We start from the raw sequence: 72,089 nt of genomic DNA on the forward strand, positions 1-72,089 counted from the left end.
ATTGCTATTGTGGTGGTGATGGTGTGCCATCCTGTTAAACTGACCCATAGCTGATCCTCCAGCAGGTTTTGAGAGGCATCAAACTGCATGAGAGGAGGCTGCCTGTCCTTCTCTGTGGAGCAGCTGGTGGATTTGAACTGCATGTTTTTGAGACTGCAGCGCAGCACAGCACAGCTTCTTATCACTTTATCTTTTATTCTTCCCCCCCCCTTATTTTTTTTAATAGACTTCTTTAAAGCAAGTAATTTTTTTCTCTGTTTTGTCAAGCCATTTCATATAGAAAGAGGGTACGAAAGCCCTTCCTCTTCAGATCATGGCAATGTTAATCTATCCCACAAGAATAAACATAAAACAAGTAAATTTAAATCCATTTGGCTTTTTCCTCTGGAATCAGAATGGTTTTCCTCTATGTATAGAGAGTAATTACTTAGAATAAACCTTTGTCTCAGGGCAATAAAACAGCCCAAATTAGAACATATTTGATAGACAGTCTTTCATTAGATATAAACAAGACAAAGATAGAGAAACAATTTTAGAAATGAAATGGGGGAAATCCATCAGCAATGACTTCTGTGGTATTCCCATGGCTAGTACTTTTTGTTTATCAGATTTTGGCCACTGTCATTGAGGGCAGTGCACGTTGGTAGGCTAAAGACTATGAGGGTATAAATTCTCAGTTTCAGATGAAAAGTTTATACAGTTATGAACTGGGTTTCCACTGCCTGTCTATTTGGTGGACAGAGCCCTAACTCCTTGAGGACATGTCCAGGCAAGTTAAGAGCTCGAGTGGCACAGTGCATTATGTGTTTACTCTGCAAGCTGAAAGGTCAGTGGTTTGGATCCCCCTGTGGCTCCTTAAAAGAACGCTGGGAAGTCTCCTCCCATAAATATTTAAAGCCCTAAAAACCCAATGGTTTGGGGTTTTAAGATACATTTCATGCTTAGAAATTCAAATGGCCCCTGAGCCTATGCCAAGAAAGGGAATGGAGGGCTCTGCTACAAACCTCAGCCAAGTGCCTCTGATTTTAAACTCTGATATATGTTTAAATTTCTTTGGGTTTTGAAACTAAGTTTCTCCTTGGAAGCTAGGAATTTTGAAGCTCTGTCTCACATACTTTTGGGCACATGGCTATGAAGAACCGATCCTGGGAGAAGGACATCATGCTTGGATGGGTAGAGGGACAGCGCAGGAGAGGAAGACCCCAGATGAGATGGATTGATGGAGTAATAGGGGGTGGGTGTGTTGAAGTCAGTGAGACTGTCTCAGGACAGGGCAGGTTTCAGAGCAGTTTTACATAGGGTTGCTATGAGTCCCAGTGTGACTCATATGACTCAACAGCACATAACAACAACAACAACTACATAAGGGTTTACTGAATGAACAGATACTGTCATGTTCAGCACTACTTGGTTCATGTCCTAAGCTTCAAAAACTAAGAAAACATTTTTTTTTTAAAATTTATTTTATTTTATTATTTTTGTGTGCGTGTACCGTCAAATCAGATCTGACTGGTACAGGAGGAGATTGCCCCTCCTTCCCCGGCAGAGCATCTGGTGAATTCAAACCGTGCACCTCTGGGATTGTAGTTTAAGCTTCTTGCCACTAGGCCACCAGAGCTCCCCCAAGAAAACATTTCTTATTTCACCTTTCTGATCCTACCAACTGTTTAACATTTTATTTATCATTTGACTTTTAAGATTGGACTGAAAAAATAAAGAGCCTAGGGAGAATGTTGTATATAGACATGGGTGTGGTTTAGGAAATATACTGTTAAAGTGTGGGGTTTGAGTTTTGAAAGTAATACACTGGAAGATAAGGCACCTTTATATCATGAATAGAAGGGCTGTCCTTATATTCTTACTCTTTAAAGCTGTCTTCACAAGGTAAAGCTTTCCCTGAACCCAGAACACTTATAAGCAACAAACGGTCAAGCTAAGGATAAATTCAACCCTGTTTCATGGTCCAGAGAGTTGCTCTATAATGAACAGAACCCTGTAGCATTGTCATTATAGTAGTGTTGTGAGTTGTATGCAGAATGCCATACTTTTATAAAGGCCACACAACTATGGAAGTGTCTTTAGTTCCAAGTCTCTTGCAGTACAGTATGTCTCAGTATTCAAAGAGACATGTCTACACGCAAGGGAATACAGTGGCCAGACGGAATTAAAGAATGCAATGGGTGAAAGCGGTCACCTTGTGGCAAGTTTGCATGAGCGTGCATTCATACACGCACACAGGCCCTTCCCTTCTGAAGCTGTCCATGCCTGATGCCCTGCATTCCTGGTTTGCTCAGCCCCACCCCTTAAAGGTATTTCCAGAATTTAGGTTACTACCCTAGGCAGCTTTGCCTCATATATAAATGAGGTTAAAGTTTGAAGCAAAACCTGTTTATCAATGAGTAAATTCCATTAACCTCAGCTTCCAAGTGCGAATATTTACCATGTCCAGGGGGGAATCCCAGCTACTGCCTTTACAGCTGACAGGGGCCGGATGAGGATAGGCACCCTGTGCCTAGGATGAGCTAGCTCACTGGTTTCTCTCCTTCCTCCTGAGGCTCCAAGTTTGAAGCTCTGGCATCCAGAAAACAGACCTAATTATAGTGGCTTTTACCTTTGAAATGCTGCTTTAATATCAGAAGCAATGGTTTCCTGGAGGGGAGGAGAGCTGACTTTAAGAATTTTAAAGAATATTGTGGGATCAGAAAACTCTACATTAAATTCAACCAGTGAGGCAGAGGAAGATTCCTCCCAGCTTCGGTTTGTGTTATAGTCTAGTATTTCCTTAAAGCAGAGGACATATGTGGAGAACCTCTAGCAAATAGATCTAGGGCCCTGGGAAGGAATTCCAGAGACAAATGAGCAATTATGGAGAGGGTGTCCCATGTTTAAACAAATTCTCTCTGGAGGCAGGGGCACTGCTCCCATTTCCTGCTGTTTGGAATAATCTCAGTCACCCCTCTCCTCCATTCCTCTAGGTTAAGAACACGGCTTGGCTACCACCCATCTGTCAGTAGAGGCTTGTGTCTTGTCATGATTCTGAAAAAGGCCCTTAATTCCAGTCTAGAATAGATCAGGCAGCACTTAATTCCAGGCAGCAGACTAGATGGCAGTTAACAACAGGTTAGAGAACAACAGCTTGCCAGTTAGGCTTCTCAGGCTATTATTACTTGTCAAAGAGAAAGTTCATACCATTTTGAAGATAACCAGCTAGAGAAAGCCAGGCTGTCAGGAATAGAGTTTGAATCATGACCAGAGCAATCCTGGACGGGGACTACATGCAAGTTCTACCTGGCTTCAGCTGGCCCATGAAGATAGCTTTTGGCTGAAGTGATCAGAATTTCTTAAATCCTGTAGATTTAGAACATGTCAAGTTTAACCTGGTTTTGTTTTGTTTTGTTTGTTTGTTTAAAACCCCTCAACCCTATTAAGATCAAGTCAATTCCAACTAATAAGAGATCCTACAGAGAGCTTCATAGGGTTTTTAAAGATGTAAATATTTTACATTAAGTGAACTGTCACATCTTTCTCCCTTCGAGCAGCTAATGGGTTTGAACCACCAAGCTTTCAGTTAATAGATGAGTGATTAACTACTGCAACACCATTGCTCCTTTTTTTTTTTTAAAAAAGAGAAGGATTTCACACACAAAGGCTCTTTTTATGCTAACACTAAAGTGGAGTGGGAAGTGCCCTGTGTCCCCATTCTGCTGCACAGACCTTTCTCATTCAGAGAAGTGGTTCCCCCGCCCCTCCCACCTGCTTCACAAATAGTGGAGAAAGCCGGTGATTCTGGTGGTGGGTAAGAAAAAGACAAGGGCTAGGAAAAAACGTGTTGTGAAGGGGAAGGCATGCAGATTGAATGGGATTCCTGGCAATGTCACGTGAAGGCGTTCCTTTATTTCACCAACAGTGACAAAGAGTTCTGATTTTCCCAGGACATGGTAGCTCGCAGCTCTGTCTTCTCTTTTCTCAGATACTTAAAAGCAGGGCTTGTCCGACTAGTAGATTAGAAAAGGATATGGGAACTTGTTCTCCATACTTTAAAGCAGGGGGGTGGTGGTGGAAAGCCTTGTTGTGTAGAGAAGACACAAAACCTGTTTGGTAACTTGTCATTTCAATGAAAACATGAACCTCTCACAGGTTCCCCTGAACACTCCTCCCCTTCCTCCTCCCATCTCTGCCCTGGGCTTCACAAGCAGAGGACAAGAAGGAAAACAGGACAAGAAGACTGCTGCTCATTCAGAGAACACAATTATTTGATGACAAAAGAGTAAGAACCCCAGGGAGCAGTTTAAGGGAAAAACATTTATTAAACTTGTCATGTCACAGTGATAAAATACACTCAGATGAAACACCTTCATTATGTATCTCTGCATGAAAAAAAATCACCGGTTACAAGTTTTTTTAAGAGCAAATAATTTTATTTCTTTTCCTTAATAAATTGTGTTAAAAAAAATTCTCTCTGAAAGGCCAGAACCTTCACAGCTGGAGCTGTGGGAATTTAAGAGAAGACATTTATGATTTATTTTCTAAGTAAAAAATTCAATGCTAACGGTTTCCATAAGACCTCATTTATCAACTCCACTGAGTTATTCATGAAACTAGTTTCCAATGGGCATCTGACACTGAGGTGGGTGATATTTGAAAATATCAGTTGGTGCAATCCAAGGAAGGAAACAGAGACAGACTCGGGTCCTGAGCCCTCTGCTCTGTGCACCATGTGAACACCAAGTGAACATGCATGGGGCCGCTTCTCCCCAACATACCTCAGAGCAGAATGTGAAGTGGGGGGAGGTGGAAAAGGTCAAAATTCTACCCATTTTATCAGGATAAATTTGCACACTGGGAACAAACAATCATCAAAAAGATAAGAAAGAAAAGAGAACTGGAACAAAGACTGTTACCTGGTAGCTGCAAAGTATACTGTTTACAGACGAGAGACTCATTTGGTACATACTGTCCTTAAAGGAGAATGTTTCCCCCTTCTGATTCTCAATACTAAAAGAGATTCTCAAAAAAAGGGATACTGATTTTATAACCACTTTGAAAGGGAAAACAAACACCTGGGCACTTAAAATTTATCTGTCTTATCATAATCATATTAATTTTAAAGACCATAATTCAAAGCAAAATGTCATCTCACTTTATGGCAAGAAAACTGCAGTCCCTTAGCAAGCTGATTTTGTTAGCACAAAACATATACACAGACATACAGGCTAGTCCAATACTTTATACAGTACAGATGACTTCAACTACTCGAGTTTTATGCACACAAAGTGGCCAGAGTAACAGTCAGTATAACTATGAATAAATAGAAGAAATTATAAATAAGAGATATGACCATTTAAAAGAAAGTAATTGAGAATATAATAAGTAATACAAAACAAAACTGCTTATACTTAAGGTAAAACTCTTAAATATATCTTCCAAGAGATACTATTATGAAAACAAATATACTAATATTTCACATTTCCCCTGCTCTCAAGGGAAAATAGAATAAAAGAAATAATCTTTTTATGTAATCATATGTAAAAGGTATTTAAAATATTGGCCATAGCAAGACCCTCTATTATTAAACACTGTGTGTTGCATTTCACTTTATAAACAGGAAATACAGCCCTCATAAACCCTCTAAAGAAATCCAACATAAACAGGAGAAGTAATTACCTTTAAAAGTTGTAAAATTAAAGCACTTATTTCAATTAAGAATCTGTAAGATAATTTCATGAAAAGAGCTGGATGGGGCACTAAATACTGTTGTTTTAAGGGGAAAATTACAATAATTTTATGTAATATATGAGACAAGCTGAATACTATGAAAAATGCCCACCATGGCCATAGAAAAGTTTGAATTTAAGTCATATTCAAAAGGAAAGAAACCGATTTCGTTACAGTAATGTGGAACACATTATAATAACAACAAAAGGGCGTGACTTCTAAGTGGAGCCCTTCCCAAGCTATTTTTAGAGGTTTAAAACTACAGCCCTAAATAGTTTTGATAATGCTTGTGGTTACAACTCAGCATGTGAGACATAGTTCGGGAGAAAACCAGTTCTTTTTATACTGAGTAACCTAGTTCCATGTAGTAGATTTTGCTCCCCTCTTACCCCCCTCCAGTCCTCTCCTTCTGTTTCTTAAATTAATCCCAAGATTTTATTCAGGGAACATGATCAGTTAGGGAGAAGAGCTTTTGTTTCTTCCTGATAAGTAGCTGCCCTTGAACATGCAAAACTAAAATCAGGTGGTAAATCATAAGAAATGAACCTTTAAAAACATTCTTCATTAAAAAAAAAAAAAAGAATAAATTCCACATCTCACTCCATACACAAAAACCAACTCAAAATGGATCATGGACCTAGGACTAAAACCAAGGACTATAAACTTCATTCAATAAAAGCTTAGAAGAACTCTAGAGGTCCTAATCCATAACATAAACAGCCTTCCAAGCAAGCATCCTGAAAAATCTACAACCAGGAGAGGATAAAATAGATGAATGGGACCTTTTAAGAATCAAATCTCTATGGACATCCAGAAACTTCTCCAACAAGGTAAAAAGAGAAGCCACAGATTGGAAAAAATAATGACATGTCAGATAAGGGACTTATATCTAGAATTTATAAAATACTTGAGTACCACAACAAGATAAAGGTAAATAACCCAATTGAAAAATGGGCACAGGATATGAACACCTCACCAAAGAAGACATTCAGATGGCAAACAAGCACATGAAGAAATGTTCAAAATCCCTAGCTCTAAGAGAAATACAAATCAAAACAATTATGAGATATCATCAACTCACCCCAGTAAGAACAGCAAAATTTAACAAAGCAGCAAACATCAAATGCTGGCGAGGTTGTGGGGAAACTGGAACCCTTATTCACTGTTGGTGGGAGTGTAAAATGGTGCAACCACTACAGAAGGCTATATGACGCTTTCTCAAAAAGTTGCAAATAGATATATCATCTGACCCAGCAATTCCACTACTGGGAATATACCCCAAAGAGACCATAACTGACATCCAAGCAGATATATGTACACCCATGTTCATTGTGACTTTGTTCATACTAGCAAAGAGTTGGAAACAACCTAAGTGCCCATCAACAAATGAATGGATAGAGAAGCTCTGGCATATTCACACAAAGGAATACTATGCTGCAGTGAAAACCAAAGAACTTATGAAATATAATTCAAAATGGATGACCCTGGAGGACATAATGCTGAGTGAAATATCTGTCACAAGAGGACAAATACTGCATAGTGCCAATGTTGTAAAATGGGACTAACATCAGGGTTGAGGGGAGACTGAAAAAGAGGGGACAAATAATGTATACTGCATTGAAACAGATGAGGGAGAGAACTGTTTAAAAGTGATATATGATTAGGTAATATTATCATGACAGGAGTCCAGAATGAAGGCTGCATAGTGGAGGAGTGAACTTACGGGGAGGGATTGTATAACAATGAAGGAATTTTTCTTTTAATTTTCAAAGAGAAGAATGAATGGGGGGAGGGGTAGGCAGGGAGAAAAATGCTATAATCAATGAGTGGAAACCCAAAGTCTCTGTAAATGTTCATTAAAATTAATTTTTAAAAAATCCCAAAGCCAACCCCCCTCCCCCCCAAAAAGGAATAATTGTGCTTACTTGGAAGAAGAATACATTGTGGAGGGAGAACTACTTTTGTTCCACTTGAAATAGTACAGAGATGTGTTCTTACAACAGTTTCTCATCCATTACAATGCTTAGGTTGGCTGTGATGTACTCAAGAGAACTGAATATATTTCTATTCTGTAGGACTTTGAATGTGTTCACACTCATACCAGTACATTCATAAAAACAATACCTATACGTTCACACGTTAACAAACACATATTTAAAACATGTAACATGTATAAATGTATACACATAAGTATATATGTATCTCTCTAGGTACACACACATATAACACATTCATACACATATCTTCTAGCACACAGACCATATAATCGAAGAATCATGCCTGCTTAAAATTACCATCTTTTCCAAAACCAACCTTTCTATTTCACTCAAAATTATAGTATGTTAAAGGTTTCATTTCAATTGAAAAACAAACTGAGCTAAAACCAAAAGATATAGCTGGGCTCAAGTACCATCCTCCATCCTTCAAAAACAAACAAAAACTTAATTTAAGACACTATAAAAATTTAACAAGCATTTCTTTTATTTTCTTAGAAAAGTGGGGGGAAATATTTCTTAGAGAACTACACATCAGAAATCTAAATGGGCTTTCATGTCATGTACTTGGAATAAGAGGCTGGATTCAAGAATCTCTCAACTGCTGTCCTTCCAAATCCAAAAACCACATGGCATTCTTTTACGGATCCTGAATACCTAGAGGTTTTAAAGGTTATTCTCTCTGAGTTCTTGGAACAAGGCAGACTACAAGATACAGGGCTCCCTGCCTGGAATGAGGGATGGGTGGGCAGCAGAACTGACTAGTCTTTATTCACTTAGCCCAGACCACTGAGTTCTGGCACCTCTCATCTCTAATCCTGAACATGGCACAGTAGTTGGGAAGGCTGTTACTGATCTTTAACCATGTAAGTCCACTTTATGCCAAACAGCTCCTGGATTCACTGGATGAGACAATTCCTGTATTTATGCTATGATTTCATTTCACCTCTCTTTTTAAAGTGAGAGGGTAAAGAAGGGAAAGTTCGATTTTAGCTGTTTGGACTGACTCGGGCAGCAATCTTGCCTCCCGTAGCCTCCCGCATACGTTCTCCATCATAAGTTCTCCTTCAGGAGGCCGAGCTTCCTTAGCGCCTCTCGGCGAGCTTCTTCTGTGGAGCCTCGGCCGGAGAACTGCACAGTGATGCCCTGGGGTCTGAAGCCCACCACTCTGGGGAGAGAACCTGACCGCTTCTTAACCTCCTGGCTACAGCCTGGTGGCCGGTGCTCGTAATAGCTCTTGACGGCATTCTGGCGGGCAAGTTTATTACTCAGAGCAGGGTCTGGGCGGATGGTGATAGTCTTTCCAGTAGAGACAAAGGGGCTGGGCTCACTCTTTAGGACATCATGGATGCTCTGGAAGCCATTGGCCAAGGCTGGGGACGGTTCTGTCTGCACGGCTTTGGATCTCTGGCTACTGGGCTGCCCTCCTGTCCCCGGGCAGACAGCTTCCTTGGCAGGACTTGGCTTACTGTGGTCATGGGCCACCCGCTCCGGAGAGAAGCTCCTCCTCTGCTCAGTGAGGTCGCTCTTTGGTGATCTATCTTCCATTTCACCCATAGTGAGAAAAGAGACACCATTAATGTTGGCTAAGACCTGGGCTTTCCGCTCTTGTACGTTGACAGCTGCTTTGGAGATGGTCTTATTGAATTCCTTTCCCGAACTGTTGGTCACACTGATGTTGCTGGGGAAGCGGTGGATCTTGGGTGCTGGCTGTATCACATGTCTGTACCACAGGAAGTGATCTCTGTTTCGAGGGGACAAAGAAGATGGTGTTCTCCATTCTCCAGGCCTGCCGTCCTTCGAGGGGGACGTGGGAGAAAGTGCCTCATTTCCTGCCAACTTCTCAGAAATTTTCTGAGCAATAACAAGTGGAGTGGGGACCGAGCGGGGTAGTTTTGGGTGCTCTGCTGGAGGAGAGGGGGACAGCAGCTCTTTCCTGGGGTGGGCTGGACTTGAGTTGACAGAAGAGGAAGGTGACAGAGGAAGGGTCTCTGGAATTGTGGAGCCTGGTGGTGAAGTCTCAGCATTTTGCTTCCTGCATTCCAAGACAGGAATGTCTTCCTTTTTGACAGGTTCGGCCTCTGAAGGATGAGAAAGAATTATTAAGATACCAGCCAAAGTAAAAGGCATCAGGTATCTTTACCATTAAAGTGAAACAGGTCTCAAAAAGGGACTTACTATCAATTTCAACAGCTCCTCCTATAATCAAAACTATGTCTCTATCCTTGTTCCCTGGAAAAGTCACAGAGAATGGAGTGCATTACCTGAATAATTTGGTGAGGGAGAAGAAATAAGGGATATTTTGTGAAAGACTTGGAAAGTCAGAAATTGTCAGCACTTATACATATTGTGCAAACAGGCTTCCAAGGATCCATCATGCTGAGATAAACAGAATCTTACCTCATCAGGAAATTTTACAAAGGGGGAAACAGAGGCTGGGAAGTTAGGTGGCACATTCCAACAACTCCATCATGGAGGATCTAGATGAGTCACCTTTCTCTGTGAAACAGAACTATTTCCCAACTGCCTCGGTTGAATTTAATATGCCTGCCATGGAGCCTTTACAAAGTGTTCTCGCTCTCTCATTGCCATCATATGGGTTCCAACACATAGATGATCCTCCAGTAGCTGAGGCTGTAAATCAGACAGGAAGAGACTCATCCATCTTTGTCCTCATGAATGGCTGATGGATCCAAAGAGGGTGGCTAGAGAGGTGTGGCCCTTGGGTTAGCAGTGCGACTTCCCATAGACCATGCCACCAGAGCCTTCTTAGTGTAGCTTTACCAGGTATCTCTCAAAGATCACCTAACACTCTCCTGTGCTTATATTTATACACCATTGTCCCACTACAAAACCGTACACTATGTCTGTCTGTCTTTCTCTCCCTCTCTCCTTCCCTCTCTCTCTCTCCAGAATCTCACACAATGCCTACCATGAAGTAGGTACTTAAAAACCTGTTATGAAAGTATCAGGCCATGTGGGAGTGGCTTGTTTTCAAAAAAGTGTTTACACTTACATGATTGTGATCTGACATTTTAAAAGGATACTTTGGTTCAAATGAATATTAGGAACTATTTACTTCAAAGCAGAAAAATGAAAACAGAAATTCACATTAGGGCTCTTCTTTGAAGAGTTGGCTGAAAAGAAAGCCCCATTTTGGGGTACATACAACATGTAACAGTCTGAGTAACATATAAAACATATCTTAACAAGCATATACATGCATTTTTCTAGAGGCTTATTATAAATAGCAATATTTTGTAGTTACTAAAGCAATTGCATTTTCCCCTTTCATTTTTATTTCATACTTTCCAATTCTCATTCTCTTGTCCACATTTATTTTCAGCCATCCTTTTTCAATCATGACAAAACTCAGAAGAAACTTTTCTCTTTGTCTATCTCTTTCTGGGTCTCCACAGAAACCTCTCTCTCTTTTCATTCATTGCTATTAAACAGGATGCAGCTCATAACTGACTCTCTAATGGGAAAGGAAGTACATTTCTCCTCTGAGGGAGCTTGGTGGCCTAGGCATAAGGAATTGCACTGCAAACCCAAAGGTAGGTAGCTTGAATCCACTAGCTACTCTGCAAGAGAAAGGAGGGCTCCTGTGTGATTTACTACATGTAAAAACCTGCTAGAGAGTCAGCTATGAGTCAGTTCTGACTTGATGGCACCCAACGAGTGCAGCAAAACATAAAAAAGCAGATGCTGAACAAATTTTTGTAACCTTCCAGTCATAAATGAGTTTTCAGTTCATTTATTTCCACTTTAGAAAAGCATGCTACAGAAATGGGCTCTAGTCTTACACAAGAATTTAGGTTAAAGCTTACAGGCTAAACTGTGAGTATCTCTGATTTTCTTTGTAAGACAGAATGGTTACCTGGACATTTTCCCCCCTTCTTTTTAAAATATACACTGTATTTGTATCCCCTACTCGCCTCATTTTTAAACCTAGTTCTTTTGAAAATTCCCTTTATGACTTTTCTTCCTAGGGAACTATTTAAGAATCTCTTTGGCTAGACAATCAAACTTCCAAAAGATTACTTCTACCTACATAAATCAGATAAGCCTCAACAGCTTCTATAAAGGCAAATATAACCCATCCATTCACAGACCTGTGCACTTCGCTCCTTCCTGGTCTACCATCTGAGTCGCATCTGGAGGGCACTCAGGTTCCCCAGCTGCAGGTTCTGGATGCACTAAATCAATGACATCTTCTGGCTCAGAATGACTGGACGTGCTTTCTTCCAGAGATTTTGGAGAGTGGCAGTGTATACCACTATCACACAGCCCTTGTTCCTCAAAGTCCTCTTCAAACAGGGAATCAATAGTTTCTTCAAAAAATAGGATGACATCTTTTTCCTCATGTGTGAGGTGCTTCAGGCTCTCATCATCCTGTAAGACAGGTTTGAGGATTGAGAATGGAAGAAACGGTGGTTTTCACTGTGACTGAAATCATATAGACCCATCAAGGATGGATTAACACAAGACCCAGTGTAAAATTTAGAGCACTCTAAAATGTCCCTCTCAGTGATAGCCTGCCATTCAAGTTGCCCCTCTGGCAAACTGGTATGGAACTCACCATTTCACCTGCACAAAAAAACCAAAACCAAAAGCAAAACAACAAAGCAAAAAAAATCACCCCCCCCCAAACCCAACTGTATAAAAAATTGTAGCAAATCTTAGAATCTCATAACTGCAGTAGCCTTGGGGTTCCTAATGAGTCACTAACAGAAAAGGAATTCCTTGGAGATGGTGTTTTCAACTTGTGGATAAAAGAACTAGCAGATGCCCTGTGTTCCCTATCATCACAACGGAGAAAACTTTTGGTTAAAGATGATGGGTCAACTCACATTTTTATCTCTGATTCCAATAAGGAACCCTGTTGTTGTTGTTGTTATGTGCCGTCGAGTCACTCATAGTGACCCTATGTACAACAGCCCTAAACCCTGCTCTGTCCTGTACCAATCGCACTGACTCTGACACACCCATCCCGATTACCCCAGTCACTGAATCTCTACCCTCTCAAGCATGACTTCCCTCTCCAAGGACCTGTTCTCCTTGCAACGTGCCCAAAGTATGTCAGACGAAGCCCCAGAATCCTTGCTTCCAAGGAGTAGCCTGGTTTAATCCTCTCCAGGATGAATCTGTTTGTTCTCTTGGTAGTCCATGGTACATTCAATACTCTTCTCCAGCACCATAGCTCAAAGGCATCAATTCTCCTTCTGTCCTCCCTAGTCATTGTCCAACTCTCTGATGCATAACAAGTTATTGCAAAGACCATGGCCTGTATCAGGCACACCTTAGTTTCCAGAGAGACACCGTTGCTCTTCTCTTGAGTACTTTAGAGAGGTCCCTAATATCAGACTTTCCCATCGCAATAAGTTTTTTGATTTCCTGGCTGCTGGTGCCAAGAGTGTTGACTGTGGAGCTGAGCAAACTGAAGCTGTGAACAATCTCAGTCTCTTCGCCATCCATCCTGATGTTACCGATTGGTCCAATGGTGAGAATCTTTGTCTTCTTGACACTGAGCCTCAGTCCGTACTGAAGGCTGCAGTCCTTGACCCTCTGTAGCAAGTGCATGAGGTCCTCCTCAGTTTCAGCAAGCAGGGTTGTGTCATCTGCGTAACGCAGATTGTTAATAGATCTTCCACCAATCCTGATGCCACACTTCTCCTCATAGAGCCTAGCCTCCCAGATAATCTGCTCTGCATACAGGTTGAAAAGGTATGGAGATAGGACACATTCCTGGCATACACCCTTCCCAATTTTGAACCATGCAGTGTTACCCTGCTCTGTTCTGACTACTGCCTCTTGGTCCAAGTATAGGTTTTGCATTAGCACGATTAAATGTTCTGGGATTCCCATTCTTCTCAGAGTCAGCCACAGTTTGTTATGATCCACACAGGCAAACGTCTTTGCATAATCAAGGAAACACAGATAAACATTCTTCTGGTATTTCATGCTTTCAGCTAAGATCCATCTAACATCAGCTACAATATCCCTAGTACCACGACCCCTTCTAAACCCAGCCTGGACTTCTGACAATTCTCTGCTGATGTACTGTTCCAGTCATTTTTGGATAATCTTCAGTAGAATCTTGCTTGCATGTGAAATCAATGATATTGTTCTGTAGTTTCCATACTCAGTTGGGTCACCCTTCTTTGGAATGGGAACAAATATAGAACCCTATTAAAACAATAAAAAAATTCATCCTCCCTCTCAAATAAAAGCATAGATTAAAAAGACCAGTGAAAAAGGAAATGTAATGACAGAAACAAAATTTGGAAGTGAGAGGTTGGGCAGATGGTTACTGACTTAGAAGGCCCAAGAAAGTTGAATTCTAAATGAGCAGTTTGGTAAAGTCAAGTATCAAGCTATGGACTCTAAACCCCCTCCCACTGAGTCAATTTTGATTGACAGCAGTCATGTAGTACTTGCCCCTATGTAGGGTTTCCAAGGCTGTAAATCTTTACAGAAGCTGACTGAGTCATCTTTCTCCTGTGGAGATGCCAGTAGATTCAAACCACTCACCTTTGGGTTAGCAGCCTATTTCTTTATGCCACTAGGACTCTACTATGGACTGCAGAACTTGCCAACATTCAGAAATCTGTGCTACTCACACAATACCTCGGGAAGTATGAGGAAAGTGACACTGAAAACAGTAGGAATGACTGAAAGCTTATCAGAAGCAATTAGACACCTAGCATAGAAAGTAGATAATTATTCCTAACGAAGGTAAAAAGAAACTGAATGAGACTGGGATAGCAAGCAGAGTTGAAAACAGGAGTAAATAAAGCCAGTTAATGATCTGAGACAGAACATAGAGTAAGAGTCTTCTCTGGGTGGTTGGAATGGGTCAAGGAGTCAAAATGAGTGACATCCAGTGTTCTCCAATGTAACAACAGCTCAGCAAGATTATAAGTGAAAACAACAGTCAACAAATCACAGCATAAAATTTTACTCAGTTTCTCAATGCATATCTCTTAAATGTGTGCAGACAGTGGATGATCACAATGTATCTCATGAGAACCTCACTGATGTTGAGTTGGAACTGACTCATAGCTGATCCTTCAGTGGATTTTCAGAAGTTGTAAACTGCACAGGAGGAGAGTATCTGTTGAGTCACCTGTGACTCATAGTGATCCTATGTACAGCAGCTCTGAAGCCTGCCCTGTCCTGAGCCAGTCTCACTGACTCCTACCCCTATTGTAACCCCAGTCTAGTCTAGGAGGGCCAATATTTGAATAATGAGAATTCCAGGAAGGGAAACCAATAAAAATAGAGGATAATCAGTAATCAAAATATGCAAACAATATTATAAAAAAGAAGATACTCCACTAAAAGGGCAGGAGTTTCCAGATTGAAAGGGTGCAATTCTGTACAACATAATGAACAAAAATAAAGTAGACATGTATCAAAGCACATGGTGAAATTTTATTACACTCAGGAACAGAAAAAGTCCTGAATGCTTCGCAGAGTGAAAAGACAGGTTACATACAAAAGATCAGGAATCAGAACAGCCAACAATTTTCAACAGAAACACTGGAAACCAGACGACAATAGAGTAATGCCTTCAAAAGTGTGAATGAACTATGAATTAGAGTTCTAAACACAAAGTATTCGTTAAGAATAAAAACTCACTGTAATTTAACCGACTGATTCCCAGCAGCCCTGCAGAACTGAGCAGACATTCTCTATAGGGTTTCCAGCTGTCAATCTTTACTGACACAAACTGCCTTTTTTTTTCTGTGGAGCCATTTTTTTCTGTGGAGCCATTGATAGATTTGAGCTGCTGATGTTTTGGTTAACAGCCAGACATCTCAGGCACTATGCACCACCAAAGTTCCTTCCATATTAACTAGAATTCAGTTGTTGTTAGGTGTCGTTGAGTCATAGAGGACTCATAGTGACCCTATGAACAAAAGACCTGAACACTTGTATAAATTTCTTTGTTTCTCCCAGTTCATAGGGTTTCCGGAGGCAAGTTATTTTGGAAGTGGATGCCACTCCTGCTTCCAAGCTTGTTTTAACTGGGGATCTCCACCAAACACTGTCCACCATGGATAACCATTATCACATTTGACACATCAGTGTCACAGTGTTTAGCATCACAGCAAGCAAGAGTTACCCAAAAGCCTTTTTAATTAAGTAGGAGGCTGAACCGGAAAACAAACCTCTGTAGAATCCAGCTGCTCCAGATGACTTCCCAACCTGGATCCCCAGAACTCTGTAATTGTATCAATTTACTCTTCTAGCAGTTGTATTATCCAGAGAATTGAATTTCAATGTTTCCTTTAATAAGAGGGCATGAGGGGACATTTGAAATTAGAAGATAGGACAAGGCAAAACAGATGAAAAGAACAAAAACAAAACCTTAAAAGCACTGTCATCAATTGATTCTGACTCAGTGAACTTACAGGACAAAGCAGAACTGCTCCACAAAAATTTTAAGTCTGAGTAGCACATCTTTACTGAAGCAGACTTTTACAACTTTTTCTTGCAGAAAAGCTGGTGGGTTTAACTTTAACTCCAGCAACAGTAAGGCTCCTAAACAGAGGCAAGTATTTAATACTTCTTTTATTTGGCACTGGACTAATTTAAGGGGGAGGGGACCAATATTGTAATTGTTGTTACAATTGTTGTTGAGTACAACTCTTAGTGACCCTATAAATAGCCAATCTGAACCCTGCCCTACCCTGTGCCATCCTCATCTCTGATACACTTGAATCCAATGCTACAGTCACTGTGTCAATTCATCTTCCCTCATTTGTTAACCCTCCACCTTTCCAAGCATGATATTACTTTTCAAGGAATAGCTTCTCCTAGGAACATGCCCAAAGTATGTGAAATGAAGCTTTGCCATCCTTGCTCCCAAAAAACATTCTGGCTGCACTTTTTCTAAGACGTATCTGTTTGTTCTTCTGACCATCCCTGGACTATTCAGTACTCTTCTCTAACACCACAGTACCAAGGCATCAATTCTTCTTCTGTTATCCTTATTCACTGTCCAGCCCTCAGATGCACAGCAAGTGATTTGAAAAGACCATGGCCTGGATCAGACACATTTTAGTCTTCAAACTAACATCATTGCTCCTCGGTACTTTGGAGAGGTCCCTGATAGCATAGTTGCCCAGTGCAATATGTGTCCTGATCTCCTAACTGCTAACCCAAATAAGATGAAATCATCGAAAACTTCAATCTTTTCTCCATCTGCCATGTTGTTACTTATCAGTCCAGTGGTAAGGACTTCTGTCTTTATGCTGAGATGCAATCCATATATTGAAAGTTGTAGGCTTTGATCTTTTGCAGCCAGTATTTCAAATCTTCCTCATTGTCAGCAAGTAAGGTTCTACCATGTGCATAAGGCAGGTTAATAATTTTATTGTAATTATGCGCTTTCCTCTATATCCACAGAATGTAAGACTAAAGAATTTACATTTCCACTGAGCTTCAGAATAGTTAACTTTCATAATTTGCTTCTGACCATTCTCTCCTCTATATTCTATATCTTGGAAGCAGGAGTGGCATCCTAAACCACATGCCTCTGGAAATTCTATGAATTTTGAGAAACAACGAGAGTTATAGAAAGGCTTCAGGGCTTTTGTTCATAGGGTCACTAAGAGTCATGCTCGACTTGATAGCAATCAACAACAACATATTCTATATCAGGGTTGGCCACCGTTTTTATGTAAAGGGTCATATAGTAAATATCTCGGATTTTGTGAATTTTATTGAGTGTAATATGAAAGAAACTCTCCCTGCAACCAAACCATCCAATTCCTTTATGCTGGGACATTCTTGGCACCTCTACCTTCAAAGTGAAAACTTTGCACTTTGTAGCATGCTTCAGTATTTACAAGGCACATATCTTCACCTGCCCTCACCTCCCAACAGCCCCTGCCCCAAAAGATGCCTCTGACAGTCTGAGACTGCAATAAATGTTAGTCCAGTATTTAAAAAAAAAAAAAAAGAAGAAGAAGAAGCCAAAAAGAATAGAAAAATGAGTGAGCGCAGAGTGTTGTAATAAAATTTTATTTAGAAACACTGGTAGCCAAATAAGATCGCCAGACTGAAGTTTCCCCACTCCAATTCTACGCTATAATAAAATCTAACTATTTGTTATTTCTTATACCTGGGTCTATGTCAGCCACCCATAGTGGCTACAGCTTACCTATCCTTCATGGTTCAATTTCAATGTCACCACACCTCTAACCTACTCCGAAGCAGCGACTAAATCAAATGGTCAAATATTTGTGCATGGCCTATGCTTCCAACAGTAAAAACACAATAGTGTAAGTATTTTACTTGTTGGCTCATCCTTGTTTTTATTTTTCTTAAATTAATTTTAGTGAACATTTACAGAGATTTTGGATTTTCATTCATTCATTGTTGCATTTTTCCCCCTAACCACCCCCCTTCCCCAGCAGTTCGCTCCTCGCTTTGAAAAGCAAAAGATAGGGTATTCTTTTTTAAAATTTTTTAAAATTAATTTTAATGAATGTTTACAGAGATTTTGGATTTCCATTCATTCATTGTTGCATTTTTCTCCCTGATGGTCCTTATTTTCTAATTATAACTGAGGACTTCAGATAAGAAAACAGGCAATTGTGTTACAGCATAGAAACTGTTACCACAAAGTGACCCTGCGTCATACACCAGGAGTATCAATACACACTTTTGAAGAAGGGACTCTTATTAGGAAAAACATCACAGAGAACATATTATTAGTTGGAAACCCGAAAGAAGTGAGTGCATGCTAGACAAAAGGGGATGAGAGAGTTAGGAAGGCATTTTGCAAAGATTAGGCTAGCAAATGTTGCCTATAGTAACACCTTAGACAAGAGTCAACGTAAAGATCACCGAAAATAGAGCAGTGATTATGAGAGCAGAAAGAAAGAAATGGATCTGACAGATTTTTAAAACTCCTTCTAGAAAATTCCTTTTTAAAAATTACATAGGGAACACTGGTGGCCTAGGCGCAAGAAGCTGAGCTGCAATCTTGACGGCACGCAGTTCGAATCCACCAGCTGTTCTGTGGGAGAAGGGTGGGCAATCTCCTCCAGTGTGACTAACTGCCTCTGAAAACCTGCCAGAGAGTCAACTATGGGTCAGCTCTGACTCTATGGTACACAACAACAACAAACATTTTTTACTATATTCAAGTTTCTCACCGGTGCTAGATTTTACATTTAATGAAAGTGTTTAAAGAAAGGATCCCTATCTTTCTCCATGGAGCTTAGTGGCCATCTAGGTGGCTTCCTGTAACCACAATGACAGCCGTCTCATCATAGCTGCCTGTCAATGGTGACTAGAATGTGAAACTCCCTTTAACATTTTCATAAGCAATCCAGGCACAGCCATTCATTTTAAAACTTTTTTAGATTTTATTGAATTTGTAGGATCATCTGAAGGTTGACAATGAATGCTGTAGAACACCCGTGTTCTCATCTTTCCCCCTATTCCTGCTGCATTGTCCTGTCTCTCATCCAGCTCTCCTTCCAGGTTAGCCTCACTGCTGTCATCCCCAGTGCTCACTCAGATTCACAGCAAGGCATTTCAAACTTTCCCTCTAAGCATGTAGAGTGGATGAGCTCAGGGGTTCAACACAAATATCATGTAAATTCTAAAAGCACTAGGGCTTCTTGCTGTGTACCATTGAAACCTACTCATAGCTGAAACCTCCAGGTGATTTTCATAGGCAGTAAATCACATGGGAAAAGATTGGCTCTCTTTCTCCCATGAAGCAGCTAGTGAATTCAAACCACATGCCTTTGGATTGGCAGCACAACTCCTTACCACTAAGCCACTAGAGCTCCCTAAATTAGGAAGAAAAATTAATGCTTCTGACCCTTTTCCTCCTACTTGGGCTTCTTAAATGCGATGCTTCAATAGGGTTATTCATGAATATTTTTAAAAAATAATCTACTTTTGTTACAAGGAGCTCTGGTGACATAATAATTTCCCTTTTGGTTGTGTGGACAATAGAATTATATTAATCTACACAAATGGGGCGATAACAAACCTCCAGCTTAAGATACTTGCCAATTTCCCACATTAAATGATGGGAAAAAAATGAGAATGGACTATATAAACCCCACGTGTCTAATCCAACATGAGATTTCATTTGGAAGATAAGTTTAGAAAGGGAAGCCTGGACAAAACCATTCTACATTCTGTGTCAAATTATAAAATTCAAGCTGAATGGCATAATGCAACAAATCAAGGAGTCTAGACCTCTCATTTGAAGATGTGAACACTGGCTCTAGAGGTAGGATTTGACTTTATAAGAATCATAGAACTATTTTTTTAATAAATCAAGGCTAGAACTGCTTCTATATTTGCATTTATTTTGTTCAACTTATTTCCCTTTCTAATTCTATCTAGTTGTCTTGGTTATCAAGTGCTGCCACATAGAAAAACCATTGTTGCTATTGTTAGGAGCTGTAGAGTCAAGTATGACCCATAGCAATACCATGAGCAAAAGAAGTGAACTCTGTCCTGTCCTGTGCCATCCTCACACGTCCTGACACACTAGAACCGATTGCAGCAGTCACTGTCAATCCATCTAATTGAGGGTCCTCCTCTCTTTTGTTCACCCACCACCTTTCCAAGTATGATGTCCCACTTACAGGAATAGCTTCTCCTAGCAACATGCCTGAAGTATGTAAAGTGAAGCTTTATCACCCTTGTTTCCATGGAGAACCCTGCATTTTCTCCTAGACCTATTTGTTCTTTTGGCCGTTCATAGAATATTCAGCATTTTTCTCCAACATCACAATTCAAAGGCATCAATTCCTCTTCTTGTCATCCTTACTCATTGTCTGACTCTTTGATGCACAGCAAGTATTTGGAAAGACCATGGCCTGAATCAAGTATACCTTAGTCCTCAAACTGACATCACTGCTCCTTGGTAATTTGGAGAGGTCCCTGACAGCAGACTTTACCAGTGAAATTTATCTTCTGATTTCCTGACTGCTGGTACTAAGCGTGTTGATTGTGGACCCAAGTAGATGAAATCATTGACAACTTCAATTTTTTTTCTCCATCTATCATGATGTTACCTACTGGGCCAATGGTAAGAATTTTTGTTTCCTTGACGTTCAGATGCAATAATGAAGACTGTATTCCTTGATCTTCTGCAACAAGTGCTTCAAGCCCTCCTCATTTTTAGCAAATAAGGTTGTGTCATATGCAAAAAGCAGGTTATTGATGAGTCTTCCTCTGATCTTGACACCACATTCTTCTTCTTCTTAGATTCCAGCTTCTTGAATAATTTGCTCAGCATACAGACTGAAAGGAGAGAGAATATTATCCTAACACACTCCCTTCTTAATTTTAAACCATGTAGTGCTTGCTGAAACGGAGGAGGATCTGAAGCATTTGCTGCAGAGGGTCAAGGACTGCAGCCTTCAATATGGATTGAAGCTCAACATCAAGAAACCAAGATCCTCACCACTGGGCCAACTGGCAGCATCACGATAGATGGTGAAGAGATTGAGATTATTAATAGATTTAGTTTGCTTGGCTCAACAATCAACACTCTTGGTAAAAGATTAATTGCAATGGGAAAGTCTGCGGTCAGAGACCTCTTCAAAGTACGAAAGAGCAATGATGTCAGTCTGGAGACTAAGGTGGTCTTTGCAATAATTTGCTATGCATCAGAAAACTGGACAATAACTAGGGATGACAGAAGGAGAATTGATGCCTTTGAGCTGAGATGCTAGGAGAATAAACAAGTTCGTCCTGGAAAAGGTGAAGCCAGGCTGCTCTTTGGAGGCAAGGATTCTGAAGCTTTGTCTGACACACTTTGGACATGCTGCAAGGCAGGCTTCAATTCTTGGAGAGGAACATCATGCTTGGGAGGATGGAAGGTCAGCACAGGAGAGGAAGACCCTCGATGAGATGGATTGATTCAGTGACTGGGGTAATGGGTAGGTGTGTTGGAGACAGTAAGATTGGCACAAGATAGAGCAGGGTTTAGAGCTGTTGTACATAGGGTCGCTATGAGTCACAGACAACGGCACATACAACAACAAAGTGTTCCGTGCTCTGTTCACACAACAGAGCCTTTTGATCTAGGGATGGGTTTCTAATGAGCACAATTAAGTGCTCTGGGATTCCCATTCTTCTCAAGGTTAGCCATAACCTGCTAAGATCCATACAGTCAAATGTCTTTGCATAGTCAATAAAGCACAAATAGACATGCTGTAAGTGGAATTACATATTCTATGGACTGTACCACTGGAGCTCTCACAAGTGGATAGTTTCAACAAATTTATTCTTATAAAAGTTTAGGAGATCAGAATCTGAATTCAGAATGCCAACTCCAGAACACTTTCTGTCTGTGTTGGTTCTAGAGGACAGCCCTTATCTCCTTCCAACATCTGTGGGCCTGGTGCTCCCTGGAGATCTCTAGGTGCCTTGCTAGTCTTCTTGAGTCAAGGAAGCCCCCAGTGCAAGAATTCGGGTCCTATGGATCCGTTTGGCTTGTGACTTTTCTTTTGTAGTGCCCCTAAGTTTCCTCTCTGCTTCCTTCTTTCTCAGTGAAACATGCTTCAGGTCACACCCAGGGAAACTTCCTTTACGTGGATCTATCTTCATAGCTATTCAACCTGTATGCTGACAGGATTAAAAGTGGTGCATTCACTCTTAATCCTTTTACAACTAATTGGTTTATCAGATCACTGTATGAAGACCACAATACATCATTACATAACTGTCAAATCATTGAGAATTATGGTCCAGCTAGGTTGGCATTCAATTCATGACACTAATCACTAACTATATATCCTGCTTACTACAGAAATGAATAATGGCAGCCTAGTGGCAAGAAGCTGCACTGCAATCCTGAAGACACGCAGTTCAAGGCCACCAGCTGTTCTGCCACAGAGGAATGGGCAGTCTTCTCCCATGTGATTAACTGTCTCTGAAAACCCACTGGAGGGTCAGCTATGGGTCAGTTCTGACTTGATGGTACAGAACAACAACAGGTATCTTTTATGAGTGCTAGACTAATTAATGTGTGGGCAGAAAACATATCCAATAGCTTCAGAACCATACTTATTTAAAACATATCCTATTCTAAGCTCATTAAAATAACAAAGAAACGAGTTCCCATATACAGTTATAACTACAGTTATATGGGTTAAGATTTACCACAAATATTTTGTGAAGAGGACAATATTCAATATATAACATCTACTAACATACATGATTGTGAGTATGATTTGAGAGATTTGTATAGCCATCACAATGAATTATGGAGCCTGGCAGAGAAGCAGAGAATACTGTTAGAGACTCAAATGGTGTTAGAACAGTGAAGAAGCTGGAGAGTTGAGGTATATCTGACGTTGTTGACTTTAATTTTTTGGTCATTTAAATCCTACAAGCCTTTTTTTCTATCTGATTCCTCTAAACCAATTTCTGTTGCCCTTATAAAGTTTCTAAGTATGAGTGCTCCTTATTAAGAACAAAATTACTCAATCAAAAATCAATCTCAACTTGAAATTTTAATTTTACACCAAAATGGAGAAAATTGGATGAAGTCACTAGAACTCCAGTTTTTAAATCTTTTTATGAGTTCCTGCATGGTACTTGGCTGATAACTGAGGCTGGTGATTTGAACTCATTCAGAGGTTCCTTGGAAGAAAGGCTCGATGATTTAGTTTTGAGCAATCAGAAATTGGAAACTCAGAGAATTATGGAGCAATTATACCATGACACACATGGGATTCCCATGAGCCAGGATCAGCTAATTGGGACATGTGGTGATAGTGGCAGATATCAGAAGTCAGTCACTCTACCAACATTCACTAACAAACACTAATGACAACTGGTGAGTTACCATGTTTAAATTTTCACATGAAAATTCACTTACTAATTTGTTTATTCATTCTATTGAACATTGAACCATGAATTGGAATAGAGAGGAAAGAAAGAAAAACTCATAAAGAACTCTAAGAGTTGTTTCTAGAGCGAAAACATATAATTAAAAGATAATTTAAAAATGGAAACAATGTGGCATGTGTCTATTATATATGCACTAAAATTTATGCTTGCAGGATCAGGACTCCAAACACATTTTCATACCCACAGAGGCAATTTCAGAAAAGGCAATTTGAAATTACAAGGGGCTAAACTGCAAATGCTGATAGCTGTAGAAAGGCTTTTTGTTCATTGAGTCGTTGTGAGTCATGCTCGCCTCAGAGGCAATCAACAACAAAAACACAACAAACCTCAAGGAGCTCTGGTGGCTTAGGAGCTATACGGATAACTTGAAGTCATATGGTTTGTATCTACCATATGCTCTGCTGGAGGAAAATGAGCAATCTCCTCCTGTGTAATTAACTGCCTCTCAAAACCCACTATAGGATGAACTGTCAGTTCTGACTTGATGGTGCATAATAACAACATACTTCAGAAAGGAAGTTTGGTAGCTTAGTGGGTAAGGAGTTGCACTATTAACCCAAAGGCACACGGTTCGTATCCACCAGCTGTTCCACAGGAGAAAGATGCATAGTCTCTTTCCAGGCAATTCAGTCCCTAAAAACCTGCAGGAGGGTCAGCTATGACTTGTTTTTGACTCAGCGGCACATAAAAACCACATACTTTAGGAAATTGTGATTTGGTGGCATAGCGATTTAGTGCCTGTCTGCTAAATTAATCAAAAGGTCAGCAGTTCAAACCCACCAGCCATTCTGCAGGAGGCCACCCCTTGAAACCTACAGAGCAGCCCTGCCCTGTCCTATAGGGTTGTTGTGAGTCAGAATCGACCTAACAGGAGTAGGCTCTTTGGTTTAGGCGGGAATTGAGCTTAATTTTCCCCTCTTAGTAGCTCCTACCACACACTCACTATATAGGCTCTGAAATGTGTCTTTTTATGGCTAAACCCACTGCCATTGAGTTGATGACAACTCATAGTGCCATTGGAGCTCCTTGTTTAAGTCTGAAGAGTCCTTTATCTTGAGTATCTAAGGAGACTCTATTTATTTATCTATCTATCTGAAGCTTCGTCTGACATACTTTGGACATGTTGCAAGGAGGGACTGGTCCTAGGAGAGGGACATCTTGTTTGGGAGAGTGGAGGGACAGTGCAGGAGAGGAAGATCCTCGATGAGATGGATCGATTCTGTGAGTGGAGTGGTGGGAATGAGTGTGTTTGAGACAGCGAGGTTGGCACAGGATAGAATGGTGTTTAGAGCTCTTGTATATAGGGTCGCTATGAGTCGCAAATGACTCGATGGCACATAACAACAACAACAACATCTATCGATCTATTTCTTTTTAGACTCTATTTTTTAAGATCTGTTCTGTCATTTCTTTTTTAAAAAAATTTTTACATTGATCTTTTTATTTTTTATATTTCTCTTCTTTTTAAAATTAATTTTAATGAAAGTTTACAGAGACTTTGGATTTTCATTCATTCATTGCTGCAATTTTTTACCCTGCCCAACCTCCCCCCTAGTTGCTCTTCTCCTTGAAAAGTAAAAGAAAAATTCTTTCATTCTTATACAATCCCTTCCACCAAGTCCACTCCACTATACAGCCTTCTTTTGAAAAGTAAAAGTTCTTTCATTGTTATATAGTCCTTCTCCCAAAGTCCACTCCACTATGCAGCCCTCATTCTGGACTCCCGCCATGACAACAATACCCAATCATCTATCCCTTTTAAACAGAACTCATGAAATATTATTCAGAATGGATGTCCCTGGAAGACATTATGCTGAGCGAAATATCTCAGTCACAAAAGGTTAAATACTGCATAGTACCACTGTTGTAAAACAGGAGTGACATCAAGGTTGGAGGGAGACCAAGAAAGATAGGATAAATTGTGTATACTGTTCTGTCCTTTCTAATACTAAGTAAAGTTTCTCAAAAAGTGAAAGAACTGTTGGGTTGTTTTTTTGTTTTTGTTTTTTTTAAATACTATTTTTACAAGCTAGATTTTTAAAAAATCCACTATTTTCATCAGTTAGATAAAATGTAGAATCTACCAACCACTGTATTATCTTTCCACTCAAATGATAATACAAATTGGATCTTACAGTGCTGTTATTGAAGTTAGTTCATAAGGTTTTAGAATTTGATAATTAATTCCCTAGAGAAATAATCTTTAAAATGGTGATAATTGGTATCCTAAGCTAAAGTTTCTGTAACTTAAAATTCTCCTTAATGGCAATATATGATTGTTTTAAAATGATTGTTTTAAAACAGAGTACGAGGTAATTTTTTTAATGTCACAGATGATCTTGGGTTTAGTCAAGGATTTAAAAGGTCGATGCCATTGATCATAATTTGAACTTTGCATTTTCATTGTCATAGTACAAATATAATTCATGAACTCTAATTTATATTAACTAAGTAGGGTTAAGATTACTTTCTGTCTGATAAAAGTAATAAGTGAATAGTACTGCTGTCATTCTGAAGAGAACAGAACATTTTAAAAACTATTTCTTATTTGTATGCCTAACATATGCTTGCACAATTTTTCCTCAGTGTTCTTTGCTCCTTTTTACTTTTTATTTGTATACTGTGAAACAGAAAGCAACTTTAACCAGACTGTTCAGTGATCAGATTTCCAGGTCCTGGAAGACTCATGCTCTTGCACCCACAGCCTCGCCAATGTCTCTCTAAGGTTACAAGATTGAGTATCTAGGTGACTGGAATGTATCCCCAAGTGCCTTCTTTGTGATCAGCCTGGCCTCGAGCCCTGATCATGAGGCAGGGCCAGAAATGCTGTGGGCTCTGCCTCTGCTTGATCCCCCAAACACGAAGATGCCCTCCCCATGAACCTGGATTCTACCTGCACTTGGGAGAGCAAAGAAGGTGGATACACAGGAAAGCCCACTGATATGGATAGGAAAGCACAGCAATTCAGAGGCGGAAAAAGGACACATGGTCCTAGGCTATGGGAATTTCTATCTACTCCTCCAATTCCCAGGAGACCTTGCTACCTCTTCTCTCAGAGATTTTAAAGAAGAGGTGGGGTCCTTGGGGACGAGGTAGAGCAACATACAGCAAGGCAGTGGAAATAGGCAAGCAGTTAGAAATAATTTGATTATAATGGTTTTTATTTTTTTAATTTTACATACAAGGGTTGCTTAGGGCTAGGGAAGATTAGCACTCGTGGCACTATGGTCAAGGGCTAACCTATTAACCAAAAGGTTGGTGTTTCAAACCTACATGTTCTAAACGAGAAAACACCTGATGGCCAGTTCTACTGTCTTCTGTAGTCACTATGATTTGGAATAAATTCCACAGTAACAGATTTTTTTTTGAGGAGTGGGAGTGAAACCAGAAGAGAATGCTCACAGGTACAGGGTCACTTTCTGGTGTGATGAAATATTTAAAAAATTACTGTGACAATGATTATATAACTCTGAATCTAACAAAAACCACAGAAAGATATATTTTAAATAAGAAAAATTATATAGTGTGTGGATTAAATATCTCAACGAAATGTTTACAAATTTTTAAAAAAGATCAAAGAGAGGATTAGTTGCCCCAAGCCTCCAGAGCAGGTACGCTCAGAGGAAGATAAGAGAATGAGAAGAAGGGCCTAGCATGTTGGTTCCTGCCTTACTGGTAATAGTCTTTGGAAACATTTGTCAATTTGGAGGCAATCTTGGTTTGCTGTAACACTGAACCTTGTGCCATTGTGGTCTCAAATGCCATAATGGAACAACTATGCCATATGCGTCAAACATCATAATGGCTACCCATCATGGGCAGTGTTTGGTGGAGTTCCCAGAATGATTCAGCTTTGGAAACAGGAGCGGCATCCACTTCCTGAAACCACATTCCTCTGGAAACTCTATGAACTTGGAGAAATGATGATATTTATAGAAAGGCTTCAGGCCTTTTGTTCATACACACACGCGCGCACACACACACATGGAAGGCCCTTGTATTTAAAAGTTGGTTGGGTTTGAGGATCTAGTGTTATCTTATTTTGTAGGAATATTCTTCTAAGTTGCATGGCACACTCCTCTGTCAATTTGCTGTACTGAGGTAATCTGGGTTTATTGTGATGCTGAATCTTGTGCCTTTGAGGAGTCAAATACCATAATGGTTGCCCATGGTGGACAGTGTTTGGTGGAACGCCCAGTTTAAAACAGGTTTGGAAGCAGAAGTGGCATCCACTTCCTAAACCACATGCCTCTAGAAACTCTATGAACTTGGAGAAATGACAATAGTTACAGAAAAGCTTTAGGTCTTTTGTTCATAGGGTGGCTATGACTCATGTTCGACTTGATGACAATCAACAACAACAACAAAAATCCTTAAACAATCAAGCAAACAGGTAATAATGAAAAGAATAAAAATAGCTGCTTTTTGTATAACAGGGATGAACCTAGAGGACATTACACTGAGTGAAATAAGCCAGACATAAAAGGACAAATACTCTATGAGTCCACTATTATAAAAAGGTATGGAGACAAGATACAGCCCTGGCGTACACCCTTCCCAGTTTTGAACCATGCAGTGTTTCCCTGCTCTGTTCTGACGACTGCCTCCTGGTCCAAGTATAGGTTTTGCGTTAGCACAATCAAGTGTTCTGGGATGCCCATTCTTCTCAGAGTTAGCCACAGTTTGTTATGATCCACACAGCCAAATGCCTTTGCGTAATCACTGAAACAAACATAGATATTCTTCTGACATACTCCCTGCTTTCAGCCAAGATCCATCTAACATTAGCTACATTATTCCTAGTACCATGACCCTGTCTAAACTCAGCCTGCACTTCTGGCAGTTCTCTGCTGATGTGCTGTTCCAGTCATTTTTGAATAATCTTCAGCAAAATCTTGCTTGCATGTGATTTTAATGATATTGTTTGATAATTTTCACACTCTGTGGAATCACCTTTCTTTGGAATGGGAACAAATATAGGTCTCTTCTCATCAGTTGGCCAAGTGGTTGTTCTCTAGAAATGTGGCATCAGGATTGAAGGAAGAATCATCAACAATCTACATTATACAGATGACACAACCCTGCTTTCTGAAACTGAGGAGGAAGGACCTGAAGCACTTGCTGTGGAAGATTTGCAGTCTTCATTATGGACTGAGGCTCAATATCAAGAAAACAAAGGTTCTCATCACTGGGCCGATTGGCAATGTCAGTATGGATGGTGAAGAGATTGAGATTGTTCAAAGTTTTCATTTGCTTAGCTCCATGGTCAACACTCTTGGCACCAGCAGCCAGAAAATGAAAAGACATATTGTGATGGGATGGTCTGTGGTTAGAGGCCTCTATAAAGTGGTGAAGTGCAACGATGTCAGTCTGGAGAATAAGGTGTGCCTGATACATGCCGTGGTCTTTGTAATCACTTGCTAAGTATCAGAGAGTTGGACAATGACTAGGGATAATAAAAGGAGAATCAATGCCTTTGAGTTGTGGTGCTGGAGAAGTGTATTGAACATACCATGGACTGTTAAGAAAATAAACAGGTTTGTCCAGGAGAGGGTGAAGCCGGGCTGCTCCTTGGAGGCAAAGATTCTGAAGCTTCATCTGACATACTTTGGACATGTTGTAAGGAGGGACCAGTCCTTGGACAGGGACGTCATGCTTGGGAGGGTAGAGGGACAGTGCAGGAGAGGAAGACCCTTGATGAGATGGATTGATTCAGTGACTGGGGTAATGGGGGTAGGTGTTTTGGAGTTGGTGAGATTGGCACAGGATAGGGCAGAGTTTAGGGCTGTTGTACATAGGGTCGCTATGAGTTGCAGGCAACTTGACAGCACATAACAACAACAACATTATAGAAAGGGAGATCTGGTGGCTTAGTGGTAAGGAGTTGTACTGCCAACCCTAAGGCATATGGTTTGAATATATCAGCTGCTCTGTAGGAGAAAGACGGACAGTTTCCTCCCATAAAATTTACTGCTTCTGAAAACTTGCTGCATGGTCAGCTATGAATTGGTTCCAGCACATAAAAACAATTATAACAAAGTTAAGGCAAATTATACAAAACCACAATCAATATCTCTCTCTCTCTCTCTCTCTCTCTCTCTCTCTCTCTCTCTCTTAAATGATCATCAAGGATAGGAGGGGAGAGGAAGGGGAAGGAAAATTAGTAAATTAGATTTAGATCTTGGGTACAAAGGAGGTTGAGTGAAGGGGTAAACAAATGACAACAACAAAACAAACTCAAAACAAAACCCAAGGATTAGAAATGGGGGAAACACAGGGATTAAAAGCACAAGTTTTACTTCCAGATAACTCTCAGTTGTTTCACATTCTAATGTGTAACTCTGGGCGAGGCACTTAACATTTATGGTAAAGAAAAAAAAATTGAGAACAATAAAAAGAACTGCTTTTTGGGAAAAGAGTTGAAAGAAACATTAAGTTTGCACCTATTATTGGAAGGTAGATGATTCATGAAAATAACGACAGGAAAAGAAGGAAGGATGAAAAGGAAGAAAAAACAAGAAAGAACTTCTTTGCTGTGGAGTGAAAGGAAGGTCTTTAAGGATGCATATGGCCAGACACTACAAGATCCAGAAAACTACCCCACTAGGTTGACTATCCTAATGTGATTATCATGATGGTGACTAAGTAACTTCTAGTGTATTGTGACAAGAAGCTGCACTGCACTGGTCTGAGGCCACCAGCTGCTCCGCGGGAGAAGGATGGACAATCTCCTGTGTGATTAACTGCCTCTGAAAACCCGCCGAAGGGTCAGTTATGTGTTTGTTCCAACTCTACAGAACACAATGACAATGTATTCAAAGGGGGGCTGTGGAGGTCAAGTTGTAAAGAGTTGTAAAGCACAACTTTGCCAACCCAAAGGCAAGTGATTTGTATCCACCACCTTCTCTGTGGGTGAAGGATGGGCAATATACAGCCTTTGAAAACCTGGTGGAGGGTCAGTTAGGAGTCAGCTCTGCCTCCACACGCATATAACAACAATAGTACAACGTCAATGTATTCAGAGGGAACTATGGTGGCATAGCTGGAAGCTGCTAATTCAAAGGCTGCACATCTTTGGCAGTTCAAGTCCATCAACAGCTCCAAGGGAAAAAGTGAATAGTCTCCTCCTGTGCTATTTACAGCCCCGGAAACCCAGTGGAATATCAGCTGAGTTGTTTCTGACTCAGAGCGAGACAATGTGTTGAAACCAGAAAGCTCAAAATGCTGCCTATACTAAGGTAATACAGTGCACTACCCAAGCTTTCCACAAGGTTGAAACAACGCACAGGGCCTTACTGATCTTTAGTCATTCCTGACCAGAGATAATGGAAATAATGCTACCTAGTCCCATGTAAACCCTGAGAATATCAGACAAAAAGTTAGATATCTAACTTTTAAAAGAAATACTAACAGTAGATAGGAAAGTGAATAATGCCATATATACTTTTACGTTATTGTGTATGTAGGCCAGGAGTTTTAATTTTGGAGAAATGGCATAGTTGTTGAATTTTAAAAAAAGCGGAGGCAGCTTAAAATAATCATACTAAGGTAATCCCCACCTCAAAACCTACAGAACCTTGCTTCCATAATTAAACTCCTCTTTGTTTCCCCCTTCTTTTAAACAAAGAAATTTAGCTTGTCAAGTAAGACAACTGTGATAATTCCTTGTAAGGAAGAAAAAGGAGGAGGAAAGAAAGCAGAACTCATCTTGATTCCAAATTTTTTTTAACATTATCAAAAAGATTATCCTGACTAAAAGATTTCTAGAGATGAGTGAGCATCTCCTAAGAGCGGCCTTCTCAGTCAGCTGCCTCAGGCATTTGTTCTGGCAGAATGTGACCTGAGGTTTGCGTGTTCTTACAGATGGAAAAATTATCTCCCTGACACTTGGACAACCCTTCATCGATTTAATAATCTAAAATGATGACAGGTTCTTGAAAGCTGAAACAAAAACAGGGACAGAGAATAAAATAAAGTTTTTTAGTCCCTCAAGTCAAAACCAAGCCCATTGCTGTCAAGTTGATTCAAATAGTGACCTTAGTTCATGCACATCGCAGGCACTTGGGAAATGTTTGTTGAACTGAACTTTTGTAAGAGCTATTTAGTTTTGTCTTAAAGTAGCTGTTTTGACTAAGGAAAGTTTGGTTTTATCAGGGTTAAAAGCTAGAACCAAAAGACAGGGTGACTTTACTGACTGGTTGGTTTTCTTCCTTTATCACTCTTATGCTTCTGCTTTTTCTCCTTGAACCCAAAAGTTGTTGTTATGCACCAATGAGTTGTTATCAATTTACGGCTGAACCTCCAGTGAGTTTTCACAGGTTGTAAATTGTACAGGAGGAGACTGCACATTTTTCTCTCACACAGCAGCTGGTGGAGTCGAACCTCCTGCCTTTGGGTTGTACAGTACAACCTCTTACCCACCAGGTCACAGAGCTCCCTGGAAATTATACAGCAAACAGCATATCAGGTTTCCACTTTACTACTTAGATTTCAGTCCAGCCCAGCCATGAATAAGTACTCATTTGTCCTACCTTATTCCAGGATTGATGGATGAGAACAAAAGACATCAAATGCTTTGGAGAAGAAAGGGTTTAACTCGGGTGCTGACAATTACTGCATGATAACTGGATGATTACTGCATGATAATGGGTTCATCATGTGGCTTTAGGATCATAATATGTGTGAGGTTGGGGAAGAAGAAAATTTCAGGACAGTCCATTAAATATCAATGAGTGATGAATGTCAATGATTGTTTCTTAGTAAAAATAAGTAGGAAGTACACTTGTGAATGGATGTTCCTAGCCTAGTTTTTTAAAAAATAGATACAATCACCTCCTGTGCCAGTCGGATCTGCTTGGACGGTACACAACAATAAAAATTAAAAAAAAAGTAGATATATTAAATTCCTTGAGCACTATGGGTAGTATGAACTTTCCACTCTTTTTCAACTCATCTAATCATTCTGTTTTCAAGGGGACGCTCTAATATGTCTGAAAAACAGATTTTTGCCTATGGAACACCTTTAATAATAAGACCTTTCACACACTGGCAGGAGAAGGTATTCTGTTCCTGCAGTGGCAAGCATGATGTTTCATAAACTGGCATGAATGTCTGTGACAGTAATCTAAAGAAGTTAAGGGTTTAAGTCATACAAAACCCCAAACTTCCTTTAGGAGCATCCTTAAAGAGCTATCATTTATGAATGTCTTTGAATCCTTCTTGAACCATTTGTGTCTACATCACTTTTCAAGATAATATTCTCCATAACCATATATTACCTTTGAGAAGTCTTTGTAGAGAAACTGTCTCACTCAATTTTAAAAGGAAAATGTAAATTCAAGGATTATCTCCTTATGGCCAAGAGATCTAGGATTTGACCAATTGGGTTTTGTTCTAGCTATATATTCTATTAAAAAATTTCCATAGGGAGAAAAACAAATACACACAAACATATATACATACAAAAGTAGCCTTTTGAGAAATAAAGACTTCCCATATATCTCCTCTTAGAATAACATCAGTCACAGGGTGGCCATGTGATAGCCATAACAATCATCATTTTGTTGTTATGTGTTGTTGAGTCAGAGCTGACTCACAGCTCACCTTCAGCACGTTTTCACAGGGTATAAACCGCATTAGAGGAAATGTCCCATCTCTCTCGCACATATCAAGTGGTGGATTTGAACTGCCAGTCTTTGGGATGGCAGTGCAACTCCTTACCATTAATTCTCCAAAGGTTTTTAAACAGCAGGAAACACTTCAACTAGTGCTAAAAAACTTTAAAATACTCTCATTTAACATCAAATACTAATTGTGTAGCTTTTAAAAAAGATAATCTTTGCTTAAAAGAAACATTTTTATAAAGCATAATTAGATTTTTAATTTAAAATATCCTTCAAGAGGTACATTTACATGCCAAATAATTTGTTGTTGTTATGTACCATCAAGTTACCTGTGACTCATAGTGACTCTATGTACAGTAGCTCTGAACCCTGCTCTATCCTGAGCCAACCTTATTGTCACTGACACACCTACCCCCATTACCCCAGTCACTGAGTCAATCCATCTTATTGAGGGTCTTCCCCTCCTGCACTGTCCTTCCACCTTCCCAGGCATAATGTCCTTCTCCAAGGACTGGTCCCTCCTTGCAACATGCCCAAACCTACACTTGGACAAGGAAGCAATCCTCAGAACTGAGTGAGGAAACATTGCATGGTTTAAAGTCAGGAAGGGTGTATGCCAGGAATGTGTGTCCTATCTCCATACCTTATCAATCTATATGCTGAACAGAGTCTGGGCTTTATGAGGAGGAATGTGGCATCAGAACTGGAGGAAGACTCATCAATAACCTACGTTATGCAGATGACACAACCTTGCTTGCTGAAACTAAGGAGGACCTGAAACATTTGCTGCTGAAGGTCAAGGACTGCAGCCTTTAATATGGATTGAAGCTCAACATCAAGAACACAAAGATTCTCACTACTGGGCCTATTAGCAGCATCATGATATATGACGAAGAGATTAAGATTGTTGACAGATTTTCCTATTCTCCTTCCAATTCCCCCATGTCAGACCTGTTTTTTAACCGTGATGCTATGCAGTATTTATCCTTCTGTGACTGAGATATTCCACTCAGCATAATGTCCTCCAGGGTCCCCTATATTGTATAATGTTTTACAAATTCATTATTTTCCAGTGCTGTGAAGTATTCAATTGTATGACTATATGATAGTTTTTTCTATCCATTCATTTGTTGATGGGCACTTGAGTTGTTTCCATCTCTTTGCTATTATAAATAATGCAGCAATAAACACGGGTTAGGGTTGGGGTTAATTATGATTTCTTTAGTGTATATTTCCAGCAGTGGAATTTCTGGGTCAAATGGTTTTTCAATTTCCAACTTTTTGAGAAGGCGTCAAACCACCTTCCACAAAGGAGGCTGCACCATTTTACACTCCCACCAGCAGTGAATATGGGCTCCAATCTCTCCACAAGCTCGACAGCATTTGTTTGCTGCTCTGTTAAACTTTGCTATATTTACTGGGGTGAGATGATACCTAATGGTTGTTTTGATTTGCATCTCTCTTGGAGCTAGGGATTTTGAACATTTCTTCATGTGTTTGCCATCTGAATGTCTTCTTTGGTGAAGTGTCTATTCATAGTTTGTGCCCATTTTGCAATTGGGTTGTTTACCTTTTTCTCATTGATGTGCTGCTCTACAGGAGAAAGATGGTCAATCTCCTCCTGTGTGACTCATAGCCTACAAAATCCTGCTGGAGGGTCCAGCTATGAGTTGGTTCTACCGTGAAGGTACACAAAAGAACAATCTTTGTAGAAGCCAACTGCTACTTTCCCCCACAAAGTAGCTAGTGAGTTCAAAGAGCTGGCAGGTAGGTTCATATCTCTGACTTTTCATATAGCAGCTGGGTGCTTGAGTATGGGTTTAAGCCACCAGAGCGCCTTTAAAATCTAACAGAGCACTAGAAAAAGAGAAATTACTATTGACTATTAAGCACTGATTATTTACAAGCCCTTTAATCCTTACAATAATTATTATCTTCCTACCCCTATTAACTAATGAAGAAAATGATGTTGCAAGTGATTAAATAACTTTCCCAGGTAAACTGGGATTTGAAATGAGTCTCTAAGATCATTATGCTAAAAAAAGATCATTATGTATATTATTATTCTGAGCTGATTTTCAGAATACTAATAAGCAAGGAAGAAAGTAGTTTTTAAAAGGTATAAGAACTTGGTCTGAATTTAAGAGAAATCAGAAATATTTTGGGAAGTATTTTGATATCTATACCTTTAACTCAATTTCACTATAAAAATCCAGGTAAACCAACAGTGCAGGCTCCAATAACCCCTCCACCACTGTAGGGGGCAGCTAAGAAGCATAATGTTGCTACTCTTTGCTCACCTAGACCCCTGATATTTATAAATATCGTTGTTATTGTGAGCTGTTGAGTTGGAACTAACCCATAGATGACTCTCTGGTGGGTTATCAGAGGCAGTTAATTACATGAGAGGAGATTGCTTATCTTATTCCCATGAAGCAGTTGGTGAACTCAAACTGCATACCTCTGGGATTGCAGTGCAGCTTCTTGCCACTAGGCAATGCAAGAGGTTTATATTCTGCCCCCCACCCTCTGCCTTTAAAACCCAATGGCATCTCCAAAGTAGTATAAAAACAAAAAGAATCATCTATGATAGAAAGGTTTGGAATAAGGCATTTCTCTTTGTGACTCTAGAGCTGAAACCAGAGCTGCTGTCTCTAAAGGTGTATGAGTTCTGGACAGTGAGTCTACATGATGCAGGCTTTTCCTGATTAGCAGATGTCAGGCCTTAATATTTCATTTCCCTGTAGATTCTAAGAAGAGATCTATTTTATACTTTAGTATCTTGTAAACTCCTTAAATTAATTTTATAGACTTGTTTCAGCTAAGCTATCTTGATGGTCTCAGGTACTCAGACAATTAAGTACAACATTTTATATTCTCTTCTTCTCTTGGTGAATCATTTGGTATTTATTATATACTATACCATGATGCAAAGAGGGACCAGTCCTTGGAGAGGGACATCATGCCTGGAAGATTGGAGGGACAGCACAAGAGAGGAAAAGCTTGCCTGAGATGGACTGACTCAGTGACTGGGGTAATGGAGGTAGGTATGCCAAAGACAATAACATTAGCTCAAGATAAAGCAGGGTGCAGGGCTGTTGTACATAGGGTCGCTATGAGTTGCAAGAGACTTGATGGCACATAACAACAATAACCATATTTGTGTTTTATTGACTGTACAAAGGCACTTGACTATGTGGATCATAACAAATTATCACTAACCATGAGACGATTGGGAATACTAGAACACTTAATTGTGCTCATGCAAAACCTATACCTAGGCCAAGAAGCTGCTGTCTAACAGAGTAAGGGAACACTGCATGGTTTAAAAATTAGGAAAGATGTGCATCAGGGCTGTATCCTTTCACCCATATTTATTCAATCTGTATGCTGAGCAAATAATTCGAGAAGCTGGGCTTTATGAAGAAGAATGTAGCGTCACGATTGGAGGAAGATTCATTAATAACCTACGTTATGCAGATGACACAATCTTGCCTGATGAAAGTGAGTACACTAAAAGCTTGCTGCAGAAGATCAAAGACTACAGTCTTAAACATGGACTACATCTCAACATCATGAAGATAAAATTCCTTACCACCAAGCCAGAGGGCAATATGATAAGTGGAGAAGAGATAGAAACTGTCAATGCCCAGAGGTGTGCAGTTTGAATCCACCAGATGCTCTGCTGGAGAAGGAGAGACAATCTCCTCCTGTACCAGTCAGATCCAATTTGATGGTGGTGGTTGCTATGTATCATCGAGTTGACTGTGACTCATAGCGACCCTATGTACAACAGCCTTAAACCCTGACTTATCCCGTGCCAATCTCACTGTCTCTGACACATCTACTCCCATTACCCCAGTCACTGAATCAATCCACCTCATGGAGGGTCTTCCTCTCCTGCGCTGTCCCTCCACCTTCCCAAGCATGACATCCCTCTCCAAGGACTGGTCCCTCCTTGCAACATGTCCAACAGGTCCAGAGTATGTCAGATGAAGTTTCAGAATCCTTACCAACAAGGAGCAGCCTGATTTAACCCTCTCCAGGATGAACCTGTTCATTTTCTTAGCAGTCCATGGTATATTCAATACTTCTCTCAACACCACAGCAAAAAGGCATCAGTTCTCCTTCTATACTCCCTAGTCATTGTCCAACTCTATGATGCACAGCAAGTGATTGCAAAGACCATCTCCAGAGTGACACCAATGCTCTTCGGTACTTTTTTGAGGTCCCTAACAGCAGACTTTCCCATAGCAATACATCTTTTAATTTCCTGGCTGCTGGTGCCAAGAGTGTTGACTGTGGAGCCAAGCAAACTAAAGCTGTTAACAATCTCGATTTTTTCACCATCTACCCTGATGCTACCAATTGGCCCAGTTGTGAGAATCTTTGTCTTCTTGATATTGAGTCTCAATCCATATTGAAGGCTGCAGTCCTTGACCTTCTACAGCAAGCTCTTCAGGTCTTCCTCAGTTTCAGCAAGCAAGGTTGTGTCATCAGCACAATGCAGATTGTACATGAATCTTCTACCAGTCATGATGCCACACTTCTCATAGAGCCCAGCCTCTCAGATAATCTGTTCTGCATACAGGTTGAAAAGGTATGGAGACAGGACACATCCCTAGCATACACCCTTCCCAATTTTGAACCATGCAGTGTTCCCTTGCTCTGTTCTGACAACTGCCTCCTGGTCCAAGTGTAGGTTTCACATTAGCATGATCAAGTGTTCTGGGATTCCCATTCTTCTCAGAGTCAGCCACAGTTTGTTATGATCCATACTGTCAAACAATGGTAAATGCACAGAAAAGAATAAAATAAAAGAAATAAAAAAGAAATTGTCAATGATTTAATCTTACATGGATCCACAATTCCTTGGATCTAAGCAGTCAGGAAATCAAAAGATGCTATCAGGAATCTTCCTGAAGGTGCTGAAGAGCAATGATGTCAGTTTAAAGACTAAAGTGTACCTAGTCTTTTCAATTACTTGCTATGCCTCTGAGAAAGATGACAGAAGAATAGACAGACACCTTTGAGCTATGGTGCTGGAGAAGAGTATGGTATGTCTCGTGGTCTGCCAAAAGAGCCAACATATATGTCTTAGTGGAGCAACCAGAGTGTTCATTAGAGAACAAGGATGGTGAAGCTTCATCTTGTACACTTCGGGCATGTTGTTAGGAGGGGCCAGTCCTTGGAAAAGGACACCAAGCTGGGAAAGGTGGAGAGTCACTGAAAGAGGTAAAGACCTTCAATAAGATGGACTGACACAGTGGCTATAGCAAGGGGCTGCTCATGCATAGAAGAGGTGGCAAGGATGGCAAAGGGGATAGGGCAGGGCTCAGACCGATTGTTCATAGGGTTGCTGAGCTGTAAGTAACTCCGCAACACCTAAGAAGAACAGCCACCACCACATTAGAGAACCCTCTCTGGTGGTGTAGTCAGTAGAGAGTTAGGATGCTAACTTGAAGACCTACTTGGTAGTTCATCAAGGTTGAGGTTCAAAAGGTCCATTAGTAATATGGACTAAATTGCTTCCATGTGTCTTTGATATTCTCTACTCTGGCCAGGAAGAGATCCAAAGAGGCATCTTAGGTGGCCTCTCACCAGTTTTTAAGACTCCAGCTGTTATGCACCAAAGCAGGAGGCAGAATGTTGTCCTTGTGATCTATACATCTTATGCCACTAACCTTAAGGTTCCCAGAGACAATGGTCCTGAGGCAAGTGAACCTCAGAATGTTTAGTTATGGTTAAGAAGCTTCTATGTTTCCTGTCCACTTTACTATATAGGTATTCAACACATAAAAATATATATGTAGAAATATTCCTACATATCGTCATTGGTATAGTATGTTTCATTCACTCATATTTGTTCATCCTGCCTCCCTTTCTATGTTTTCACTTGTACATTAGTGTTTGTTATTACTGATGGTGCAGGATTGTGTATACTTTTAATAGTATTATCTCTAATGTTTGTGTACTTCTCTGTATCTTCCTTTTCTTCAATGATATTATGTTCTTCATATTAGAATATCAAAAGTAGTAAAACTCTACCAAGTTTAATTTGCTAGAACAATGTTTTAGAAACTTCTTTTACTCATTGGGTCTGTGAAGGACTGGTTCTTGGAGAGGGACATCATGCTTGGGAGGGTGGAGGGACAGCGCAGGAGAGGATGGCCCTCTATGAGGTGGATTGATTCAGTGACTGGGGTAATCGGGATGAGTGTATTTGAGATGGTGCGATTGGCACAGGACAGAACAGAGTTTAGGGCTGTTGTACATAGAGTCACTATGAGTCGCAAGTGACTCGACGGCACATAACAACAACAACAACAGCAACAACAACAACAACAACAACAACATTTAGCTTATTAGACTGAAAACTTTGAAATGTTAACATTTTTTAATGGGTTTTTCTTTTTATCCAAGTGAATTTCTTTTCATCTCGTGAAATACAAAGTGTTTTCTCCTTTCAGACATTTAAATGGAACGGCAGCAGGGCTCTGACCTGTGTATGTTACTATCGTGATGTGTGGTCCTTTCTGGGTCTAAGCATCCCAAAGTTATTGACAAGAGTTAGAGATTTTCTTTACTGCTATAGATAATGCTCTGCATTTTGTGCAAACTTTAAATTGATTAAAATTAAGATGCATATCACAAAACCAGTATTCTTTCACAGTGAACTTCTTAACCCCCAGAGAATTTTGTAAGGTATTCTTTTCAAGAGTAGATATGGCAGGGGAGGAGAAAAAAACAAAACAAAACACCAAAAATCCAAAACCAACCAACACGAAAGCTTTAAGGAAACCATTACTCACCAACGTGAAACTTCTGGACCGAGAACTGCTGCTTCGACTCTCTAAACTCCCACCTCTGCTCAAGTCACTGAGCCTGCAGCTGGGTGCCATGTCTGAGTCCATCTCCGAAAAGTCGGATTTCAGGCTGTTCACAGGCATGCCCACAGAAGCCTCAGCTCCTGGACTGATCAGAGGAAGCGGGGAAGGGGCCAGTATCCCATAGCGAGGTAGCAAATTACTTCTAGAGAAATCAAACACAAAGTGAAAGTAGTTAGTGAGCCTACATAATAATATCTCATCCCCCCAAATTGAAAAACTTGGCATACAGATTCTAAAAACCTCTAGATTCACTGACTCAACCATTAAAATAAAGTTAGTTAGGAAACCAGAGGTCAGTTTGTTTGGTAGTACTCCTTTCCATTTTATATTGTTATGTTGATGTAGGAAATCCGATTGAACAATACTTTGGTAACTCCTTTTGCACATAAAATCTATACTTTCATTCTTATTAAATATTCAACTCATTTGGCTTAAAGTTTTGTAGTGTTTTACCACTTCTGAACTTCAGGCTAGTAGTTGTCACGGATTGTACTGTGACTTCCCCAGAATAGGTATCTTCTTGGCCCAGCCACGAGTCTCAGTAGTTTATAAAATATACAATAAATTATTATGTAACTGACAACTCATCCACAATCAACACCCTTGATAATAGCAGTCAGAAAATCAGTATTATTCAGGGAAAGTTTGCAGTCAGATACCTCTCTAAATTATTCAGGAATGATGATAGTAGTTTGAGAACTAAGTTGCATCTGATTCAGGACATGGTCTTTCTTACCACTTTCTATGCATGCGAAAGCTGGCCAATGAATAAGGATGACAGAAGAACTGAGGCCGTTGAGTTGTGGTGTTGGAGAAGAGTACTTAACATCTCATGGACCAAAAGAACAAACACATATGTCTTGGAGAAACTTCAGCCAGAGTGCTCTTTTGAGGTAAAAAAGCATTGGGCATGTTGCTAGGAGAGGCTATTCCTTGGAGAGGGACATCATGCTTCGAAAGGTGGAAGGATAGCTAAGGAGAAGAAGATCTTTAACCAGCTGGATTGACACAGTGACTGCCACAATGGGCTCCTGTGTGTCAGGAAGTGTGAGGATGGACAGAATAGAACAGGGTTCAGATCTATTGTTCATAGGGTCACGATGGGTCATACTCAACTTGACAGGACCTAACAACAACAATAACTTATTCTGACAATTACATAATGAGGCAGTCAGTTTTCTATGATGTGACATGATGGATTACTTGTAAGGGAATTAAGTAGGGTGAGATGCAACAGGATCACAGCCCTGGTGTGATGTAAGGGGAGATTTCCTGGGGTATAACTTGAATCTTGTTTTATCTCACAAAAGATAAAGGGACAGAAAAGCAAGCACCGAAGGAGGGCCCTAATTACCACCATGAAAGAAGAGCCAGGAGTGGAGCTTATTATCCCACCCAGCAAACAAAGACTTGAGAACATGGTTGTTGTTGTTCTGTGCTGTCGAGTCGCCTTGCTACTCATAATGAGAACATGGTACATTTTAAAATACGCTTAGTAATAATGGACCTTTAAACAACACACATTTTATACAAACTCTCTAAATAATGAATAACTAGATGCTATTGAATTTAGAAATACAGATATCCATGGTGAAACTCTTCAAAGCAGTCAGTCTAATAAACTATGTAGCTTACCACTGAACTAATAGGCAAGAATATGATAAATGGAGAAAAGATTCAAGTTGTCAATGAATTTATTTTACCTGGATTCAAAACTAATATCCATGGTAGTAGCAGTAAAAAATCAAAAGACATGTTACATTGGAGAAATTGGCTGCCAAAGACCTCCTCAAAGTACTAAAGAGTGAACTGGGGTAGGGGGAAGAGAAACAGAAGGAGTAAAATGTGCAACAATGATGAGTGACAATCTCACTTCTCTGTAAATGTTAATTAAAATCACAATTAAAATAGAATTTTTTTTTAAAGAAAAGTACTAAAGAACAACAATGCCAGTTTAAAGACAAAGATGAACCTGACAAGCCATGGCATTCTCAATTGTTTCCTAAGCACATAAGAAGTGGACAATGAATAAGGGTGACAGAAGAATCAATGCCTCTGAATTGTAGTGTTGGCAAAGAGTGTTAAATATCCCACGGACTGCCAAAGAACAAAGAAATCTGTCATGGAAGAAACGCAACCAAGAGGCTCCTTAGAAGTAAGGATGGTAAAACTTTGTCTCACACACTTTGGACATATTGTCAAGAGAGGATACTCTTTGAAAAAAGACATCATATTGAGAAAGCTGAAAAGTCAGAGAAAGAGAGGAAAACCCTCAACAAGATGGACTGGCACAGTCATTTTAAGAACGTATTCAAGCATGTCAGAGATCATAAGGATGGCACAGAACCAGGCAAGTTTCAGAACCATTGTTCATATGTCGCTGTCAATCATAATCAACTCGATGGCATATTACAACAACATATGGGTCGAATATAGACAAACACAGAGGACATACTAAGTAGATTTAATGACAGGGCTGCTGACAAATGTAAAAGCGAAGCTAAGTACAAGCATGCCAGCTCTACCTGTGGGACCCTTGAGTTGCTGGAGTCAGGATAAGGGGGGATAGGTTATGCAGAGAAATCAAGATAGTTCTTAAGATTCTTCCTGATCCGCAGATGATCCCTTCCCGCTGATTCAGCTCTAATCCATTCCTGAACTAAGTAATTCATTGTGCTAAGGAAAAAGAAGGTGGGGTACTAAGCCTTTTCCAAACATAAGATTAAAGATGGGGAAAGAAAACACTGATTCATCCCTACGCAAAGAAGGAACCCAGAGGAAATACCTAACTCTGTGGGGAAACGTCTGGTATTTTGCTACAGGTTTCAGCAGTAAGAAGAGCACACACAGAGTGCTTGGAGATGGTCATTTTACCATGTTATTTTAGAGGCTATCCCTCTTTCTCATGTTGTTATAATTTTAAAAGTTCTTTTGCTACAGTAAAATGATCATATTTAGATTTTAACAAAATAATTCTGATGAAAGAATATAGGCAAACTAACCTGTATCCTCCAGAAAGTAGGGTTTGTAAGGGAGAGATGATGAAACTTTCAGTATCTCTTTATAGCCTCACAATGTCTATCTGGTTTGATCTTCTTCCAAAGAGTAAAGAACTAGTAAGAGACTCTTTTGTTACAGCTTCTTGTTCCGTTGTTGTTTGGTGCTGATTCTATAATTGGGACCTTGCCCTATTATTCTGCACCATCCTATTTCTACCTTATTCAAGTTCATTGTTGTGGCCACTGCGTCAGTTCATCTTGTTGAAGGTCTTCCTCTTTTTCACTGACCCTCCACCTTTCCCAGCATGATGTCTTTTCCAAGAACTGGCCCCTCCTGACAACATGACCAAAGTATGTGAGATGAAGTTTTACCATCTTTGCCTCTCAGGAGCACACTGATAGCACTTCCTTATTAGCTCCTTTGAGCTAAAATACAGATAAGGCTGCACTTCCTTATCAGTTCCTTAGTAGCTAAACATAAAGAATTCCATAGGAAGCCCACTGTGTAGAAAGCATAACTTTCTGAAGGTCCAAGGCAAGGGCAGGGGAGCAAATTCCATCTTTGGCCCTGACTTTTCCTGTTCATGGGGGTAAAGAAGTGTGAGACAAGAATTTGACCTCTCCAAAGTACTGAAGAGCAATGGTGTGACTCTGGAGACTAAGGTGCATCTGATACAGGCCATGGTCTTTGCTATCACTTGTTATGCATCAGAGAGTTGGACAATGACTAGGGAAGAAAGAAGAATTGATGCCTTTGAGCTGTGGTGCTGGAGAAGAGTATTGCGAATACCATGGACTGCTAGGGAAACAAATTCATCCTGGAGAGTGTTAAACCAAGCTGCTCCTTGGAGGCAAGGATTCTGAGGCTTCGTCTGACATACTTTGGACATGTTGTAAAAAGGGACTGGTCCTTGGAGAGGGACATCATGCTTGGGAGGGTGGAGGGACGGCATAGGAGGGGAAGACCTTCTATGAGGTGGATTGATTCAGTGACTGGGGTAATTGGGGTGGGTGTGTCAGAGGCAGTGAGATTGGCATAGGACAGAGCAGGGTTTAGGGATGTTGTACACAGGGTCGCTATGAGTTGCCAGCAACTCGATGGGACATAACAACAACAACCACAACTGTAATGACTATGGTTATATATCAACAAAGGTCGTTACCATGCCTTTTCCAGTCAAGGATTCCTATTTTGGCTTTCAAATAATTCACACTATAAAACGTAAGAGTAGGGTCAGATAAGATTGAGACAGTCCCATAAATGAAGATGTTGACTTCTACCAAGGAAACGGAATGTGTTTCACAAAGAGATCATGACAAGCCTAGCACTACACAGAAATGGAAACACACACCATGCATGTGTATTATTATTTTCCATTTCCTATTTGTTTTTCACTATTTACTAGTAATATCCTTTTTGGGGGATAAAGTGTAGTTTACCAGTTGAGCAAAGAGTCCATGAACAAGGTCATGACTAGACTGGTCTTAGTAAATCTACACTGGCTACACATAACTAGTCAAGAGGACAGCAGTACCCAAATTGTAGGTCTTGGAATTCTGGTGAGGCTGGAGTGGGTAGGAATGTGAACATCCTGAAGTCAGTGTGCTAGAGATAATAGTGTGAGTAGCTTCTTTTCATCATCTTTCCCTGTACATTCCAGAATAACATTTTTAATGACCCAGCTGGTATAAATTTCTGATTTTGCCAAACCCCAGAGTTGAATTTTGCTAGTCAGAGAGCCATGCCTAGGCACAACGGCTTTCAACAGCATAAGCTTTGGATTTCTTCCTGACTCCACCTTCTTGCAGTATTCAGAATCAATCACCTGACAAGCTCTATAGATTCTTCCTTAGCAGAGTCTTTTTGTCCACTTACTTTCAAGTTCTGCTCCTTCTTTTAAGCCTATGCTCTATCAACATTGCAACAGTCATCTAACTGGTTTCTTGGTTTGTTTGTGGGGTTTTAATAGTATACCTTTATTTCCTTATTTTAAAATTTTTCTTATATAGAATACTTAAAATATATAATATTTTTTATAAATTTTTATAAATTATAATATTTATAATTTTTCTTTCTATTTCTCACATTTTTACATTTATTTTGTACATTTTCTTTTCTCCCTCCTCTCCCCTTTCCCCAACCCACCCTGCAGTGCACCCCTTGTTCCAGATTGCTGTCATATATGTAATGCCAAATCATGTATTTCTTTCAGACAGTTTTCCCCCTCATCTGTTCTAATGCAGTGTTTATTATCTATCCACTCTTTTTCCATTCTCTCTTCAACACTCTCCCCCTCACCTGTCTTATTTTAGAACAGCGGTATTAGGCAGTATTTGTCATTTTGTGACTGGGATATTTCACTCTGCTTAATGTCCTCCAGGCTACCCCATGTTGTGTAATATTTTATGAGTTCACTGTTTTTTAATGCTGCATAACACTCCATTGTGTGAATGCACCATAGTTTTTCTATCCTTTTGTTTGTTGATGGGCCCCTGGGTTGCTTCCATTTCTTTGCTATTGTGAATAATGCAGCAACAAACATGAGTGTGAATACCTCTGTTTGAGTGTGGCTCTGGTTTCTTTCAGGTATATTACCAGGAGTGAATTGCTGGGTCAAATGATATTTCTATTTCCAACTTTTTGAGAAAGCATCAGAGCGCCTTCCAATGTGGCTGTACCATTTCACACTCCCACCAGCATTGAATAAAAGTTCCAATCTGTCTACTATCTCTCAAGCATTGTTGTTTGCTGCCCTGTTGAACTTTGCTATTATTGCTGGGGGTCTCTTTGCTTTTATACTCTTTGCATTTTTGCTGCATTCTTATACTAGATTAATCTTAAAATCCTACTTTGATATCATAAGTTGGTTGAAAATGCCCACTTACAATAGTCTTAGAATTTCAGTTTTAGCCTATCAATACAACAAACCTGCCTGAATTTGAAATTGTATCTTCCTTTCAAGTCTGAATTTATTCTTTACAAGTCTACTGTTTTCCACAATGAACAGATCCTAGACATGAGGATAAGGTAGATGAATATGAGTTACCTTACACAAAGAAAAATAAATGTATGCTTTGATTTTTGATCCAGGATATATATCAGAAACAGTTTGAGACTCAAACCAGATCTAGTGATTATAAAGCTTGGTTATACTTATTTTTCATAGTTCCACAAATGGTTCTATCGTAATACCAACTCCAACAGAACCAATAGAGCTGAAGCTGTATGTTCAGTACCATTTTAGGCAATATGTGAGTGCAGGATTGTCAATGCTTCTTAGAAGGATTCACACAAAAGTGACAACTAAGCCAATCTCAAAAGTATATTTAACAGTTAAAGAGGCTGTCTATTTAAACAAATTGAGATGGACATGCCAAACAGAGGTAAAAAGAAATAACACAGGTATGGAAACACATGGCCTATCTGGAAATCAGTGACATAAGACCCCGTGTGTACTCACTAAGAACTTAAATTTCTAAATAGTGAAAGAGGGGAAGACCTTCAAAAAGAATGGCACAATTACTACCACAATGGTCTTAAACAAGACAGAGACTGTGAACATGGCTCAAAACAGGGCAAAGTTCTGATCTGATGTTCAGAGAGTTGCTGTGTTGTCATTGTTGACTCCATGGCACTTAATAACAATTTCTAAACAACTCTTAGAAACAATGGAAATGAGAAAATATATAGTTAAATTATAACAAAATTACTACATTTCAAATCCTGTGCTTTTCTGTTAGAAAAGAAAGAGGGTTGATATTTAATGAGACAAACATTTAACATGAATTATAAAGAGGAAGACCCTGGAGGAGATGGAGGGACTGGGCAATGGGGGTTGGTGTGTCGGAATTAGTGAGACTGGCTCACGACAGGGCAGGGTTCAGAGGTGCTGAACATAGGGTCATTATGGGTCGCAGGCAACTCAACGGCACATAACAACAATACTAAATAAAACAAAAATCCTCACTACTGATCCAATAGACAACATCATCATAGATAGTGAAAAGACTGAGACTGTCAATGCCTTCATCTTATTTGGAGTTACAATCAATAAATGTTATACCAGCAGTCAGGAAATCATGAGACATACTGCAATGGGAAAGTCTGCAGTAAGGGACCTTTGCAAATTGAGTAGCAATTACGTCATTTTGAGGACTAAGGTGGGTTTCATTCAGGCCATGGTCTTTTTTAGTTACTTGCTATACATCTGAAAGCTGGACAATGAATAAGTATGATAGAAGAAGAACTGATGGTATAGGAGAAGGGGACTGAATATTTCGTGGATTGCCAAAGAAACAGATATGCCTTGGAGGCAAAGATGACAAAGTTTCATTTTACATACTTTGGGTATGTTGCTAGAGGAGGTTATTTCTTGGAAAGGGATATCATAGTAGGAAAGGTGGAGGGAGAACAAAAGAGAGGAAGACTCTCAATCAGGTGGACTGACACTGACTGCAGCAATGGGCTTGAGTGTGTCAGCGATTGTGAGGTTGGCACAGGATAAGACCGGGTTCTGATCTGTTGTTCTCAAGGACACTCTGAGTTGTACTTGAATTGACAGCACCCAACAACACAGGGGAAACCCCAAAATACATAAAGGAGAAGGGATAGGGAAAGTAAGTTAAAAAGAATATACAATAAAGAACATAAAAAACTAATTTTTTTGAAAATACTAATAAAACTGACAAACTTAGCAGAATTCCTTTTTAAAATAGATAAGTTAGAGGGAAATAAATGAAAAAGAGGCTATAATGATAGGCATAACTAGTATTAAAAAATAAAAGGATAGGATTCTGGCCCCATGCTGACCCTGGGGGCAAGAGAAAGGGACTGCAATGAGTTACTTTGGGTGCTGGCTTAGGGTGACTTGAGAAGGCTGTGGGCACCCAAGGAGTGAAATGGAACAAGATACACATAGTGAGGAAATGAGAGACCAGGCAGTGAGGACACAAGTGACAGAAGGCATCCCCAAAGCCGAGAGGTGTACTGTGATCGGAGGCTCAGGATTTCTCGGGCAGTACATTGTAGAGCAGTTGCTGGCAAGAGTGAACGTCTTTGATATCCGGCAAATCTTTGAGAATCCCCCGGTGCAGTTCTTGGGAGACCTCTGCAGCCGCCAGGATCTGTACCCAGCCCTGCAAGGTGTGAGCACAGTTTTTCACTGTGCATCACCCCCACCATCCAGTGACAACAAGGAACTCTTTTATAGAGTGAATTACCTTGGCACCAAGAATGTCACTGACACTTGCAAAGAGGCTGGGGTTCAGAAGCTTATTTTAACCAGCAGTGCCAGTGTCGTCTTTGAGGGTGTCAACATCAAGAATGGAACAGAGAACCTGCCTTACGCCGTGAAGCCCACTGACTCTTACACAGAGACCAAGATCTTACAGGAGCAGGCTGTCCTTCGGGCCAATGATCCAGAGAGCAGCTTCCTAACTGCAGCCAACCAGCCTCATGGCATTTTCGGCCCCAGGGACCCCCAGTTGGTTCCCATCCTCATTGAGGCTGCCAGAAAGGGCAAGATGAAGTTTATGATTGGAGATGGGAAGAACTTGGTGGATTTCACTTTTGTGGAGAACGTGGTCCATGGCCACATCCTGGCCGCAGAGCACCTCTCCCAGGACTTGGCCGTGTGTGGAAAAGCCTTCCACATCACCAACGATGAGCCCATCTCTTTCTGGACGTTTTTGTCCCACGTCCTCACAGGCCTCAACTGTGAGGCCCTTATATGCCATGTCCCCTACTGGCTGGCATACTACCTGGCGCTTCTGGTGGCGCTGCTGGTGATGCTGCCATGGCCGGTGCTCGTGCTGCGGCCCACGTTCACCCCTATGTGCGTCGCACTGGCTGGCACCTACCACTACTACAGCTGCGAGAGGGCCAAAAGGCTCCTGGGCTACCGCCCTGTGGTTCCCCATGGATGAGGCCGTGGAGAAAACGGTGCAGAGCTTCCGCCATCTGCAGAGGGTCGGCTGAGGCCCCTGTGGACTGAACCAGCTAGAGTCTCTGCACTTCAGACACTTTCTGCTGGTAGCTGAGGTGGCTCCTGTGACCAGGATGGGGGCCCACATAGCACACGCCGCTTCCTTTATATGGTTCCATCTGGATTCCCAAAAGCCACAGCTTCCTATTCGGATACTTCCTAGTTTCTCAGTCTGCCACCCCCCTTTGCTGTCTCTCTCTCCCCACTCTCCTCCCTGCCCCCCATGCTGTATATGTCTCCCTCTCCCAGGTTCCTTAGTGCAAAGATCACCCTTGAAGCCACCCTTCTATTCCCCATGTCCTTGTACAAAATTGAAAGGGCTAGACGTTGCAAAGAAGAAACAGCTGAGAGAAAAAAAATGTCAGCAAGATTTCTTTTCATCCAAACCTATATGAGAATAGAAGTTTCTAGATTGTGTTTAAAGAGCCACTACCACCACCTCGCCCTAGAAAAGCCCGTTGCTGTATAGTCTGTTAGGGAGCTCTGGTGGCCTAGTGGTAAGAAGCTGTGCTGCAGCCTCAAAGGCAGACAAGCGGTTCGAATCCACCAGCTGCTCCACAGTGGAAGGCTGGGCAGCCTCCTCCCATGCAGTTCACTGCCTCTGAAAACATGCTGGAGGGTCAGCCAGGAGTTGATGGCAAACAACAATCACAAAACAGTCAATTACAACACAGTGACCTGTTAGCAGCTTTCTCGGGCTGTAAATCCAGATGGGAAAAGACTGGCCACCTTTCTCAAAAGGAGCAGCTGAAAGATTCAAACCACCAACCTTTATACATAAAGTACCACACTAGAGCTCCTTGTTCGGGGAACTACATATTAAAAACATGCTAGTAGAAAAGTGGAAGCTATCAGCAGATGGGTGTGACTTAGAATGTATGTTTCCTGGATACACAGATTCCACACAGCTTTGTGAAAATTAGGAGCTGAAGACACTGACCCTTCATCTCAGGGAAAGAAACTTGCTTACTCCTGCTGATGCTCCTGTCCCCAAGGTCGGCCTGCCTGCGTCCTGTGTTCTCAGGAAGCCTCCCAGCACGTACACCTTCCCTCTTACCAGCTTGTGTTTTTGGTGGTAATGTATATCCGAGCACTTAAGAGGCTTGAGTAAGGGAAGCCTCTACCTGCTTGGAATTTGGACAGAAAATTCCCTCGCCTTAACCCACAGACTCCTTGGCCCCAACTTCCAAGGGTGTGCCACCCCTAATGACTGCTCTGTGTTCCGGTGCCATGCCTGTGAGACCAGGCTGTTCAGACTGCGTGGATTGAAATCCCACCCGCCAGTTTCTTCCCTGCCTTTTTTGAAGCATGAGGAGGTCTCTGGGGAGACTGGAATAAAGTTAATGGCTGTGTTGGAAAAAAAAAGATATTATGGATAATTTTATGCTAATAACTTTGAAAGGAAAGGAAAAAGGGATGCATTCTTGAAGGAATATCTTAACCCTGCTTACTCAATAAAAAAAAAAAATTACAGAAAATGAATCAGTAGATGACAAATCTTCCCGCAGTGAAAATACCATATCTAAGCAGTATTGTTGGAGAATTCTACCAAATATTTAAGGAACAAATAAGTCCAAGCTTATACAAAAGTTTTCCCTAGAAGAAACATTCTCTCCAGCTCATCTAGAGGTTATTATAACCATGACATTTAAACCCAAAGAACATAGGGGAAAGGAGGAATTATGAGCAATTTTCCTTATGAATATAGACGTGAAAAATCCTAAACCAAATGATCAGTCAACTAGGTCTACCAAAAAAATCATGGCCCAAATGAGTTCACCTCAAGAATGCAAGATTGATGATAACACTTATTTCCAATATAATGTGACACACTAATAGATTTTTTAAAAATCATGCAGTATCAACAGATGACAAAAAAGCATTTGCTGAAATTGGTATTATGTGTATTTTTAACCTGATAAAGGAGAGCCATTAAAAACTTATAGCAAACATCATTCTTAAGGGCAAATCCTTAAAACCATTCCAGTAATCACCACTCCTTTAACATTGTATTTCAAGGCCTGGCTGAGTGTGTTCAACCCTGGTGGGTGCTCATAACCAAAGAGCTAGCCATTCAAGTCTGCCCCGAGACTCTTTTGGAAAAAGGCTTGCCAATATATATACCTGTAGAAACTACAGTCTAGCATACACTATGGGGTAGTTCAAATCTGTCACATGAGTCAAAATTACAGGTACCTGACGGCACCAGAACCTTCAGTGATCCATATACACAGGAAGAAGGGGGGGGGGAGGAAGTATAAGGAAGGAAGCAGGAAAAAAAGGGTCATGATTCAAAGACTTTGTAGAAAGTCCAAATATAATAAATTAGTAAAATCAACAAGAACTTAACAAAGTCTAATTGTAATGTGAAAATAAATAAAAAAAAAAAAAGATTAGCAGCTGAGGCTGCTTATATAACCAAATACCTCAAGGGATTTGGTTTAGGGGTTTATGGTCATAGCTTAGTGCAACATTCCAGGTAGTAGGCCTAATATCACGTTTAGTACTTCTCTTCTACCTCCTATTTTGCTGTTCAGTGCCTGGGGTGATAAAAACTTTTGAGTGGCCTTTTAAGGCACTGTAATTGGTCTCTATTTGCCCAAAGCAACAGAGCAGAAGAAAGAAGGAGGCAGGAATGTTATGTTGTTATGTGGGATCTAGTCTGAATTGACTGATAGCTGACCCTACAGCAGATTTTCAGAGGCTGTAAATTGCACAGGAGGGAACAGTACATTTTTCTCCTGCAAAGTAGCCAGTGGATCCAAACTGCATGACTTTGGGTTGGCAGCACAACTCCTTAGCACCACGCCACCAAAGCTAATTGGCTCCATGAACAAGTGTCTCCCTTGCCATGAGTTCCAGAAGAAGTAGATGGTTCGCAGCCACCATCACTAAACACTGTGATCAAAGATTTGTAGAAGAATCCTTAGGAAACGGGGGAAATGAGGAAAATAATTTCACATTCTTACAAACTTCAGATTTTCTGGAGCCACAAAGACTGGATGAATCTCTGAAACTATTGCCTCAAGATAATCTTTAAGCCTTAAACCAATAATTATTCTTTGAATTCTTAGGAATCAAACAAGTCTCACTTAACTAGTAAAACATGCCTTGAGCATTATGCACTTTTTTTTTACAATTGTATTTCTTTTTATTATACAGAATCACGTAAGTAAAAATCAATAACACTCTCCAGGTAAAATGATTTGATCTGATTTGGTGGCAGACTTTCTGTATGCATAGCATTCTAAATTAAAAAATCAACACACATATGTCATATTCCAAAAGTTAAAGTACTAGTACATAAATGATGTAGTGTGTTAGGGAAATGGTCTTGGTCAACAACCCATTTTCCCAATCGAATTGACAGTTCCCTTTTTAAAAAAAACTTTTTTGTTCTCCTCCATAGCATTATGCACTTTTAACATCCATCTACATATGAGATAAAATTGCTAACAGTAACTTGAAAGATTATATACAAAACTTAGAAAGCAGTGAGCTTATGTTAATGAGCAAGGAACAATTCAGAAAAGGAGAGAACAATGGCTGCACAGCTTGAAGAATGACCAATGTCATAGAATTACTTACGTACAAATTGTGGCGTTGGTTTAAGTTCTGCTGCATATATTCTCAACAACAAAACAAATTACACATGTTTTAAAAACCTCAAATTACACATAAAATACAATCTAGTTGCTTAGTAGAAATCAACATATCAACTCCCTCTCACAAAATCAGTTGTAATATTTACTAGCCACAAAAGAGCAATTTTAAAAGGTACCAATAAACATTCACATGAATAAAAAAATATGCATATCAGCATTCCCAAAAAAAGTGATCCAACAGAGGGCGGAAATTATTGAACAATATCACATGCAAACAGAATCTTGCTGAAGATTATCTTTAGGTAAGATAATCTTCTTTAGAAGAGGACAATGACAGCGAATTGCCAGAAGTAAAAGAAGAAATTAGAAGAGGTCATGGCACTAGGGAAATCATTTCTGATGTTAGATGGATCTTGGTTAAAAGCAGAGAGTATCATAGGAATGTCTGCCTGTGTTTCATTGACTATGCAAATGCATTTGACTGCGTGGATCATAACAAATTATAGTTAACCTTGAAAGAATGGGAATTCCAGAACACTTGATTGTGCTCATGTGAAACCTATATCTAGATCAAAAAGTTGTTGTCCAAACAGAATAAGGGAACACTGCAAAATCAAGAAAGGAGTTTGTCAGAGATGTGTCAATTCTCCATACTTTTCAACATATATATGGAACAGACCATTCAGAAGGCTGAGCTTTATGAAAAAGAATGTGGCATCAGGATTGGAGGAAGACTCATCAAAAACCTGCTACAATTTTTCTAGTTGAAACTATGGAGGATTTGACACATTTACTGCAGAAGGTCAAGGATTGTAATCTTCAATATAGATTGCACCTCAACATCAAGAAAAAAAGATCCTCAACACCAGGCCAATAGGCATCATCATGATAGATGGAGAAAAGACTGACGTTGTTAATAATCTCACCTTGTTCAGATTCAAAGTCAATACTCAGACATTCAAAGCCAACTCTCAGACATTCAAAGCCAACATCAGACATCTGCATTGGGAAAATGTGAGTCAAGAACCTCTCCAGAGTACCAAAGAATGATGTTAGTCTAGAGACTAAGGTGTGTGTGATCCAGACCATGGCCTTCTCAGTTGCTTGTTATGTATCTGAGAGCTGGACAATGACTAAGGATGACAGAAGAAGAATCAATGCCTTTGAGTTGAGGTGTTAGAGAAGAGTAGTGAACATATCATGGACTGCCATTAGAACAAACAGATCTGTCCCGGAGAGGGTGAAGCCAGGTTGCTCTTTGGAGGCAAGGATTTTGATGCTCCATCCCACATATTTTGGGCTTGCTGCCAGAAGGGACCAGTCCTTGGAGAAGGGCATCATGCTTGGCAGGGTGGAGGGCCAGCATAGGAGAGGAAGACCCTGGTTGGATTGACATAGTGACTGTGGCAATGGGGTTAGGTGTGTCAGAAATGGTGAGGTTGGCTCAAGATGGGGCAAGGTTCAGAACCACTATTTATAGGGTTGCTATGAGTTATAGTCAACTTGATGGGACTTAACAACATGTTGTTGCCGAGTACCACCAAGTTGGAACTGACCCATGGCTGACCCTCCAGTAGGTTTTCAGAGACAGTTTAATTGTTCGGGAGGAGACTGCCCATCTTTCTCCCAAAGAACAGCTGGTGGATTTGAATTCAGTGTCTTTGAGATTGCAGTGCAGTTTCTTAACACTAGGCTACCAATTCTTCCTAACAACAACACGTTGTTGTTGTTGTTGTGTACCATGGAGTCAGAACCTACTCAGAGCTGATCCTCTGGTGGGTTTCCAGAGGCAGTTAACTGCACGGAAGGAGATTACCCATCCTTCTCCCGCAGAGCAGCTGGTGGCCTTGAATGTATATATTTTATTTCTAAAGAAATAGATTTTTGAAAAGATATCTAAAACCAATTAAGAACTAATAAAGAGGGAGACAGATTAGATGCCGTATTTAGGACTGACAGACTCAATATCTTAAAATCAGCAATTCTCATAAAATTAAATTACACTGATTTGTACAGACTCTGCAATAAAATAGCCACGAGCTAGCAGGATGAGATTACTTAAATTTAAATTCAAGAAAAGGAAATTAAAATTCAGGTCGCTTACATTTAGCCACACTTAAAGCATTCAATAGCCATATGCAGCTTACGTTTACCATTTTAGACATAACAAGTATGGACAGTTTCCATGACTTCAGAAAGTTTTACAGGATAGCTTCACTAGTAGAGCAATCAGAATTCCAGTAGTTTTTCTTGGGGACATTAACAGGCTGATTTTTAAATATATTATAGGAAGAAAAGAAAACAAGAAAGAAAAAGGAAAACATAAATTAGGAAGAGTGCTACAACAATCATGAAACTCCTGATAAAGGGTGAAGACTAGTCTTGTCAGATGTTTAATTTTTTGTTTGTTTGTTTGTTTTTATTTGTTGTGTGCCATAGAATGGAATCAGATCCGACTGGCACAGGAGGAGATTGCCCCTCCTTCTCCAGTGGAGCATCTGGTGGTTTCGAATTCTTACTTTCTGGATAGCAGAGCTCCCTTTCTAGAGTTATTTTAAAACAGTAGTCATTAAGACAATAAAAACAACAGGATAGATGAGAAAGCCCAGAGGTTGTCTGATTTAAATTTCAGTTTCTAACATTGTTGTTAGGAAGCTATGGTGGCCTAACCCAAAGGCAGATGGTTCGAATCCACCAGCTGTTTGGCAGGAGAAAGATAAGCAATTTCTTCCTATGTGATTTACAACCTCTGGAAACCCAATGGAGGGACAGCAATGAATTGTTGTATTTGACACCAGTTTGATAGTTAACACTACTGGGGGGAAAATGTCTATTTTATTCAAGTGATCTGGAACAAGTTTTGCATACCAGCTGAATCCAAGCCAAGCCAAGCCAAGCCAGCCCACTGTCATCAAGTAAGTACTGACACATAACCCCCTCCATCTAGTTACTGAGGTTGTAAATCTTTTTATGGGAAGAGACTGTTCACCTCTTTCCTAAAGATTGGATTTAAACTGCTGACCTTGTGGTTAGCAGCTTCATAATGTATTATACTTTAAAAAGAGAACTGCTACAATTCATTATCAGGGTAAACTCTTTCCAAAGAGTTTATAAAAGATCTAGGTTAAAAAAAAAAAGATATAGGTTGGGTTTTAGGATTCTGAATGCTATAGATCTAGCATATAGTTCAAAGATTGTTGCCCCTTGTCCAGACACTCATTTACTAACCAACAGCATTAAGATAAAGTTAGCAGAAGCATAGTTAATGAGGAAAGGGTAGAAATAAGCTTCTTCAAAACACTGTGGTTCCTTCAAAGTGCAAACCTGTAAACTAGGGCAGGATCAATGCTCCATCTCAATCCTATTCATTGATGGCCGAATTTTCTTCCAATTCTATTCATAGGAATTTAGTTAAGATTTGCCTCAGAGCTTAGAAAAACAATCTTGGGAAAGAAATTAACTTTCAAGGCTACACTATTGAGAAATCACAATATAATGATATAAAAAAAAACTTTCCAAAAGATGTTATTATTGACCTTCAACAAGAGCATTAAAAATGAAAGCTTTGCACAGTTGGAGAATGTTTCTGAGTCACCCCAGCTCATTATCATGAGTGGGCTTTTTTATATGGTGAAGCAGTGGGTGGGAATAAAGAGAAAGCCATTTTTAATGGAATGTACACACTCTTGAATGAAATGATCAATGAACACAAAAAGAGTGATTGTGTTACCCTTAATGTTACCATGCCTCGTAATATTCATCTGGTTCCACCTCTGTGTCAAGAATTTTGCTGTTTTACTCTAATAGAGAATGGGTTCCTGCCTATATGATTTTATCTGGTTCTGTGTTTATCCTTATTTGTACTTAAATAATGTATTAACAAAAAAATGAATTTCAGAACAAGAACTTAAACTGGAAATGAAGCTATGAATGATTACAAGATTCTTGCATTGTTTTATTAACACAACTTGTCCTGTTCAAATTCATTGCTTACTCTTTTTTAAAATAAATTTTTATTTAATGCTTACAAAGTTTATATATATTCTTTTTCACACTGATCTTTCCCATTTCCTTTACCCAGCCCTCTCTCTACCTATCAAATTGTGCAACCCTATGATTAGCCCCCTGCCCATGCTCAGCCCTCTGCTCTTCCCCCTGTCCCCCCTTGGATCCTCGTTACCTTTCTATTTCTACAGTAACAGTCTTATACAGTATTTGTCCTGTTGGGACTGAGTTAGTTCATTTAGCATAATGCATGCCAGTCCCTCCCAAGTTACTTACATTCTTTTTTTCTTATTCTCATTAATCAGAGCTTTTTTTTTTAAAAAAAAATCCTTGCTAAATGAGCCATTTCCTTTTTATTCCTGAAAAATACTGTACTGATTAGCTCCATAAAAGTAAGATTCTACTTTAATTTTCACAACATAGCTGAGAGTTCTTTGTGAAATTCTCAGTTCCATCTCTAATTTTATTTATAAAGTGTGAAGTACCTTTAAAAAAAAAAAAGAAGCTCCTTTTTTCTATAGATCATTTCTCCCCTATAGCTTATTGTTACTTTAAAAGCTTTGTTAAAAGAAAACTAGCACTATTCACCAGTAAAGTACCAAGAACTGAATCTTTCTAAAATTCTGAATTACTCTTGGTTGCAAGGACTAGTCAAATTTGGCACAATAGGCAACATCATGACAGATGGAAAAAAGACTGAAATTGCCAATGACTTCATTTTCTTTGGATTGACAATTCATAATCCTTGTACTAGAATTCAGGAATTCAAAAGACGCCTATTGCACTGAGAAAGTCTGCAGCCAGGGACCTCTTCAAATTCCTGAGAGGCAATGATTTCAGTTTGAAGACTAAGGTGTGCCTGATTCTAGCCATGGTCTTTTCAATCACTTGTTACACATGTGAGAACTGGACAATGACGAAGGATGATAGAAATGAAGCCTTTGAATTGTAGTGTTAGAGAAAAAAGTACTGAATATCCCATGGACTGTGAAAAAATGGATACATCTTGGAGCAAGTGTAGCCAGAGTGCTCCTTGGAGGCAAAGATGAGAATTCTTTGTCTCACATCTTTGCGCATATTGCTAGGAAAGGCTATTCTTTGGAGAGGAAAATTATGCTTGCAAAGATGGAGGATTGGTAAAGGAAAGTAAGACCCTTAACCAGATGTACTGACACAATGACTGCAGTAATGGGCTCAAGTGAGTCAGAAATGATGAGGATGGTATAGGACAGGGTTCAGATCTGTTGTTCATAGGGCTGCTATGAGTACTTGACTCAATGGCACCAGTAACAATCTATACTTAAATAGACTAAGAATGATAGTAAAAGATTCGATGCCTTTGAGCTGTGGTGCTGGAAAAGAGTACTGAATATCCCATGGGCTGCCAAGAGAACAAGCAGATATGTTTAAGAGAAGGCGCAGTCCTTGGAAAAGGACATCATACTTGGAATAGTGGAGGGTCAGTATAAGAGGGAAAGACCCTTAATGAGAAAGACTGACATGAACAATGGGCTCGAGTATATGGTGAGGATGGGACTGGATAGCGCAGGGTTCAGATTTGCTGTTCACAGAGTCTCTATGTGTTGTGGTCAACTCAACCACATCTTACAATAATAACAACACACTCATTCACAGTCATCAAGTTAATTCTGAACCACTGGGTTTTCAAGGATGCAAATATTTTCAGAGGCAGTGCGATTGGCACAGGATAGAGCAGGGTTTAGGGCTGTTGTACATAGGGTCGCTATGAGTCGCAAACGACTCGACAGCACATAACAACAACAACAAGTATTTTTAATAGGTATATTTTTATTTTATATTGGTTTGCATACAAAATTTGTATACCTTATGTTTAATTCATATATACTGCGTTTCACACATGATCATTTCCTTATGTTGTGTCTTATAAAAGTAGTCACCATTGATCTATATCTATTATTATCCAGTATTTTCAGATCCCCATTAGATCTTTTCTAATTCCTTTATCCCCTGCCTTTACCCACCTAATGCCATAACTTTGTGATTTCCTTCCCACACCACCCCTCAGCCCTCCATCTCCTCCTCTTTCCTCTTTAGATATGTATACATCTTACTAGTTATCCTTCTGTATTTACAATAATTGTCTTATGCAGTAGGACATTATTGTCCTTATGAGACTGAGATAGTTCACTTAGTATAATGCTCTCTAGCCTCTCTCATGTTATACAGTACTTTTTGAAATTGTTGTCCCTGATTGCGGCATAGTATCCCATCATGTGAATGTACCAAAACTAGGCAAAGACATTACCAAACGAGAAAACTACAGACCAATATCTCTCATGAATATAGATGAAAATGCTTTAACAAAATCCTGGCCAATATAATCTACCAGTACATAAAAAAAATAACTCATCAAAACCATGTGGGATTCATAACATGTATGCAAAGATGAGTCAACATAAGAAAAACAATGCACTCCATCACATTAACAGAACAACAAACAAGAACCACATGACCCTATAAACTGATGCAGAAAAGACCTTTGACAAACTCCAACATTCTTTCGTGCTTAAGACACTCAACAAAATGGGAACAAAACCAGAAATTTTCTCAACATAGTAAAAAGTATATATGCAAAATCAAGAGCCAACATTATTCTCAACAGAGAAAGACTGAAGACTTGCAAACAGGGAACAGATAAAGATGTCCACTATCACCACTCCTATTAAATATTGTATTGGAAGTATTTGCTAGGGCAATAAGACAAGAGAAGGAAATAAGAGGCATCCAGAATGGAAAGGAGGTGGTAAAACCGAAAACTCCAAGGACTCAACAAAAAAAACCTGTTAGACCTAGTAGACCAATTTAGTAGAGTGGCAGCATATAAGACCAAGATATACAAATCAGTGGGATTTCTCTACAGTAACAAAGAACATAAAGAGAAGGAAACTAAGGCTGCAAATCTTAAGTGGAGGAAATTGCCCATTTTTCTCCCCCTGCTATCTAGTGGATTTGAACTGTCAGTGGGCTTTATGGGCAGCAGAGAAACTCCCTAGGGACTATGCCAAGTTTAAAGTTCAAATCCATCAGCAGCTCCATGGGACAAAGATTGGCAATCTGCTTCCCTGTGATTTATAGATTGGGAAACCTGCTGGAGGGTCCGTCAGAAGTCAGTTCTGACTTGAGGGCACCAGGCTGAGTGAATGTATAAGGCCAAGGTACCTCCCCGTGAGAAGTAGGGCTTTAGAGTGTCTTTCTAGAATCTGGACTGTGTATCTATCTCTAACCTTATCTTCTACAACATAAATCCTTTTGTCCCACACAGTGTGAGCTACTTTTCAACAGCCTCACCTACCATTCTTCTCAAGGTCTTCAAAGCATTAAATAGGTCAAACTCTGTCAAACAGTACTTTGTTATTCTACTTATCACTGATCTCTCCCTCAGCAACTTTGGTACTTAATGATTACATTCCAAGACTTGTTTATTATATACTGCCATTTTTACTGCTATAATACAATGTATCATTTATTAAGTTTCATTAGACATTTAAAGTCTCCCCCTTAATTAGATTGTGAGTTCCTCATAGGCAGAGCTCATGTTTTAAAATATGGTTACAACATTTTGGATAATTCTTGTTCTAAAATATTAGCTTAACATATGTTCATTACATAGAATTTATAATCTAAAACTCAAATCATCTTACAAAAGGGGAAAAATCACCATAAAAACAACTCATACCAGAGAATTATGAAACAGAACTTTGATCTGAAAAGAATAGCTTAAAACAAGAACAGTTTCAGATATATTAACATTGTTGGGTGCCATCTTTTGTTCCACTATCACATCTTTAGGGAGCTCTGCTGGTTTAGTGAGTAGGGAGTTGTGCGGCCAATGAAGGTGTTCGGCCCAGACCAAGATTAAGGGGGAGAGTAAAGGATTCAAAAGATAGGACATGTCAACAAAAAAAGTGAAAAGCTTCACCCACCTGGCTGGACCATGAGCCACAAATGGAATGTCCCTCTCTTCCCTCCCTGAAGACCCTGCTATAAAAACCGACCCCAACCCACCTTGGGTGCGGGTTCACTAGCCTCTCTCTCCAGACCAAGGACTCTCCTGGGAACTCCCTTAATAAAGCTGTCCTTAAGTTTTCTTTCTTTCTCTCTGATTCTTCTCGAGTTTGCGACCTAACAGAAGGCATGTTCAAAACCACCAGCTTTGCCTTCGCTACAAGAGAAAAGACTCCTCTCATGCTACTTGCCGCCTCTGAAAACCCAATGGAGGGTCAGTTATGAGCCAGTTCTGACTCTACAGCAATGAACAACAATGACATCCTACTCACAGATCTAGTCTTTGATAAGAAAACATAATGCTCTTCAGTTTAGGGAATTCAATTAAGGGCAAATGGGGATGGATGAGAGGAGTGACACCCTCCTCCCCCCTCCCCCCCCCGCAGTGTCAAAGAGTTTTAATTGTACAATAGAAAAGAAGTGAAACTATTAGGCAGAATGGAGGAGGAGGGTCTGTGGGGATCTTGGAATCACTATGATAACCTAAGAAGTTTTACCACCACTCCTTATATATCTTTAGTCACTTGGAAGTGCGGCAAGTCCCATGAGCTACAGGTCTCCTGTCGGTGCTGCCTGAGATGCTAGTGGTTGGCTGCTCTCAAAAGTGTGAGAGAAGGTGCAGGCCACAGGGAGGAACTGGGATGCATGTTCCCACGAGAACATGGCAGACACGGCGGGGTGTGTGTGTTTGTGTGTGTGCTCTCCCTGGGGTCTTTTTTGTGCCACCTCTGAGTCATCTGCTTATAGTTTGTAGTTTGTAGGGGGAGCAGGCAGAGGGAAGTCTGACAGCTCTGGCAAATGCAGCAACTTATGCCCATTTCAGGTTCGATATGGAGGCAGATGAGGATTGTAGCTGTGCCAGTGAGAAGGAGTGGTTTTAAACATGGACATAGGTTAGATGCTTAACTGAACTTCAGAAATAATAAATAATATAAAGAATATTAAAAATTTGACAGCAATAAATAAATGAAATATATTGAATTTGAAACATTTCCTCCTCATTTTAATAGGTAATATCAATATGAATGCGTGTATGTGTTACAGACATAATCCATTAATAAAATTCATTTAAAAATGAACCTCCAGGGGAGCTCCGGTGGCCTAGTGGCAAGAAGCTACACTGCAATGCTGAAGGTGTGCAGTTCAAATCCACCAGATGCTCCGCTGGAGAAGGAGGCAATCTCCTGTGCCAGTCGGATCCTATTCAACGGGTACACAACAAGAAAAAAAAAAAAAAGACCTTCCATATAAATGAACTGGGCAAAGAAAAGAAATATGTAGAATCTACCTTTTAGTTTGGGCTCTTTTCTAATTTCAAGAAAACAGAAATCTTGGAAAGAAAAGAATTATTACAAAATATTCACTAAGCAAACTATGACTGTATTCCAGCTCTGAAGAGTAATGAAAAATGGCCCTCAGGTAAAAGCTGGTTGTTGATATTGGAATGGAGGTGGGGGTGTGCCAGCTGTGCTCTGGAGCTTTAAAACGCTGATATGGTCACCCCGTCAGCATCCTTTTTATATCATTCTGCTTTTTCTCTAGGTTGGATTTCTTTTTCTTTCTATAACATCTTCTGTATAAATTTAGGACTTTCACCTCCATCTAGAATTTAAGGGTGTTAAATATAATAACAAAAAGGTGAATAATTTTACTTTTCTGGAAGAATGAATTACTATGCTTTTGTTTCTAAATTTATTTTTTTTTTTAAAAAAAAAGGTCTTTCTGGAAAAATGTAGGAAAACAAGGCTGCTTTCCCGTCAGAATAGCCTCACTGTGAATAGCCTCACAGCTTTTACTAAGAGGCAATCATTTACTTAGTTCCATCTACCAGTTGAAAGTAATTGATTTACCTACATGTAAGCAAACACGCTCACCTGTAAAGGTATACACTCAGTGTGGCTATTAAGCCTTAGATGCCATGGAATCAGCTGAGACTCAGAGACCTGTGTAGAAAGATCTAAGCCTTGCCCAATCCTGTGCCATCCTCACAGTCACCAATGGGCTCAAACCCGCTGTTGCTGATACTATGCCAATCCACTTCATGGAGGGTCTTTCTTCACTGACCCTTTACTTTCCCCAGCATGATGTCCTGCTTCAAGGACTGGCCCTTTCTGATAACATGCCCAAAGTACGTGAGACAAAGTTTCTTCATCCTTGCCTCTTGCAGCAAAATAAAGCATAACTAACTCTCACTCGACGGCACATAACACCACCACCACCACCACCACCACCACCACCAAATGTAGTATCTAACAATTGGATTTTCCTTAAGCAAAACCTATTGCAGGAGCTATGATGGTCTAGTGGCAAGAAGCTGCACTGCGATCCTGAAGGCACATGGTTCAAATCCACCAGCTACTCCACGGGAGAAGGATAAGCAATCTCCTCCCTCCAGTGAGATTAATGGAGGGTCAGCTATGAGTCAATTACAACTTGATGGCACAAAACAACAATAACAAAAAAAAACCCCAAACAATAACAAAACCTATTGCTACAGAGTTGATTCAGACTAATAGCAACTATAGGACAGAGCTGAGTGTCACTGAGTCAGAAACAACTCATGGCTGACTCTCCAGCGAGATTTTCAGAGGCAGGAGGAGACTGCTCATCCTTCTCCTACAAAGCAGCCGGTAGATATGAACCACGTACCTTTGGGATTGCAGCACAGCTTCTTTCCACTAAGCCACCTACTTTAAAAGGTTTACAAGACTATACTTTTTTTAAAAAAAGAAAATGATTTTTGGGTTTTCCCCCCTCATTGACATTGTGAATACGATCATCCTCATATATTGCGTCTTATAAACTTAATCACCATTGATCTATGCCCACTACTATTCTGTCTTTTTAGATCCCCACTGGATCTTTCATAATTCTGTCACCCTCCTTCCATCTACCAAACTAAGACAAATTCCATGATTCTCCACCCCTACCCTCACTCTCTTTTTTTTTTTTAAGTACCCTCACTCTGTTGTCCCTTCCTCTTCCCTCTTTAGACATTTATATAGATTTTACTAGTTATTCTACTGTTTTCACAATAATGGTCTTATGTAGTATTTGTCCTTATGAACCTGAATTAGTTCACTTGGTTAATTCATTACTGAATTAATGCCACATCCTTCTCGTGTGAAGCAGCTGGTGGGTTTGAACCACCAATCTGAGTGCTTGAACAACTGTGCCACTTGGACTCCTACCTCAAAACAACCTCAACTAGACAGCAGATTAACGTCTTTCTAGACACAGAGTTGGAATCCACCAGCTTCTTGTTTCCCCTTTCGTTTTTCAGCGGAAATGATGAGGATGGCACAGGATAGAGCACGGTTCAGGCTGGCTGTAAGCCATACTCAATGGTACCTAAAAACAACCACCACCATATGTTACCCTGATGTATTCTCACTCACTCTCATGGCTGCTAAGTGAGCCCAGGCTCACAGCAAATGTCCGTTGGGTTTTCTTGGCTATAAATTACAGCAGGAAGAGATTGCTTATTTTACTCTTGTGGAGCCACTGGTGGGTCTGAACTGCCAAATGTGCATGGCCTTTGGTTTTGCAAGGGAACTGGGTTTTACAGCCACAGCTCCCTGGATGTATTTTAAAATTTAGTGGCTCTTATTTGGACATGAGTGCAAGATTAACTATCTCTTTCCATGCAATTTATCACTTTGGAAACCCAATAGAGGGTCAGCTATGAGTTGTTTCTGACTTGACAGTACATAACAACAGTCTATTTGGAAAGATAAGTAAATTCTTTTTTCTTTAACCTGTGGGGTGCATATACTACTCCTTTCTTTACCCTCGACTCTTTGTACCCCACATCTAAAACTACAAACGAATTACTCAAATAATTCCTTTCAAATCTTGGCTTTTGATTACCACAGGAAGAAGACAAGAGGTCATCAACACCTTCACCAGGAATGTGGACAGCCAAATGTTTGGGTAACAAAACCAGACCCCTCCAATTAGCAATTAAGACATTAATATTTTCAGAAGCCCTGGGACAAAACAGAGTAGTTGTAAAGAGCTCAAAATTAGAGTTTGATAGGCTTGTAAAACTTATCTGAAAACAAAAAGAAACTAGCAACCCCATGAAACAAGAATGAATGAAGAACTATAGCACCTAAGCATATGGTATTAAGTGGACTTTCAAGTTTTCAAACTAAGTTATTACAATGGTTGAAAATTGGCTAGTGGCTAGCCTACAATCATTAGACTAAACCATTTCATGGTATTTGTATAGCTCAAAGTAGTTAAGGATCAGTAATTTGATATGATTCAACAAATTACTTTTTGAACTTAATAATCTGGGAACTCTAGTGGCCAAGCGGCAAGAAGCTATTGCTGCAATCCTGAAAACAGGCAGTTCAAGGCCACCAGCATTTCCACAGGAGAAGGATGGGCAATCTCCTCCAGTGCGATTAACTAACTGTCTCTGTTGTAAAAAAGTGGAGTGTTCCCTGAAATAAACTGCGGTTTTATGTTGACACAGAAATGTTTTCCTTTGGAAGAAACACCTAATATCATATTGTCAATCTACAAGAACAAGAAAACAAACCCTGAAGCCCAACATCTCACATACATTTTCAATATGGGATTCATAAAATAAAGTGGCCTCCATAAAAAAGCAAGAACATAAGGAACACTTTCATTGGTTATCCAGACTGGGGGGAAGGCAATTTACCTTTACCATATGAGGAAAGCTGAAGTAGAAAGCCTAGAAGTGAATATGATAAATAGATCATTAGATCTCCACTCTAGAAACATGCTTTTCAAAACATTTTTCTGAATCAAGAATTCTGTCCTTTTTGGGTGCCCTTCTTATGCTCATACTATCCTATATAGAATGAGACTGCTAAGAACCAGAACTGAATGGGAATGGGACTGGCTTGTCTCTTCAGGTATTGCAAGTTTTCTGCCTCTGATCGAGTAGTCTTATCATTTCTCTATTCGTCTTTTATTCTCTTCCTAGGGGATAGGAGGCACACAGTCCCACACTAACTCAAATTATGCAGTCAAGTTTCCTGCATTTGGAGAAATTGCAGGGTTCAGCACATCCAGAGTGCAATGGATGAGCTTCACCCTGGGAAAACCACCTTCGTGATCATGGTATTTCCTCTGCCAAGTAGCATCTACAGGACCTTTTTTGTTGGAAAATATGTGAGCTTTTCTTCTCCTGTAGGTTTCCACTTTACACAGGTTCTAGCTTTCACAGGTTTACAGTATCTTTAGATGTCTAGCCGCTTTTCTTCAGCCCTGAATATCTTATGCAACTTCAAATTATCCCTTCTGTAAATAAACTAGGCCCCAGAGTAAAAATTTGCTATCACAATCCTTCTAAAAACTCCAAGCCTAATCTCTTTAGCATGATAATTGAATCCACAATTGTATCATTTCAGCCTCACTTCCCACTCTCCCGTGTTGGTTCAGTTCACATGTCACGTTCTCTAATGGTCCACTACACAGTGAACCTCTGTCCTCTACTCCCTAAAGACTCATCATTCTCTTTGTTATCAATTAATATTTGACATTTACTTTGTCTCTTTTACTAGATAGTAAGCGTCTTAAATAGGGAGCATACCCTATCTTTATCTTCTTATTGGTAGGAATTGAAATGTTCCCACTATAAACTCTTTCAAACTCTCTCAATCTGGAATGAAACACACCACTTTGGATGCCAGAAATTGACCAAATTTGCCTATAGCATATAGCCTCGCAAATAAGAACACAAATATATTATTCCCCACTCTTCTTTACAGAACACTGCCTTTAAGTAATGGGTACAAAATAAAGTAAGTACACTCAAAGAATTAGGTTTGTAAAGGAAACCTGTGGTGAATTATTAATTTAGACTCTCCACTTTCATGGTCTGAGGAGTCATTTAGTCCTATTCCAAACTGTACTGATTAGAAACGAAGTTTCAGAAAGGTAATGTGGAGAACCCTGAGGTTACAGAGTTACTTGGCAATGAAACCAGAGGCAGAATCCAAACCCCCTCACTTCCAGTCTAGGACTGCTCTTTTACCCTATGCCAGGCTCCATTAACCTGCTAATTTTTAAAAATAAAATGTAATTGGTGCACATAAAAAAGAAAAGCATAACAAGATGGATTAATTGTCTTTGGATTAACACTTTCTTCAACTCATTGCTGTAAAGTCATAACCAACCCAAAGGCTGATCCCCCAGCAGGTTTTGAGAGGCTATAAATTGTCTGAGAGGAGATCATCTATCTTTCTCCTATGAAGTAGCTGGAGGATTCAAACCATCTGCACTTGGGTTGGCAGCACAACTCCCTACCCACTAGACCACTAGAGTTTTAAAACATATTGGTAAGGACTTTGTTGGCAACTCAAAGGTACGCGATTCAAGTCCACCAGATACTCCAAGGGAGAAAGATAGGCAGTCTCTTTCTGTGTGATATGAAAACCCACTGGAGTATCAGCTAATTGATCCAACTTGGGTTCCAAAGCAACAACAGTAATTAGACAAGTTTCCTAGAAGGTCCTCAGAGAGAAAGCAGATAAGAGAATAAAGGTTTGAGACAAACATAATCAACAAACCAAGACCCATAAAAATATATCCACTTGCTAACATGTGTGACTATGGTGATAGAATGCTAATTAAAAACAGAATTAAATCTTTCTAGCATTAACGTTTTTGGAATGTCCTGTCTGACAGACGCATTCATAAAGGTAGAAGCTCTGCCCTACACCCTCCTTGCCACCAATTCTGAGTGTACAGATTATAAAAATTCTTTAAAAAAACAGTATTTGGTTTTAAGATTAACACTGCAAGTTTAGAAGGAGGACACACAAATCCAACTTCCCTGTGGTTCTCTACAGAAGCTGTTGTTGGTGAATCATTTACACGAACACCACTAGTACATCTGATGTAAGTAAAGACTTTAATGCCCAACAGACCCACTCACAAATTCAATAGGGGAATGCAGCAATGTCTTACAGGCTGAGCTGTCAAGTTCAATTCCTCTGCCAATACTCAGCCACTTTCACTACTAACAGCTAATAGCAAGGGCAATGGAAACAGAAACAAAATGCTAACTTTTCACCATCAAAGCCAAGGGCTCAAGTTCTGGGATACTCCTAGGATTCCCTGACACCTAACCAAGAGCCTCCATGCCATTGGCTGCTATCTCACAAAGATGCAGATAAGATGCACTTGAACTTTTTGTTACCCCATCCAAGAGTTATAGTGCTCCCTCTCTCTTTCCTTCTTAGGAAATCTATCACAAGATAATCTTTAGAATTGACACAAGATGCCAACTATAGACTCCTTAGGTGTCTGAGAACCAGGGCCAGGTCTATCTTCAGCTCCTGATGAAAGTTTCCTTGATGTGTTTTTAATCAGTTTGGACCATATGACTGTTATCTATATAGGTTTGTACAGCTCACCACTCTGTAGCTGGTTAGTCTACAGTTATTACTGAATAAACAAACTCCACAAGCTTACACTAAATAGGCAAACCATCTTACAACCATATTTTCTTACAAGTATCTTTTCCCCAGCCCTCCCTAAATTAACATGCAAATTGGAGAATTTGGATATTAGTAATGGAGAAAATGTGTCACTTTTAAATGATCTGTGTCAAGAATTGTCAAAGAAAAGCTTCCTTGAAGAGCTAGCTGTTACCAAGGAAGGTATTTAGTATATCTCTGTCTCTGTTCTCTCTCTCTCTCTCTCACACACACACACACACACATCACTACTGCTGCTCTGGGTAAGAAAATACACAAGATTCCATACAGATACTCTCAAGTTTGGCTAGAGGATTTTGGATAACTTCTGTCCTTCCCACTCAACCCAAAATAAATAGGGCATTTGTTTGTATTTCCACATTAGTTTCATGAATGAAAACACCTCCTCCACCTAGAAAAACAATCTGTAACATTCAGACATGGAACTTTGAGGGCAAATTTTTTAGTGCAGGCTAGAGCACTAAGTATACAGTGGTGCTTTTTTTAAAAAAAAAAAAAAAAACACAACAAAAAACAAACACAACCAGAACTGGAAATACATCTTTAATAAAGGTTTGAGCCTTTTCTTCACCTAATATGGTGTTTCTATGCCTTTCAGAAAGAAAGAATTTTACAAATTGTACTTAAAAGTGGAGTCAGAAAGATCTTTCTTCCTATAGCAGCAGAGGTGAATCCTTTGTTCTGTTGAGAGGAGGGGAAAAACACAAAAATCCTAGTCCTTTACCCACTTCACATTTTCTGCTGGGCACCAGCTAGGTCCTGGCAAAGAGTTAAAAGTTTTCTGAGGTTAGTTCCGGAGTTTTGTTTTTTGTTTTTTTTTTAAAAAAAAAACCAAAAAACAAAACCCCAAAACTTAAATTTAGACTCTGTAAAACAATACTGGGAAACTTTCAAAGCCTTAGAGAAATACTGGAGTTTATTATATTGTCTTTTGTCAAACTGCATCACTTTAGCTACGTTTTCTTCTCTTCTTTAATCCCTCCCGCCCGTTCCCTAGCCGATCCTACACATTCCCGCATGATTCAGTTACCTGTTGGGTGGAGCGGATGGGGGGCGTGGTTTAAGGAGTGGCGGACGAAAACCCCAGATCATTTCGCGCAGTACCCTATTTCTAACAGGTGGCTCAGGCCACCTCCTACCAATTCAGCTGCCACCCCTCCTCTGGACAGCAGAGGTATAGGAGTAAGGCTCAGGGCCTCAGGGGGAAGTCGGGGTGCAAAGTGTCCCTAGCGAAGACTCCGGGAAAGGACGGTGGGGGTAGGGCAGCGTGTTAGGAGCAACCCCGGAGCGCAGCGTCAAAACTTAAAAAATGTGCCACCAACCACTGGGCCGCACACAGAGAAATCCCAGAGTCTGAAAACAACGCATTTCTCCCCAGTGTCTCCGATCTGGGTTGAACACGAACCTCTGAAACACCAATGGAGACACTCAGTTTCTTAAGTAAAGAATGTTTGTTTTCACACAAACAAGTTGCCTCGTAGTTCGCGACTGTCCCCATAGGTGTTGTGCTCATCTTTCCTAACTTCCAGGGAACGGGGAGAAAGGTGGTATGACGGAGACGGAGTGAGCGCAAGGACAGCTAACGACAGAGGAGGGAAGAGAACAGAGAAAGGTGAAAAAACCGAGGCCGAGGGTCCTAGCTTTCTTCATTGGGAACCCAGAGGAGTCCAGCGCTTTCTTCCAGACTCCAAACACGGCCCCTTTAGAGGAGTCCTAGACAAGAAGATTGGTTTCTGGTTGCTCCAAACCTGTCCAGCGACCAAAAGTCTGCACTCACCTAGCAGAAGCTCCGTCTTTGGGGCCAGCAGGTTCCCACACTGACCACGACTCAAAGCGCTCCAGTTGCGGAGGCCGCCACCAGACAGCTCTTCAACACGCTGTCGCGCGCCCCGCAGTCTCGGGCCACCCTGCTGCGCGCTAGCCTATGCGCGCCGTACCGCCCTCTGCGCGCGCTCCCCGTGCGCGCTCAGGCTTGCCGCGCTCCCCCGGTCGGGACTCGGCCCCCAGACACACGCTGCGCGCGCCCGGGGCATTTAAAGGGACAGACTCTGAAGCAGTGGCCGCCTGTGGAGGTCCCCTGTGAAGTTTGAATCACGGACAATCCGTGTGAGTCATCTCTCCTCTCTTGGCTTCCAATCTGCGACTTAGACACGGCAGAAAAATACTGAAGATTCACTGAATGCGATGGGATATGTTATTCTTTCTTTTTTTTAAATCTTCAACGAAAAATTATATAACAACAACAGAATTCCCATTTATTAAGCGCTTATCCTCAGAGAAAGGAATTAGCAGTATACCTTCGTTTAGTTGTTTTCTTTTAATCCTTAAAGCAATCTTCTGATTTCTCGTCCTTATTTTTCAGCTGGGTGGGGCTGGGAGAACAGACTTGTGATTCAAAGAACTTTAGAAATTTGACCAAGAGATTTTGGCCAATAGGTCAATGCTATTTTCTTCTTCACTTTAGCACTGTGGAAATATCTATGAAGGTTTTATAACTGCTTGTGGAAAGGTTTTTGTAAACGAATGGAAGTTAATAATAGTACCAGTGTGTCTAAGGAAGAAGAAAGAAAAAGTTACAGGGTTACATTAATTGTAAGGATGTTATATACTCCAAACACAGACATTATGAGTAAATGATACTCCAAAAATGATGTCTGTCTTTATCCCCATTTCACAGAAAATGGAGGAAGGAAGTGGTTGGTTTTACAGAGTGACAAGCGACATTGGCAGCACTTAGGGCTGAACCCTAATTCCTTAGTTCTTAGATCATTTCTTGCCATCTCCAGGAAGGGTTTTAAATACGTGATTAAAGGGAAGGAAACTTTTTCTCTAATAATACACTGACCTCACCTAACTCCCTGAGTCTTTAATGAATGTTTACAAAGCACTTTAATCTATTCAACATGCTAGTTAATTACACAATTATCCTGAAGTACAACGATGTCACTGATGGTAAAATATCCATACGCCCACACCAGCTAGTACTACTATTAATCAGTTTTATAGACTAACCACTCATACCAAAAGTGAAGAAATTAAGACTTCTAAACCAACTTCTGTTGTCTGAGTGAGATTATCCATGCAATCAAAATACACTGATAATTACTTGTGATTGGAACACAGAAGTTGGAAATGAAGGAAAAAGATAACTAGAAAAATAGCCTTGATTATAGAAACAATGCTGAAGATCATATGATAGAATTCTTCAAGATCAATCACAAATATCTTTTTCAACAATATAACAGATACACATGTGGATCTCACTCAGAGAAATACACAAGAATCAAAGCAACATCTGTGGAGAGGATTTTGTTGTTGTTAGGTACCATTCAGTCCACTATCAATAGCAATTCTATGAACAACGATAGATCTGAACCTTGCAGTATCCTGTACCATCCTCACAATCTCTGTAGTGCTCAAGTCCATTGTGGTAGTCAATCCACCTTGTTGAGGTTTGTCCTTTCTTTCATTGACCTTTCCCAGTGTGTTACCTCTAAGGATTGATTCTTCCCAAAAATATGCCCAAAGTGAGATGAAATTTCACCGTCCTTGCTTCCAATTAGCACTCTGTCTGCACTTCTTTCAAGACAGATTTGTTTTCTTTTGACACAGTATGGTATATTCAAAACTCTTCACCAACACCACAATTCAAAGACTTTGATTCTTCTTAGGTCTTACTTATTGTCCAACTTTCAGATGTAAAGAAAGCAATTGAAAATAAATATCATGGTTTGGATAAGGTGCCCCTCAGTCTTTAAACTGACATCTTTGCTCTTTGGGTCTTTGGAGAGGTCCTTGATAGCAGATTTCCCCAAAGTAATGCATCTTTTG

The 72,089-nt window shown here is 40.1% G+C and overlaps 1 protein-coding gene and 1 pseudogene across 1 annotated transcript; one reads left to right on the forward strand and one right to left on the reverse strand.

Annotated features, from left to right (window-relative positions):
- Window positions 1–8,762: 8,762 nt before the first annotated feature.
- PROSER2 (proline and serine-rich protein 2) lies at window positions 8,763–40,194 on the reverse strand. The gene is made up of 3 exons (XM_006891843.1): window positions 40,057–40,194; window positions 11,853–12,104; window positions 8,763–9,788 (listed from the first exon to the last, which is right to left on the reverse strand). The coding sequence occupies exons 1-3, from the start codon at window positions 40,192–40,194 to the stop codon at window positions 8,763–8,765; spliced, it is 1,416 nt and encodes a 471-aa protein (XP_006891905.1).
- Window positions 40,195–48,032: 7,838 nt separating this feature from the next.
- LOC102867180 lies at window positions 48,033–49,110 on the forward strand (annotated as a pseudogene).
- The last annotated feature ends 22,979 nt before the right edge of the window (window positions 49,111–72,089 follow it).

The sequence above is a fragment of the Elephantulus edwardii genome, unplaced genomic scaffold (genome assembly GCF_000299155.1).
Source record: "Elephantulus edwardii isolate Elephantulus edwardi_28Jun2011 unplaced genomic scaffold, EleEdw1.0 scaffold00105, whole genome shotgun sequence".
NCBI lineage: Eukaryota > Metazoa > Chordata > Mammalia > Macroscelidea > Macroscelididae > Elephantulus > Elephantulus edwardii.

Excerpts from the sequence above, each read along its gene's own strand:
- PROSER2 (XM_006891843.1), bottom strand. The coding sequence starts at position 40,194 with ATGCCTGTGAACAGCCTGAAATCCGACTTTTCGGAGATGGACTCAGAC. Across the intron at positions 12,105-40,056 it reads GGTCCAGAAGTTTCACGTTG|GATGATGAGAGCCTGAAGCA; the intron begins GTGAGTAATGGT and ends CCTGTCTTACAG. Across the intron at positions 9,789-11,852 it reads CTCCAGATGCGACTCAGATG|GCCGAACCTGTCAAAAAGGA; the intron begins GTAGACCAGGAA and ends CATCCTTCAGAG.